At 33.6% G+C, this 72,089-nt stretch overlaps 1 long non-coding RNA gene and 1 pseudogene across 2 annotated transcripts; one reads left to right on the top strand and one right to left on the bottom strand.

Moving 5' to 3' along the window:
- The first annotated feature begins 24,107 nt into the window (after nt 1-24,107).
- Nucleotides 24,108-29,503, top strand: LOC120158624. 2 transcript variants are annotated; one of them, XR_005519253.1, is made up of 5 exons: nt 24,108-24,360; nt 24,501-25,057; nt 28,415-28,607; nt 28,728-28,816; nt 28,915-29,503. It is a non-coding gene; the product is annotated as an uncharacterized LOC120158624 (long non-coding RNA). The 2 variants fall into 2 exon arrangements; XR_005519252.1 differs by lacking the exons at nt 28,728-28,816; nt 28,915-29,503 and having other exon boundaries at nt 28,415-28,713.
- An 18,084-nt stretch (nt 29,504-47,587) lies between these two features.
- Nucleotides 47,588-49,804, bottom strand: LOC120158688 (annotated as a pseudogene).
- Nucleotides 49,805-72,089: the final 22,285 nt, after the last annotated feature.

Below are 72,089 nucleotides of genomic sequence, written 5' to 3'. Positions count from 1 at the left end.
CAAGCCTTGGAAAAGAAGACCAGAACAGTAGCAGACTTGCGACGACTTTTTGAATGGGATAATGTTCTTATTTGGTCAATATGTCTTCTGGAGTTACAACCGTCTGTCTCTTATCAATCTAATATCGGGAACTCAAGATACTTTCATTTTAGTGAAGACAACGCATGCAGAAATTCCTATTCGAGATTACTACGTGATTTTGTAAATATTAAGAATTTTCAATATTTATATTGATTATTTGTAAGATAATTTAATATAGGATGATGCATTATCTTTTAGGATTAGATTTATTATTTTATTAGGAATTAAGGATGAGTTAAAACATTATTTTTTATTATTTTATAAGGAATTAGAGTTAAGACATGTTTAGTTTATTATTATTTTATTCATTAGTTATTTAGGACCTTTAGAACTCAGCCCCTATATAAAAGAGGCTTCATTCAACTTTGTAAGACAAGATTTCTTTGATTAATAATACAACGAGAGTTCATTTTTGCAAGTGTTGCTTGCCTTATGCCTTCGAAGCTTCTTCTCCTAGAGTTCTTTTAAGTTCTTGTGAGGGAGATTAACTTCACACTCCAATTTGCCTTTTCATCGCGACTAGGAGGGTTGATTAGAGCCATATTATCGTGTTTTCCTTTTCATTGCGACTAGGAGGGCTCGATAGGATATTATCCATCGATTTTCCGCATATCCATCCACACCATCAATCATCTTTACCGTTCACCTTCATAAGGGAGATCTTTTGATTTCTTGGTTATCTTACTTTATTTTCAATTTCTTTATCTTTAGTTTATCTTATTCTAATCTTGTTTCTTACCTTATTTTCAACACTTAAAAAAATTCTAAAAGACCCTAGTTACTGCCACCGCCTTCCCCTATTCATCCCCCTTTGTCCTTCATCGAGTCTAAAGCTTTCTAGGTTTGATTCTTCAACAAGAGCAACATTCATTAACCAACCACCGCTTCCCTATCAGAAACCAATATTGTCCAAAATTGTGTTGTGAACACAGAATCACACTAATAACCGCCGATAGTGGCTGCAACTTAACAGGTAACGACTGATCGCGGCGTTAACGACATGTTATTCTTGTTATTTTTCGTTACACCAAATTAGTCCATCAAAACGGGTTCGAAAGAGAAAAAAAGATAGAAGGGGGATTCAAAACAACAAAAAACAGGGTGATTCGAAAAAAGAAAGAAATATATGACATTAGTGTTATTCCACCGTTATCGCAGAAAAAACTTAAGAAATATTTTTTTTTGTATTCATCGTTACCAAGACTCATTTTTTCCTTTCTTTTCGAATCTCTGTTTTTGATACATGCATGTTAAGATTCAAAAAGAAAAAGAAAATAGAAAAGTAAAAAAAGGAAGATTGAAACACTTTACTTGTTTTGTGGGTATTGCTGGAGTGGAAATCATTGGAATCGGAGAAATAAATCTTTGTCGGAATGGAAATAACTGGAATCAGAGAAGGAAAACTTTTGTTTAACTTGAGTCTCTCTTTTAGGCTTGAACAGTTCATGTTTTTTTAGGTTTTTAGCTATTGGAGAATAAAGCATGAAGAAACAGGGAGGAAGGAGAGAACGGTTGGGTGGGGTTGTTTGGGGGAGTTTAGGATTAAAATATTTTAGGGGTTTTTTTGGCTTAAAACATAATCCACTCACATTCCTATTTCCCATTTTTAATTTTTAAAAGGAATATATTACTATGTCATCCCTACTACTTTTTAGAATTTATAATTTAATCATTAGTTTAGAATATAAATTTTTATTTTTACTTAATTTAATCCTAATTTCAGTCATTTTAATAATAGTGTATTCACAATGTTATAATTAATTAATTATTTTATCCTATTACCGGTTTTTTAAAGTCTTCTATTTAGTTAGATTATATATATATATATATATATATATATATATATATATATATGTCATTTTCACTTCAAAAACATTAAACAATTATTAAAAATGATTTCTTATAAATATAAATATAATTATTATGTTTTAGGGTAAATTGTACGAAATTTAAAATAATTAACGATCGTGACACCCACAATGATTGCAATAACATCCGTTATGTCCGTAATTACGATAAACATGACGCAACTGAAAACGTGACCGTGAAAGCTATTTCAATCCGTGATCCTGACAACCATTGCAGAGATAGTTAAAATGAAAAAAAAAGGAAAATTTGGCAACTCTATTCCGATTTACCGAAAGATTCTAATTCTTGTCTTTTTCATTGATTTTATCATCGTTTTCTTCCACTTCTTGTCCCCCTAGATTATTAAAACGACATCATTTTATGGATTCTAGCATTTATTCGAAAAAATCTACTAGTACTAGTTGAATTTTGACTTTCAGACAACTTTCTATGCGGCTCTAACAGAAGAAATTTCAAAGAAATAAGTAGGGACACAGGGTAATGGAGAAACAAAGAAAGGGAATACGATAAAGTGGAGGTAGAGTATTGAAATGACGCGCTAAAATGTGTCGTCAAGGTCAGCGTTGGGGGAGGGGGGAGAGGAGTTGTCGATGGCTTGAGGTAACCTGAAGCAGCAACACTAGTTGATACGAGGGTTCTACGTACAAAAACATTTACCACCTGATACTGGTTGTCACGAACAGGGGAACTTCAGGAGTGCGGCGATTAAAAAACGGTTAAAAAATAGTGTGACCTGTTAAATAAGTGACAAGTTAAAATTTAGACAGGTTATGTTATATCATTTAACCGGAAATATTATCAAGTACAATAATATATTAGGTAGCGCTTCTATAATGTAATAGGTAGCGGTTATATTGACCTATTTTCTAACTAAACATGTATATTTAAACCGGTAACATTACAAATTTACCTATTATATTATAATTATCGATTTTGATGTTTTTGGGATTGATACAATTTTAAATATATCGACACTTTATGCGTGCACCTCGTTGTGCTTTCATTTTGGGAAAAAAGTATCGACACATATTTAAAGAGTGTCGATACATAATATAAACCTATTTGCTAATTAACCAGTATATTTTTACCGGTTTCATTGTAAATTTACCTGTTACATAATAATTATCGATTTCGATGTTTTTTGAATCGACACTTATGCGTGCACCAGTTTGAGTTCTTCAATTAACAGTTTCAATGACACAAAATCCTAACAAAAAAAATAAAACTAAAACTGACCTAACTTTATCCTATCGATATAATAAGAGTATATCATAAATTTGCGTTGAGAGATGTATGTTTCTGGGTTTTTGTTCTTTGAGAAACTGATAACATGGTGGGTTTCTCAATGTTATTCTTTTGTTACTGCAAAGTTTTTGTTTTTTTCTTACTGGGTTTTGCTTAAAATATCCAACTTTTTGTATTAAAAAATGAAAATTCTGAAATAAAAATGACCACACAAGCACACTTTTTTACTACCGGTTTTGTTATTTCGAGACCGATTTTGTCATATTTTTACCAGTTATATTGTTATGGATTAATAAATTTTTATAAAATATCGACACTTTATTGACGCTATAACTTATTTTCTTTTAAATTCCAAAAGTGTCGATACTTATATTAAAGTATCGACACTTTCAACATATCCGATAGTTATTTACCAGTTTTGTCATTTCGAGACCGATTTTGTCATATTTTTACCTGTTATATTGTTATGGATCGATACATTTTTATAAAGTATCGACACTTTATTAGCTCTATAACTTCTTCTCTTTTAAATTCCAAAAGTGTCGATACTTATAATAAAGTATCGACACTATCAACATATCTGGTAGCGCTTTACCTGTTTTGTCATTTATAGACCGGTTTTGTCATTTTTTACCTGTTATATTGTTATGGATCGATACATTTTTATAAAGTATTGACACTTTCAATATATCTGGTAGCGCTTTACCTGTTTTTTCATTTATTTTGTCATTTTTTTACATGATATATTGTTATGGATCTATACATTTTTATAAAGTATCGACACTTTCAATATATCTGGTAGCGCTTTACATGTTTTGTCATTTATAGACCGGTTTTGTCATTTTTTTACCTGTCATATTGTTATGGATCGATATATTTTTATAAAGTATCGACACTTTCAATATATCCGGTAGCGCTTTACATGTTTGGTCATTTATAGACGGATTTTGTTATTTTTTACCTGTTTTTTTGTTATGGATCAATATATTTTTATAAAATATCGACACTTTAATATATCTGGTAGCGCTTTACCTGTTTTGTCATTTTATAGACTGATTTTGTCATTTTTTACCTATTATATTATTAGGGATCAATATATTTTTATAAAGTATTGACACAAACCGACAAACTAAGTTTATCGGTTGCCAAATTTTTTAATATTTCTTCATGATTTTCACCTATTGCATTATTATTACTCGATATTTCTGATAACGCTAAACCGAATTTATCAAATATCTTTTAATACATCTGATAACATTATATATTAACCGTATATTAGTCAACCTTTCCAGAAACAATCCCCACGAACAGGTGATTGGAGAGTAAAATACACGCAAATTTAAAAGTTCTAGTTTTGGTATCACTTTCATATTTTAACCTTTAATGTTCTAAAAGGAATTCATTTCATTTCAAATCATTTTCCTTGTATCTTTATTTCTTATTCCTGTTGTTGGAGTCTTGTTTGTCGTTGTGCTTCTCTCCTTTCATTTTCTCTTCGAATTTTAATTTAATATAAATTTATATTATTTAACACTAAACGTCAAATCATGATTATAATAATTAATATTTGAATTCGCGACCTTTAAAAATAATAATGATTTTTTTTAATTATTAAAGTAAGTTATTTGTATTATTCATTCAACTTAACTTTTTTATATTTGGTAAGTGTTTTAAAAATCGGATCGGATCGGTCGGTTCAACTGGAAATTGTTGTCTTGTCCGGTCCATTCTATCCCGGTTCAATCGATTCTAGTGAACCGTAAGGAACCGGCTTTGAACCGCTTGAACTAGACCGGACCGTGAACCGGTTCAGCCTAAATTTTTTTGATTTTTATTAAATATTTTTGATATTTTTATTTAATTTTTTAAATAATTATGACGTCGTCCGATTCTTACGATCGGTTTGATCGATTCGACCGATTGAACCAATGAATCGGTAACACAGTCAATTCACTAACCGATCCGATTCAAAAAACCATGTATTTGGTGAATAAAAATGTACGAATATAAAACGAAATTGACCAATCTAATTGGTTAATCTTTCTAATGTAAGCCTAAATATAAAAATACAATATTCATACATTTTGATGTTTAGCATTGAGTTTTCGTACTTTCAGGTTATAAAACCTAACTTTCAAGGAATGCCATTCTTGGGCAACTATCCATCCATGGTGGGTCGAGGATGAGAAAATTTGAATGAGCTACTTTACTTTAAGCTTTCAAGTGTTGATTCTCAGACCAACAAGACATCAACTTTACTTATCGTCTTATCTTTCATCCGTTTATCATCCAAGGGAGAAAACAAGGGAAGATATAATCAGGGGGAGAGAGAAAGGGAGGCATGGGGGATATTTTCATATGGCTTGTTTCTTTCTTCATCCTCATTGCCCTTGTTGTTTTCCTCATTTATCAGGTAAATTCCTTCCTAAACCCAACAATCTTTGTTTTTTTTCTGGGTCTGCCTGTATTTTTACGCAATACGACTTTTTTTTTTGAATTTTATAGTATGAATTGCTGTTCTGCTTGGTCGGTGATGATTATTTAGTTGTTTATTTTCATGAAAATCACTTAATAAATGCAAATTTTTGTGCTTTCTGTTGAGCAAAGAAGAGAAGAACATTTTTTGGAATGCATAATGCATTTATCTGGGGCTGTTAAATTTGTTGTAAAAATTGTGTGGGACTAATTTGGTGTTGATATTTTTTTGTAAATAGTCATCCCACTGCAATTTGTTGTAAAAAGGAATCTATGTTCATCTATAGATCTTTTTGGGTATATGAGAACGGAGGACGAAATTTAACAGCTTGGTAATTTTGCTGCAGCTCACATGCTTGGCTGATTTAGAGTTTGATTACATCAATCCCTGCGACTCTTCATCGCGGATAAACAAAGTCGTCTTGCCGGAATTCTTCCTGCAAGGATTTTTATGTTTATTCTATCTATTAACAGGGCACTGGGTTATGTCACTTTTATGTACTACAATGTGAGACTGTAAGTTATTCTCTCATCCTCTCATTCTACTTGTTTATCATTAATGTAGACATTCAAATGATATTCACTAGTTTTAGTTCAAAGTTTATTTCAAATTGCACAACTTCGGCTCCCTATATCCAATAGGATTTAATTCCTTTGTAAATTCACAGTTTAGTTCCAATAGCTTGTTTGATAATGTGAATGATCAAAAGATTCTTTTCTTATTAACTTATGCAAAGACATGCATCATGAGATACCTAATAACTTAATATAGGTAGCAATGGACCTTTTGTCATATGCATTCAATTTGCCGGAATATGAACCTCCTTTGACAGGGCATTACAATTAAAATTAGCTTTATTTCCTCTCTAGCAGTATTGGCTCTTTTTTTGTTGTTGCAAGGTTATAGCTATTTGTTTGCTACAAATCAAGTTGCATTTTATTGCATCGATCATGGATAGATCGTCAAAACATATGAATCTACTTATCGGAGAAAAAAATATGTAAATTGTTGTTGATGTTTATAATGTGTTGTTGTAATTGTACATGCTTTCTTGTAATCAGTTACACATTGAAACAACACTTGGTTGATGTCACAGAGATATTTAACTTGATTAAAAGGGAGAAGAACCAACGCTATTATAAACTCGCGTACCTTGTTATTCTCCTATTTTTTCTGTTATTCTGGTAAGATTTATTAATACAAATACACAAAGTTGCTCCCTCTAATCATGTGCCTGCTAACCTGAGAGTTTTTATATGTATTTGTTAGGATTATCTTCTCCGCATTAGAATACGAAGATGATTAACAGGAGCCTAGCATCGTTCGCAATCTGAGGTATTTGTCGCTCTAAATTGTTGTCGTGCATCAACTGTTCACATTTTTTTTGTCTTTGATAAGCTTCTTCTGTTGTAATTTGCAATTGATATAACCATAATTTCCAGGTTTGTAGAATTGTGAGAATTTCATGTGTGATTTTAGATAAATATATATTTTTAGGCATCTGGTGTTTTTTTTGGCATTCATTAGCCTTTTCATTTCTTAATTTAGTGATTTTAGAGCATCAAATAATATTGTGGCTTGAAATCAATAGAATTTGTTGAGTAGTATCGATACCTATTCAACTGGTATCGATACCAAGAGGGGAGTATCGATACCATGAAGATGATATCGATACCATTGATCAAAGAATGCAAAAATGGTATCGGTACCGTAATATAGTATCGATACCATAGCATAGTAGTATCGATACCATGATGGGGGTATCGATACTTGTGAGCCAGAAATGTTAAAAATAGGTTGATATTGTTATAAAAGGTTAATAATATGTACTCTTGAATAACGTTTGAGTATAATTGTTAGGAAATATACTAACAATTGATATTGTACTTGTCGTTATTGGATGCTTGAGTAGATTGAAATCAAGCTCCCGAGTCAAGCAAAACTAAAGACAAAGGCAAAGTACCAGAGTGATCAACTTTGCATTTTGGATATAATAGCGAGACAATCCAGGTGAGTGGATTTAATTATGTACATATATGTTATGTTAGTTATAGTTGTATGATTTATTAATGTAAGTATGGTGATTACCAAATGACACTAAGCGTGCAAAAACTTAAGAAATCCATATTAAGTGTATGAATTTCGGTATTGGCACTTTGTGTGCGAAATTAAGAAATTCATACTAAGTGTATGAATTTTCGTATAGGCACTATGTGTGCAAACTAAGAACTCCATACTAAGTGTATTAATTTCCGTATAGGAAATATATGTGAAATTATCAAAAGTTCATAAAAAGAAGGTGAATTTTCGTATTAGTAATGGGTGAGTAATCCATGTAAATTATAGTAAGATTTTGGGATTATTGCATGGGCACTATAGGTATCAACCATAAAATGTATAATGATTGAAAGAGTTAATTGATATTATGAATAATTATTATAGTAGAAACTGGTCTAAAATAAAAGATTAAATGACCTAACTGTGCATTTAACAGAAAGGTGTCAATTATGTAAGTTAGAGGAAAGGCTAAGTGTCTTTGAGGCCTAACTATGCATTTGACAGAATGGTGTCAATTATGCCAGTTAGATGAAAGGCTAAGTGCCTTTGAGGCCTAACTGTGTATTTGACAGAAAGCTGTCAATTATGCCAGTTAAATGAAAGACTAAGTGCATTTGAGGCCTAACTGTGCATTTGACAGAAAGGTGTTAATTATGCCAGTTAGATGAAAGGCTAAGTGCCTTTAAGGCCTAACTATGCATTTGACAGATAGGTGTCAATTATGCCAGTTAGATGAAAGACTAAGTGCCTTTGAGGCCTAACTATGCATTTGACAGAAGGTATCAATTATGACAGTTAGATGAAAGGCTAAGTACCTTTGAGAGGCCCAACTGTGCATTTGACAGAAAGGTGTCAATTATGCCAGTTAAATGAAAGACTAAGTGCTTTTGAGACCTAATTGTGCATTTGACAGAAGGTGTCAATTATGCCAGTTAGATGAGCGGTTAAAAACTGTTGAGTAAAATATAAATGGCCTAGTGGTGCATTTGACAGAAAGGTGTCAATTATGCCAGTTAGATGAACGGTTAAAGACCGTTGAGTAAAATATACATGGCATTGCTGTGCATTTGGCAGAAGAGTGTCAATCATGCAAGTTAGATGAAAAATTAAATGCCTTTGGGTAAAAGATTAAAGAAATTATAATGCATTTGGTTATAAACGGTGCATAAGTGGTATGAAAGGATGTCATATAGATATAAAATGTACATCAATGCATAATTGGGATAGATGAATGTCATAAAGGAAAATTTTAAACAGTACATAATGGGTATGAAAGGATGGCCAAATGAAGATACAAAATGGTGTGTTAACAGTAGTTAAGATACTGCCCACAATGATTATAAAAGATACATGATCAATTGGTACTTTGGTGTAATACATGTATAGTACGTTCTAATTTAACATACACCCTGCAAATAAATAATAATTGGGGATATATATATATATATATATATATATATATATATAAGGATTGATAGGCTGGGCCTACTAAGAATAATTTAGATGACTTATTGAAAGAATTATGGTGTAGCTGAGAAGAGCTTATCTGGTCTTTATGGAGTTTGCAATTTAAATTGTAAATTAATATTCATAAGATATTTATGTATAAAGTTTGATATCTTTGCAGTATTATGTCTCACTAAGTAATTACTTAACGTGTGTTGATTTCACGCGTAGGTAAAGACAAAGATTAGTTGCATAAGGAGTGTAATCGTAGCAGTAGCGATCATCAATTAAGGTTGACCCGTCAGTAACGTTAGGACAATCTTATTCCTTTTGAAGACTTAGTTGGCATGTAATGGAACTAAATTAAATATGTTGTAATGTATTTAAATTAATAGTTTTAGTATTTTTCTTATATGAATATCATATTTTGAGGTTGTTAAAAATTGAACCAAAATTCTACGGTTTTTCAAATGACAAAATATTTTAAAAGTGATGTGACATTCGTATCTCATGTACGAAAAAGTATACGGGAGATGGTTGCTACATTTATTGGTATCAGAGCTACAGGTTTAGTTGATTCTTGGCCGAAACTAAGTTCAATCTAAATAAGAAAAAGAAATTACATGCCATTAAGATTGTCAAGGTTATTGATATGGCGTCATTAGAGTGTAATTGATGACACTCTTTACTGACTGTAATGTTATTACTATGTATATTCTAATGGATGTCAGAATCCTCAAACTCGTGTAGAGCGGGGGAACAAGAGATGAGAGAAGGGGTTGATAATGAAAGTTACGAAGCTAATAGTGAGCAATCGGTTCCATATGAAAATGCTAATGTACCTGTACATCAAGAGATATCGGTACCAGAGTATGGAGCTTTTATGCAAACTCTCAATGCTATGTTGACCCATTTTCAACCTCTTCCTCCTCCCTCTGCTCCTCCAGTACCGATAATGTTGATCCCAAAGGAGCTAAAAGGCTTGGGAGCGCCAGAGTTTCGAGGAGAAGAGGTTTAAGGTCATATGAAGGCCAACTTATGGTTAAATGATGTTATAATAATGCTCGAAAATCTTCACTGTTCGGATCTAGAAAAGTTAGGTGGAGCTGTATCTTTACTTAGAGGATCAGCTCGAGTGTGGTTGTCAAATACTACGATGTATGCACCACCGGAGCAAGTGACCTGACAATTCTTCCTGGAGACATTAGCAGCGGAACATAGTTTGTAGATAAGGAAAAGGGTTGGAACTCATTCAACTCCCCATTATGTTAAGAGAGGCAAGGGCTCAAGTTAGAGAGATACAGACAGAGGGTTCTACTGTAATTTCAACAAAAATAAAGTAGTCCTACTTGGTTGCTGCTAGGTCGGGTAGAGCATTTGGAGAAAGAATTGTATGTCAGACCTGTGGAAGAGTGCATCGGGGAGTATGCAAACTTCTTAGTGGAGCTTGCTTCCAATGTGGCGAGATTGGTCACTTTGCTCGTAATTGTCCAAAGAAATCTGGGGACAATTTAGTGCAATCTAAAAGATATATGGCAACCTCTAATAGAAACAGAGGAAGTGGAAGATCAAGGGGACGAGATGAATCATTGCAGTGACAAGAGACTCGGGTAGTCGCCAAAATCTATAATATTACGACCAATGAGGATCGGGATGACCCGAAAATTTTAACAGGTACTTTTCATCTTTTGATGAGCCTGTATTTGTATTAGTTGACCCTTGATCTATACACTCATACATTAGTACAAGGTTGGCTAGAGCTAGAGGAATTCTTGTAGAACCAATCTTGAGTAAAACGATAGCCGTAAACCTTAATGGGTCATGGTACAAGTGTGAGTGGAAAAGTAGTAAGCATTTAATAAAGATTTCAAGGACTATGTTCTTGGTGAATCTGATGGAATTACTAATTGATAAGTTAAGATCATTGCTTAAAGTGATATTGATAATGATTGTGAAGAAAAAGATGTCTGGTTAATGTGATGTCCGGTTAATGTGATAGATACTCAAATAAGAAAAGTAGGATTGTCTGATAATTTCACAAAACTGGGAAATTAGAGATGCCTTTTTAGATCAATATCTTGGGTTACCTCCAGATCGAGAGGTGGAATTCAAGGTTGTTGGTTATTAAAGTATTGAACATGTTTATATGATTTAATATCAAATGAATCAAGAGGAATTATCTATGTATGATTTAGAGTCGGCAGTAGTCGAGTTGCCTTAAAAGATTTGACGTCGTTATCGGTATTATGAGTGGTACTATAGTGATGCTAATCACCCGAGCCTTAATTACTTGTAGAATTGAAGAGAGTGAACATGAGACAGAAAAGATGTTTAGAACCTCTAAAGGTGTATGAGGTGATCATTGATTATATTACAAAGGAAAGACGAAAAATTTCTGAATAAGAATGTTATAAGTAGAAAATGAAGAAATTAAGGACTTTTAGAGGTTAGGTTCGACGGATGTTCGTAGTATTGTGGGAGACTTTATATATTTGACGCACTATTAGAGGAAAAGTTGAACATCAAGTATTTTCTAAGTTGTTTCAATTGATCTTGATCCATGAATGGAAAATGGGTTATGGGGATATAGAGATTCTATTAGAATAAATTTATGAAAAAGAATCAATACATATATGGATTAGAGAAAGCCAGAAATCGCGTAACAAAATGATTTCTCTGGTTGAAGTATTGTGGTAAACACATAAAGTCTTTAAATTCGAGGACAAATTTTCTTAAGGGGGAGAATTGTAATACCCCAAATATCAGGCCAAGGACTATATTAAAAAGATTTGAAATTTGAATATTTATTTGAATAAATGGTAAAATATGAGAAAATGATTTGGAATAGTGTTTTGTACCAAATTGTATCAATATTTGAGTTAAGAGGGCAAAGTGGTCTTTTAAAAGGGAAAAATATATTTAAAATATATATTAGGGATTGTAAATAGGAGGAAAAAGGAAAGTAAAACATTTCCTACTATTCTTCTTCTTCACGTTAGCATTGCTCTCCTTTCTAGCATAAGGTAAACTTCCCTTAGCTAGTTCTTTCTTTCAATTATGGGTTTCTTTAGTAACATTAGGTGTTATGTGAGCTTAAGGAAGGATTGAAGAAGATTAAAATTAAGTGATGGATGTTTTATAAGGGATTTAAAGAAATCGGTTTTAAAAAGATATGTTATGATAGGAGTGTTTATTGATGTTTACTAGTAGATTTGACTTGTCAATGAAGTAAATAAGAGACTAGAAGCATTGGATGAGTTTAAAAACATATTAGAAAAAGTGGTGTGTTTCTTTTAATTGAATGTTCTTGGAAGATTTTAGTTGATTTAAGAAACTAAATAAAGGAAAGTTAGTATGAATAGGTAAAAAAGAGTTTAACAGCATTGTATGGGGTAATTATAACGAAATTTAACCCCATTTAGGTGTTAATCGAGTTAAAAACTGGAAATTCTGGGCATGAGTATCGGTACTGATAGAACAATACCGATACTATAGGCTTGAAATCAATAGAATTTGTTGAGTAGTATCGATACCTATTCAAGTGATATCGATACCAAGAGGGGAGTAATGATACCATGAGGATGGTATCGATACCATTGATCACAAAATGCAAAAATGGTATCGGTACCGTAATAGAGTATCGATACCATAGCATAGTAGTATCGATACCATGATGGGAGTATCAATATTTGTGAGCCAGAAATGTTAAAAATAGACTGATATTGTTATAAAAGGTTAATAATATGTACTCTTGAATAACGTTTGAGTATAATTATTAGGAAATATACTAACAATTGATATTATATGTGTAGTTATTAGATGCTTGAGTAGATCGAAATCAAGCTCTCGAGTTAAGCAAAACTAATAACAAAGGCAAAGTACCGGAGTGATCAACTTTGCATTTTGGATATAATAGTGAGACAATCCAGGTGAGTGCATTTAATTATGTACATATATGTTATGGAAGTCATAGTTGTGTGATTTATTAATATGATGATTATCAAATGACACTAAGCATGCAAAAACTTAAGAAATCCATACTAAGTGTATGAATTTCGGTATGAGCACTTTGTGTGCAAAACTAAGAAATTCATACTAAGTGTATGAATTTCCGTATGGGCACTATGTGTACAAACTAAGAACTTCATACTAAGTGTATTAGTTTTCGTATAGGAAATATATGTGAAATTATCAAAAGTTCATAATAAGAAGGTGAATTTCCGTATTAGTAATGGGTGAGTAATCCACAAAAATTATAGTAAGATTTTGGGATTATTGAATGGGCACTATAGGTATCAAGCATTGAATGTATAATGATTGAAAGAGTTAATTGATATTATGAATAATTATTATAGTAGAAACTGGTCTAAAATAAAAGATTAAAAGGCTAAGTGCCTGTGTGGCCTAACTGTGCATTTGACAGAAAGCTGTCAATTATGCCAGTTAGATGAAAGGCTAAGTGTCTTTGAGGCCTAACTGTGCATTTGAAAGAAAGGTGTCAATTATGCCAGTTAGATGAAAGACTATGTGCCTTTGAGGCCTAACTATGCATTTGACAAAAAGGCACTTGGATGATTCTAAGATATTGATGTAAGGCAGTTGTGCCTCTTCAATTGAATGTGGATCTAGGAAGGAAGCAAAACAACTTGCACAAGTGAATGACTTAAAAAGAGATGGTTAAAGGTGGTAAACGTATGGGTGAATAGGTGGGCTGTTTAAATGAGAGATGGAAGCGGAAGATGATTGATATGGCTATGGGTTATGGCTGATGAAACAAAGGGATGTTTGTGAAGATAATATCTTAAAAAAGACTCAAAGAAGAACCAATGCTATGGAGAGCAAAGACTCAGACTTTATATTGCTTCTATAAGGGGTGGTATTAAGTACTTTGACCCATTAGTTATAAGAACTAGGAACCAGAAGTATCAAGGTAAAAAAGGGGGTTAACGCCACAAGTATAAAATACTTGATAAGTCAATAAAAGTCATCAGGACTTAAGAAAGGGAATAATCTCACTTATCTTAATAAAAAAGGTCTGATTACAAATGAAATATGCTTTCCTATTTATAGGAAATGGAGAGGCATGGTCGAATAGTTACAAGGGGATTCAGCGAACCTTGTGCCTTCCTATAGAGACATAATTTAATTAGAAAATACAGATGATGGTTAAGTTTAAAGGGAGGGTAATAACCCTTGGCCGAATAGCTCTTGTGTCCCTTCATGTTGGCGCCAAATTGGATGGGAGATGATGCTTGGTCGAATAGGGAGAGGGTTCTTCATCTTGGCGCCTAAATGATATCACACGCAAGGCACATGGGGGACTGGTCATATGGCACACACATGGGTGTTCTAGGGAACCTTGTGGTGCAACCTTGTGCATGGAATGATGGCTGGTCATGTGTTCCAACTTGGGCGTGCATGTGTCTCCTTCCAAGCTAGCTTGAGTGTGGAGCTAGCTAGCAAGCATGAGCTGTTTGTGAACAAGCTTCCTAGCCGAGTCCTTGTGAGCTCCATAACAACATGTTCAACTACATTCAGCTACCATTGATATCACTTCTGGCAACTCAGCTCCAAATAGTCCAACTAACTAAGTTTAGCTAGCCTTAAGCTCCTCCAGCTGAATCGAGCTTTTCTTAGTGTTTCATGAGCTGCCATGTACTTTGTGAGCTGTTTGTGAGCTGCATATATCGTCCAAATCATTCACCAAGCTACCTCAACGTGCATCACACTCCAATGTACCTATATGTGCAAGGAAACAAGGTAAGTCCATGATATTGAGCTATTATGAGCTAAATACCTTGCTACCATGTATGGTTATGGTGATGTGAGCTATGTTCGAAGGCCACGAGCTAATTATATCATCTCAAAATATGTGTAAGATAATGCATGAAGCTTAAGAGCTAATATGAATGCATATGAACTAATGAAATGATTTATAATGATGCTGCCTTGATGTATATATGATAATCATGCCTAATATGATTATAAGACTATCCTAATATGCTTAAATATCAATGTGCATGATGTGTTCATACTAAGCATTTATTAACTACATAACAAGAATTCTTATCATAAAATGTATTATAAAAGCATATTGTATATAACTAATATAAATTAAATTCAATATAAAGATGTTCAAGAGTACTCGCTTTGTAGGTGAAAACGTGCTTGCATCATCCCCCCTTCTTTAGGGCGATTTGTCCTAAAATTGAGTTCATTCTGTCCTTGCAAAGCTTTACGTCTTCTTGCTAAAAGAATGCATCCTTTGAACGTTTGTGTTCTTCCATGAGGTGCCCTTTCGTAAGATTTCCCTTTAGGCCTTTCTTTGGAATATGATTTACCAATAGGTACCTTTTGGGAGTGATCATCTTTAAAGAATATCCCTTTTGGAAGTGACCCTTCACGTGCTTGGTTCTGAAAAGTGAGAAGAGAATAAGTTTCAAATGAAGAGTTACTTACCTTTTGGCGATTAAGTCCCTTGGTGAAGAGTTGTGACTTTAAATTCCATTCATCACCACTTTTTGTAAGAGATCTTTCATTTTTCAGCAATGAATCATTATGTTGCTTCATGAAGAAGTTGGATTTCATGTTTTGTCCTTCTTCACTTTTCATTGGTGGTTTGTCCTTACGCCATGCTTGTACACTCTTTCGCATATGTAATTGATCTTGTTGTACCTCTTTTGGCGTCAAAGGCATCAAGGTTACCTTGCATCCACCATGCTTGAAAGTGTATTGATTGTGATAACAATCATGAATGACCCTTTTGTCATACTACCATGGTCTTCCAAGTAAGATGTGGCTAGCATGCATAGGGACAATGTCACAAAGCACCTCGTCCTTGTACCTACCAACTGAAAAAAGAATTATAACCTGTTTGGTAACGTTTAACTTACCTCCTTCATTGAGCCATTGGAGTTTATATGGAGTGGGATGCTTTGATGTTGCCAATCCAAGTTTTTCAACTATAAGAGTGATGACTACGTTTGTGCAACTTCCTCCATCGATGATCATTGTGCAAACCTTGTCATTGACATGGCATCTTGTATGGAAGATATTGTTTCTTTGAATATCTTCTTGGGATGTTTGTGATTGTAGGCACCTTTTCGAAACAAGCATCTCACCATGGTCTGCATTTTCTTCTGTTTCTTCGTCTTGTATTGTTTCAGGTTCCTCGTCAAAAATAGGCTCATCAGGGTCTGATACAATATCTCCATTGTCAAGTACCATCATGGCATTTCGGTTGGGACATTGACTAGCAACATGTCCTTTCCCAAAACATTTGAAGCATTTGATGTCTCTAGATCTCTCGAAAGTACCGGTTTGCTTTTCTTTACCCTTACTAGATTCGACCACTTGTTTAGTTTTGGAAACTTTTATATGATCCTTTGCTTGTGCTGGAATTGGTTTCCTAAAGTTAATAGGCTCTTGCTTCCATTTGGTGGCCGAACTTGGACTGCTCCTATTGTAGGATTTATTTTTGAGTTGTCTTTCAATTTCATGGTCACATGTACCATCTCTTCAATCTCTACATAATGCTGAAGTCAACAAGGTTAGCAATATCAGAATTTAGGCCAAATAAAAACCTTGACATGGTTGCTTCTCTGTCTTCATCAACATTGGCTCGGATCATGGCTATCTCCATTTCTTTAAAATAATCTTCAACGCTCTTGCTTTCTTGTTTCAGATTTTGTAATTTATGGTAAAGATATCAGTGATAGTGAGTAGGAACGAACCTTTTCCTCAAAATGACCTTCATTTCTTCGCACGTATTGATGGGGCGTTCACCATTTTGTCTTCTTGAACTCACCAATTGGTCCCACCAAACTAAGGCACAGTCCACGAATTCCATAGCAGCAAGCCTGACCTTCTTTTGCTCAGTATAATTTTGGCATTAAAAAATGTGTTCGATCTTGATTACCCAATCAAGATAGGCTTCAGGATCAGTTCGTCCTTGAAATGGAGGAATGGTCACTTTGATGTTGCTGAAGTTGTCATTTTGATTTCGATGAGCATCTCTTCGTGCTATTGATGTTACTTCAGCCTCCTTTTCTTCGAATTATCCTTCCATTTTAGGGCGATTTACTCTTCGATTGCCTAAGGATGCTTCAAATTGATCCATACGATCATGTAAATGCTCCAATTCTAATTTTAATAATCTGGCCATTTCATGCATGATTGCTTGAGTTTGCAAATTAGGGGCTTCTCTTTCAGGGGTTCGGCATGGACTTCGAGACATAGTTAGTGAAATAAGAAAAGAATAAAATGTGTAAAAGACCTTTCCAAAATATACCCCCACAAAGCCTCACGAGTCACTCCAAGGAAAACTTGAATGTCACTCAATCCGCTCGTGTTTGCACTCTAGGACTCTAATGGCTTTTACTTGTCATCTTTTGATATCACACACGCACCAGCCTTTTTCCTCTCGATTCTCTTGTCCCAAGTTCTAGAGAACTTTACTCAAGACCTTATCAAGTAAATTTTTACTTGTTTGGCGTCGGCTGCAAAAGGGTTAGTAGGAATGACAAAACGGTTAGTAGGAATGGAAAACAAATATAATGAAAGGGTGGCTTAGAAAATAGAAAGAAGAGAACAAAAGGGTTACTTACACAAGTCACTTCACAACCTTCTCTCACCACAATCAATTTTAAAAGGCTTATTTAATGGCTTGGTAATGAGAATTGTTGATGAGTGCTTCAACTTTCTTTCTTTTTCTTTGCTATTCTTATTTTTTTGAGTGCTAGAATTTTCTTCTTTTTGAGTGCTTTAATTTTTTTTTCCTGATTTTTCTTGATTTCTTTGACTTTGCACTTCACTTGCACTTCTTTTTGCATTTTTCTTTTTGTTGTTGTTGCACGTTGCTTTCTTGCACCAAAGCTCTAATTATCGCTTGATGTAAGGCAGTTGTGCCTCTTCAATTGATTGTGGATCTAGGAAGGAAGCAAAATAGCCTGCACAAGTGAATGGCTCAAAAGGAGATGGTTAAAGGTGGTAAACGTATGGGTGAATAGGTGGGCTGTTTAAATGAGAGATCGAAGCGGAAGATGATTGATATGGCTATGGGTTATGGCTGATGAAACAAAGGGATGTTTGTGAAGATAGTATCTTAAAAAAGACTCCAAGAAGAACCAATGCTATAGAGAGAAAAGACCCAGACTTTATATTGCTTCTTTAAGGGGTGGTATTAAGTACTTTGACCCACTAGTTATAAGAACTAGGAACCAGAAGTATCAAGGTGAAAAAAGGGGGTTGACGCCACAAGTATAAAATACTTGATAAGTCGATAAAAGTCACCAGGACTTAAGAAAGAGAATAATCTCACTTATCTTAATCAAAAAGGTCTGATTACAAATGAAATATGCTTTCCTATTTATAAGAAATGGAGAGGCATGGCCGAATGGTTACAAGGGGATTCAACCAACCTTGTGCCTTCCTATAGAGACATAATTTAATTACAAAATAGAGATGATGGTTCAGTTTAAAGGGAGGGTAATAACCCTTGGCCGAATAGCTCTTATGTCCCTTCATGTTGGCGCCAAATTGGATGTGAGATGATGCTTGGTCGAATAGGGAGATGGCTCTTCATCTTGGCGCCTAAATGATATCACACTCAAGGCACATGCGGGGCTGGTCATATGGCACACACATGGGTGTTCTAGGGAACCTTGTGGTGCAACCTTGTGCATGGAATGATGGTTGGTCATGTGCTCCAACTTGGGCGTGCATGTGTCTCATTCCAAGCTAGCTTGAGTGTGGAGCTAGCTAGCAAGCATGGGCTGTTTGTGAACCAACTTCCTAGCCGAGTCCTTGTGAGCTCCATAACAACATGTTTAGCTACATTCAGCTACCATTGATATCAGTTCTGGCAACTCAACTCCAAATAGTCCAACTAGCTGAGTTTAGCTAGCCTTAAGCTTCTCCAGCTGAATCGAGCTTTCCTTAGTGTTTCATGAGCTGCCATGTACTTTGTGAGCTGTTTGTGAGCTGCATATGTCGTCCAAATCATTCACCAAGCTACCTCAACGTGCATCACACTCCAATGTACCTATATGTGCAAGGAAACAAGGTAAGTCCATGATATTGAGCTGTTATGAGCTAAATACCTTGCTGCCATGTATGATTATGGTGATGTGAGCTATGTTCGAAGGTCATGGGCTAATTATATCACCTCAAAATATATGTAAGATAATGCATGAAGCTTAAAAGCTAATATGAATGAACTAATGAAATGATTTATAATGATGCTGCCTTGATGTATATATGATAATCATGCCTAATATGATTATAAGACTATCCTAACATGCTTAAATATCAATGTGCATGCTGCGTTCATACTAAGCATTTATTAACTACATAACAAGAATTCTTATCATAAAATGTATTATAAAAGCATATAGTATATAACTAATATAAAGTAAATTCAATATAAAGATGTTCAAGAGTTGATATTATGAATAATTATTATAGTACAAACTGGTCTAAAATAAAAGATTAAAAGGCTAAGTGCCTGTGAGGCCTAATTGTGCATTTGACAGAAAGATGTCAATTATGTCAGTTAGATGAAAGGCTAAGTGCCTTTGAGGCCTAACTGTGCATTTGACAGAATGGTGTCAATTATGCCAGTTAGATGAAAGGCTAAGTGCCTTTGAGACTTAACTGTGCATTTGAGGCCTAACTGTGCATTTGACAGAAATGTATCAATTATGCCAGTTAGATGAAATGCTAAGTGTCTTTGAGGCCTAACTGTGCATTTGATAGAAAGGTGTCAATTATGCCAGTTAGATGAACGATTAAAGATTGTTGAGTAAAAAATAAGTGGCCTAGCGGTGCATTTGAAAGAAAGGTGTCAATTATGCCAGTTAGATGAACGGTTAAAGACCGTTGAGTAAAAGATACATGGCCTAGTTGTGCATTTGGCAGATGAGTGTCAATCATGCAAGTTAGATGAAAAGTTAAATGCCTTTAGGTAAAAGATTAAAGGAATTATAATGCATTTGGTTATAAATGGTGCATAAGTGATAAGAAAGGATGCCATATAGATATAAAATGTACAACAATGCATAATTGGTATGAATGGATGTCATAAAGGAAAAAAGTAAATAGTACATAATAGGTATGAAAGGATGCCCAAATGAAAATACAAAATGGTGTATTAACAGTAGTTAAGATGCTACCCATAATAATTATAAAAGATACATGATCAATTGGCAATTTGGTGCAATACATGTATAATACGTTCTAATTTAACGTACGCCGTGCAAATAAAGAATAATTGGGAAAATATATAAGGATAGAGAGGCTAGGCATGCTAAGAATAATTTAGATGACTTATTGAAAGAATTATGGTGTAGCTGAGAAGGGCTTATCTGGTCTTTATGGAGTTTGCAATTTAAATCGTAAATCAATATTCATAAGATATTTATGTAGAAAGTGATATCTTTGCAGTATTATGTCTCACTAAGTAATTATTTAACTTGTGTTGATTTCACACGTAGGTAAAGGCAAAGATTAGTTGCATAAGGAGTGCAACTTTATCAGCAACGATCATCAATTAAGGTTAACCCGTCAATAACGTTAGGACAATCTTATTTCTTTTGAAAACTTAGTTGGCATATAATGGAACTAAATTAAATATGTTGTAATGTATTTAAATTAATAGTTTTAGTATTTTTTCTATATGAATATCATATTTTGAGGTTGTTAAAAATTGAAACAAAATTCTACGGGTTTTCAAATGACAATATTTTAAAAATGATATGACATTCGTATCTCGTGTACAGAAAGATATACGAGAGATGAGTGTTACAGGATATGCATCATCAAATTCTTGTGGTGAATTCAGATTCCATTAGCTAGGTCTTCAGTTACAAACATGAATTTACGGTCAGAAGAAAATATTTAGAGAGAGATTCAGAAGATTGAAGTTGGGAGTCTAGTGTGTTCCTACAAAACAGAGAAATGTGTACAGATCCTTGAAAACATAAGTAGTTTAAAACATATTTTAAAACCACAGTAATACTCTCCAACCAAACACTGATATGCAGTTCCCCAGAACTGTATCCATAAGGACTTACCCTAGGCCCATTGGGCGTACGATTCAACCTAAGGGATTATCTTGAGGCTTGAGAGCCTACCCAAGGGAGTACATTAAAGCCTAAGAGTCTACCTAAGGAAGTACCTTGGGGCGTTATAGCCTACCTAAGGAAATGCCTTGGGGCCTTAGAGCCTACCCAAGTTCACCTTAGGTCCGTAAGGAATTACTAGCTTGATCAGACCTGAACCTCCATACTCCAGAATCCTACGCAGACAGTATCCCAATAATAGGTTCATACAGTAAACAATAGATTTCATGATACATAAATCAGGAACGATTATATTTTCCAGTGAAAACAGGTAACCAGAGAGCACATATCATGTAGTCATAGTTCATAAACAGTAAATCAATATATTAGTAAATCATAATATCGACCAATTAGATTCAGTAAATAAAATCGTTTTCCTAGGCTGACAGATGACGCGTGATAGTTTTCCTGTCGTGCGGTGCGATGCCTCCAGACGTCAATTCGGCATGAAATTTTCTAGATTTGAAGCTCAAAGCTCAATGAGTCGCTTACCAGTGTCATTTTTCGGTGAAGAATGCCGGAGGATATTTTTCACGAACTGTCGAAACATCTCCTCACTCACCCCACTCAATGATGACAGTAAAGTCAACTTCATTGGTACCAATAGAAGTGAAACTTCAAGCTGGTTCACTTGGTGCAGACAGTGAGACTCACCAATGGGTGGACGACAATGAAACGACAAAAATAACGATAGACGCTTGGTTTCACGATGAGCGTTCGAATGATGAATCACGTTAAACAACGATGTCCGACGGTTAGGGGTTGGATTGGTTTTTGGTCGTTAGAGGTTGACAATCACTCTGGTCTAGGCGGTGACAGCCACGAAGGTCGAACGAAGAAGAATTAGGGAGGGCTGATGGGGAGTGGCTAGGGATTGGTGTTGGGAAATTTGAAGATTTTGTGTGCTCTCCCGAATTTAACCAATAACATATATATTTAATAAAAATATCAAAAACAGAACCCTAGCCTAAACGGTTAGGGCATGGGCAACCATCTTGGGGAGAAGGGTTTGAAACCCCAACCTTCAACTCCATTTTTTAACTGTCCAGAAAAATGGAAAAATTAATGATTAAGTTTGTAAACTTTCTAAAGCTTCTAAACCAAATTACAAATTTTGAAAACTTGCAATTTAGTCCCCAAATTAAGTAATTAATTTATAATTTATTTTGTTTTTATTTTAAAAAATAGGGTTGTGACATAGAAGGTTTATTAATGTTAGACTTATTGATTGAATTTTTAAGTGATGCTATGCATTGTGATTCTAAATAGATTTAGTCTCTATGTATTGTGATTTTAATTAGATTTACCCATATATTTAAGTTCCGATGTTCAAATTATTTGAGAAAATTTATAATTCTAATTAGCTTTGAATTCGAACTGTTCCTAAATTCAAATGTGTCATTCTACCCGAATAAACGTTCGGGCCGAGTTGGGGAATTACATAGGCCTGAGCTTCACCAACAGTGTGTTTTAGCTACATGGCATTCTTTCTTGAGCACAGGATTGTTTGAGATTCATTAACCCTTCATGGATCATGATATATGCATGGAGGGGTAAAATTATCTATTTTTGAGAAAAAATTGAAGGTTGAAACATAATTCATTTGCTATAATTTTTTAATAAAACATGGGTATTTTTTGATTAGCATATTGTCATAACCATTTTTTTTATAATTAATTAATTAATTTAATTTAATAATAATTATGACTTTGTTTTGATAAATTTATATTTTTGTTTAATTTAAAATTTAGAGTCGTCATTGACCTTTGAGTTAGATAAGTCAAATACATAAAAATGTCTTTTAAAACAATTTTAAGAAAATAATTTTTAAGACAAAAATTGATATGCATTTACCAAATATTTATTTTAAAGGGTACATAATTTGATTGCACATGGAGAACGATAAACACTCCCACAACACCTAAAATTAGTACATCTCAATCATACATTGTATAAGCAGTGAAATTTTACATAGTTGAATTCAAAATTTAAATTATAATCATTTTTTTCTATGAATTTTAAAATTAAGTGAATTTATTTATAAAATTAGTATACTCAATAAAAGTATTTAATTCACCCGATTTTATATAAAAAGGATGTCACTTTTACTACGTGAATGAATGAAAATTAAAATCCAATCATATTGGACACATTCATTAACTTGAGACGCAAAACAATATTGTCTTTAATTGTTTTAGAAAATAAGAAAACTAAGGAGTACGAATGCAACAATAATAAACAACATATACAAAATAGATGAAATACTCGCATATAAAAAATGGTAAATAATAAAAATGTAATCAAAATTTGTATATGAAAATTCAAAGTTTATTTACTTTAATACTTAGTAAAAAATAAATATTATACAATAAATATAAAACAAAGCTAGAAGGACCTATAGCATAAATATTTCCCAGCATATAAACACCGAGGACTAAAATGCTTATGCTCGAAACTATTAGCCAGGGTCACAGATTAATCCAAAACATGTTAATGCAAATAATGACTAGAATGGAAATTGTCATAATAACATTGCCAAAAGTAATAAATAACATAAATATGGTAATACACGAATAAAGACCAAAATAGAAGCATAACTAAATTAATGGTTAGAATCATAAACAAAATAGATTCCATTCAATGATCAGAAATGAGAGATTACAAGAAAGGGGACCTATAGTGAGAATATCCCCTAAATCCAAAACAAATGGTTCTCATGGCGCCCAAAACGATGCAGTTTCCATGATTCCATATCAACCAACATAAGGGTTTTCATAAACCTAAAACTTGTTTATTTAGCCCTTTGTCACCTCTCTCCTCTCTTTAATTCTCTTTTTTTATTTATGGATAGAGGAAACCCACCGTGAAAGGTGCTGCCATAACCACAAATGGTGGTCGAAACTCACACAAGGCTCTCAAAACAAGCATTCGGTCCCCCATAGTTAGAAATCAAACCATGTTTTCTCTAAAACTAAACATAAAACCCTAGATATAGGAAAATCATATAAGGTTTTACCTGTTCTCCGGTGACCCTTAGCTTCCCGACGAGATTCTGAACCTAAAAATGTAAGCTTTTCCCTCGATTTTTCTTTTCTTTCATTTTTTCGAATGCCTTTTTTTCCTCGTTTTTTTAATCTGTTATCTCCCGATTTTCTCGAATCTCTTTTTTTTCCGAATGACTCCCCCCCTTTTATTGTGATTTTCAGTTCTCATTTTTTATGGCCGCATGTGTGATTTCTCTCTACTATTGTGCTGCCGAAAAAGACAAGGGTGGACAACGACGACGTTGTGGCAGAAGTGAGGATTAGGGTGAAACCCTATTATCACATCTTATTTGGGTTGTTGGATCAAGCATAGATACAACAATTAAGATCATCTGGTGGCTGGGAGTATGACAAAACCCTAGGGCCTCGTTTGGTTCACGGATTTTTTCATTCATGGGAGGAATATTTTTTTCGGGTTAAGATACCCACGTTTGGATGTGTCACATTACCAAGTGAGGGTAAAAATTAAATACCAACAATGGTTTTTTTGTTCTGTTTTACTGGGAATCCAAATACCACATCTCCCTTAGGTATTTGTTTATTCCCGTCCTCTGTTTGCTAAAATACCCTTCTCCCCGTTAGCTTGGTTCTGGCTGAAACAAAATTTCTTCTTCTTCGATTTGACGAGAGTTGTTGCGAAGAGCTGTCCATTACTGCTCCAACGGACTTCTTCTTCTGTGGTGCTCTAGCTCTAGCTCTATATGTTAATCTGTTGCTAGGTTCGTCTCTCTCTCTCCCTATTTGTAGTTTTTGTTCCTCCCCAGTAGTACTGTTAAATCCACACATTTCTATTATTCAAAGGTTACTCCACCATCTTTGTCTTCTTAGTTTGTCTTGTCCAACACTCGATCTTGAACTGGACTTTGATGGGTCTTTGGTTTCGATTTTAGTTATTTCGTATGATTCGTCGAGTTGATGGTTGAATTTGAAAATTGGGTTTTCATGATCTTGGGAAATTATTGTTCGCTTTCTTTCATGGTCTAGGGAAACAAAGGGCCCCACATCATACACGTTTAGGTCACTGTATTGGGGATTTTCTACATGGAATGGAGAATTGTTAACCTATGGGTTTGATTTTAACGTTGGTGATGGTATTGGGTTTCACAAGGTTTGTTGATTTTTGAAACACTATCATGACACCAACTTCACACCTAAAAACTTTATCAGATTAGACATGATTGTGAATCTAGAAAGTTTACGCCATATTCGTATTTAGGTTAAACATTAGGGGATTCAAAGTTTTTAATCCATATTCTATATTATTTACAGGTTTAGCTAAAACATTAAGTGAAGAACTTGATCTACACCCCACTTAAAATCGTAAAATATCATTCGAATTTAAATTTATAGGGAAGAGTTTAACGGACAACATATCTGCATTTGATTTTTTTACTAATTTAGAAGAATTATAAGTGATACTCCCAATGATTTAATAGTGAATAATCGAATATATTGTATTCACTAGTGCTCGAACCTAAGACCTCTATAGATAACAATCTTCTTTTAACTATTGAGACCATATAACTCGTATAAATTTCTTAACATTGTTAATAGAATTGATATAAGTGGATGAAGTGGACGATAACTTAGAAAAGAAATTGAGACCTAAATTAGGGGCGACGAAAAATAATCCGTTATTATCTAGTTTTTGGGGTCTTAAAACTATATGTAGGGAAGATTTGGAGAAATACAAGGTATGAAAAAATGAATGCTTTTTGTTTTCTTTATGGCATGCTTTGACACGGTAAATACGTATGTATGAAAATTAGGGTGGGTAGAGACTAGAGATGATAGTAATTTAAAGTATGGCTATGGGCTATGGTTGAGACTGTTTTTAGAAATTTGAACTTTAATGATAAGAAAAATTTTGTAATATAGGTTGACAATGTTCAAAAAGAGTTTGCGTATATAAATGCTTTTTCATTCTTTAAGTATGTTCAATTGTTGATTTGATATTATAAAATATAATTTTAGGATGCTTTAATGCGCGTATGATGATGATTCAAAGAATGTCGAAACATTATATATATAAATATATAATGCTTTCATATCTGCTTTTATAATCTGCATTGCTTTTGATGTTACTACGTACTTTTAAGCTCTGTCCGAGAATGCTGTTTGTGTGAGATTTTAAACTTGAAGCTTGCTCTTCTTTTCGGGACCTGACATGTGTTTAGACTTCTAAATTGCTTCCAGTATTTGCTCCTATATTTTCTATAATTTTATAAGTTCATGTTAAACTCTTGATTTCTGTTTTTAATTACTTCAGAGCTGTTATTGTGATGACCCACAATTATTCTTGTTCAATATTATTATGTTCTAATATTAAAATGTTTGGTCATAATAACAGTTATGGCTTGTTTACCAATGCAAAAGAAGACGCATATTGCCACAATTCTTATTTTACAACTACAAACCATGGAGATTGTGTGTCATATGCTTATGGTTATTTTAGTTATTCTTAGAAAATATAAAAATAGACCTAAAATAAGTTATGCACACGAAAGACTTCATAGACATAATACTAGATCACTTAATTTACATAAAATTGTATTTGAAAGTGATAGACAGAGTGTTGATAATTGTCGAATGGATATGAGAACATTTCTCAAATTGTGTCACCTATTACAAAGTTAAGGTGAGTTAAAAGAGAGTCGATCAATGTCTATAGAAGAAATGGTTATTACTTTCCTTCATATTATATCCCGTCATATTAAGAATATAGTTCTAAAATGTCAAACAGTAAGATCTGGTGAAACAATTAGTAGAGTTCTTCATACAGTATTAGCTTCAGTCTTGAAACTGCATCCGATTCTTTTTAGAAAACCAGAACCGATACAAGATAATTCAATAGACGATAGATGAAAATGGTTTAAGGTATTGTATCATAATTCTGAAATTTCTTTTAAGTTAATTAGTAATGCTTAATACATAAATGGATACTAATAATGTAATTTAAATTTATTTGATGAATATAGAGATGTTTGGGTGCTCTAGATGGAACGCATATTAAGGTCAATGTAGCTTCAATCGATAAACCTAGGTACAAAACAAGAAAAAATGAAATTGCAACAAATATACTTGGTGTTTGCACACCAAACATACAACTCATTTATGTTTTACCTGAGTGGGAAAGTTCTGCAGCTGATGGTAGAATACTCAAAGATGCCATTAGTAGAAGAAATTGTTTAAATGTTCCACAAGGTAAATTATTAGGTCATTAATATATATATATATATATATATATATATATATATATATATATATATAGAATGTAAACTTCTTACAAGTTTTTCATATTAATTCACTTTTTAAATTAAAATAATATAGGGTGTTACTGCTTATGTGATGCTAGATATACGAATGGAGAGAGATTTCTTGCACCATATAGAGGTCAAAGATACCACTTGAATGATTAGAGAGAAGGACACCAACCTACCACCCCTCAAGAATATTTCAGCATGAAACATTCTCAAGCTAGGAATTGCATTAAGAGATGTTTTGGCATATTAAAAGCGAGATGGGCAATTTTAAGGGAAAAATCATTTTATCAAGTGAAAACATAATGTAGACTCATTTTCGCTTGTTGTCTTCTCCATAATTTCATAAGATTTGAGATGCCAATTGATCATATTGAATCTGACTATACTGAAAATAGTAGGCATGTTGAAGAGATTAATGAGGTAGTAATGATCAGACATTGTGAGCCAAGCAGTGCTTGGAGTGAGTGGAGAGACAAAGCACAAGATATGTTTACTAGTTGGTTGAGGTCACATACTTTAGGATAGATGTTATTTTATGTTATGTATGGACTATCACCATGTATTTTATCTAATGTTAGTGGTCATTACTTTCATGTATTTGTCATCTTTATATTTTATGGCATAAACTTTATTAAATTTTATGTATTTCTCTTTTATAAAATTTGAATTTTATTTGTTATGGATATTCATTACATATTATGTCATTCAATTCATTTGATTTCTGTTATGTTACTATTTAAATTTCATTTATGATTATTATTGACAATGATGACATGCTTTATGTTATGTTATACATTTTTATATACTTCTTAGATTGTTTCGAAGAGCAATATGTCAACATCAAATATGGAATCTCAAAGGAGGGAATAACGGACAACTGGAAAGGTTAAGTCTATAGTTACTAAAAGGACGTGGACTAAACATAAGGATGCTGCACTTGTTGAATGCTTACACATTTTGGCAGAAGACCCACATTGGAAAGTTGATAATGGAACATTTATATCAGGTTATCTATCTCATCTTGAAAAGATGTTAGAAATCAAGCTTCCAACATCACAAATTAGTGCCCATCCACATATTGAATATAGAGTAAAGATACTCAAAAGACAATACAATGCTTTATCAGAAATATTGAATATTGGAAGTGGATTCGGTTGGAATGAAGAAGAAAAATGTTTAACTGCACCAAAGGATGCGTTTGATGATTAGGTTAGAGTAAGTTTTTTAATTGAATTTATCTTTTTTCTGTACTCTTTGTTATCTATATAGGTAATTGTAATATTTATTAAATATGCGATTTTATTATATTGTAGAGTCATCCAACTGCTGCTGGATTGAGAAACAAGTAATTCCATTCTTTGACGACTTTGTTCAAATATTTGGAAAAGAAAGAGCAATAAGAACAACAGCTGATGGAGTGGAACATCTTGATGTTGAAGACAATACATTTATAGATGCATTTGTTGAAGAAGGGGGAGTAAGAGATTCTGAATAAAGAGAGGATGTTGGTCTTCAACTTGCCAAATATCTGATGCTACTGCCTCTACCCCTGTAATGAAAAAAGTAGCTAGCAAGAAAAGGTCTCGAAGTGATGATGGGTTAACAAAGCTTCTACAAGAGATAAGTAAGTTTGGTGCTGCATACCGAGAAACTGCCAAAGAAATTAAGGATATTACTGCTTTATTGAAAAAGGAGGCAGAAGGAAATGATCGAAGAATGTCAATTTTCATAGAAATCATGAAAATTGAAGGCCTCTCCAATGATGAAATGCTTACTGTAGGAGAGTATATTAGCAAAGATGTGCACAAGGTAGATTTCTTCTTTTCTTTGCCAAACGAATTCAAAAAAGATTATGTGATTAAGCAATTAGTTGAATGCCATCACTTCAGACCATCCTTTTAATAGTGGTTCTTCTAGAATTATGTCTATCTCTTTTTGATTTCGACTTTAGAATATGATCCCAACTTTTTTGTCTAGTTTCACTAGGTATATGTGAAGCTTTTAACTTGGAGAATGTTTTGTGTATATAATATAGCCAACATATATGATTAAGTTTAGAATGTCATGGTTATTATCTTTTGTAAGTCTGAATATTGTTGTTGCTTTGATGGTTAATGTATTTTTGTTCTGTAAGCTAAACAAAGAACGTAAGCTTATCTTTTATCCTTCAGTTTGCACTTTTGCTTTTCATTTTGACTTTAGAACATTGTTGTTGCTTCCCAGTGTTTCTCATAAATGTTGCATCGTAATGGGTATCTAGAATACCACATGTTTTGTATTCATATAGCTCTGTCTGCAAAATAAAATGAATCTGCTGTGTTGTAATAAAAAGGGCCTTGCAAAGTCAATAGGTTTATGCTCGATATTGGATGCTGAGTTATGGGGTCTTTACGAAAGTTTGAAGCTTCCATGGGAAATTTAGCTCCATACTTGTAAGATATTTATGCTAAACATTAGAATAACTAAGTGGACAGGAGAAAACTATCCCTTAATTATGTTTCGAACACCTATTTACTCCTCAATTTTTGTTCTTTATACCGGGTTGATCCTTATTCCATGTAAGACTGGCTTAAATTGTTTTACTATATTGGGATGGCAGGACATTACCAGGAATGGAATAAACAAGGAACGACAGAAGATGCTAACCGTGGCGGGGTAGTCACAATTAAAAATAATTAATAAACGATGTAAACTTCAACATAATTAAAACCCATTTCGAGAAATAAGAAATAGAAGCATTGTATGTGCTTTTAAAAAAGGGATTAATTGTTACCTCGACCATGTTAAAAATAAAATTGGGAATGGTTGCTAATGCTCTGCTCCAAACATGGACAAAATATTCAATAGTTAGATTTTTGAATCGAACTTCAATCTTCGGGAATTCCAATTCCACTCTGCAACACCACAAACTAGAGAAAATTTTAAACAACAATGAAGACCACTCTAGGGGAGAATAATAATAACAACATCAACCAATAACTTCAAAATAAATTGCTGAAATTATTGAATGAATAAATATAAATGTCGACATTAGCTTTCATCCGAGTGACGTTTATTATATATATGTTATATATAATAATATTATATTATAAATATTATTATTACAAAGCAAATCATAGGCCCAGTTAACACCAAACCCGAGCCCGATTCAAATTCAAGCCCAGACCTATCCAGGCCCAAATCCAGTAGGCCCATGAGCGAACCCAACTCTACTAAGGTTTCTCTCTATCTTCTCCAATCGCCAGCATATCCCAGCCGTTCGATCTCAACGCAGGTCAAGGATCCAGATCAAGCCAACAAAAACCCTAGAAACCCTAGGGTTATCATCTCACCGCCTCCACAGTTCAAGTCCGACACTGCCACGTGTCGAAACGATTTTTAAACGGCGTGGAAAAGCGCGTTATTTTTAATTATTTTCTTTACGATTGATTTTAATTAAAAATAATACGATTTTAGAAAACCTCTCGTTTCGAAAAATTGGAAATTCCTTTACGATGAAAAATAAGGTTCGGAGTCGCCACCAATCTTTGATTAGGGTGTGATTGGACACCCAAAACGTTGTCATTTAAATAAAAAAATATTTTAATTAAAACGACGAATTTGCGGTCTGCGTTATCAAAATCTGAGTTCGGGAGTCGGTTACGCGTGGGGAAGGATTAGCACCCCCACAGCGCCCTAAATCGGTACCTAGTCGATTAATTAATGTCTTTGCAGCGAATTTTACAAGTTCAACTTTAATTTAATTTTGATCCTTAAAACAACAAAGTGCAAATTTTATGGTATGCAAAAGCAACGAAATAAGTTAAGTTAAAATTACCAAGTCGTTAGAAAGATAATGATATCGATTATTTATAAATACCGAGACCAAATCTTTAGTTCAGTTCTAACGACCTTTTCTCGATAAATTTAAATAGTCGAGTGACAATGATGGGATACACTTGTAATTTAAAATCGTCAAGAACAACTTTCTGTAAGTTAAGAAAAGCCATTCTGACAGTTTTAAATTAAAAGGGTATTACCCTTAATCCGATTATGTGATTAGTTCAAGTTATGCACGTAAGACTATCATGCAAATTATGCTGATTGAATGTCATGCAAAGAGTAATAAATATTATGATTAAAATATCATGCAATGTGAAATACAAAAGAAAAAAATATACATATATTTTAATTTCAAAAAAAAAATAATAATAAACCACACATATTAACATATAATGTACAAACATGACTTAAATATAATAATAAAAACATGACATGCAAAACTATAAAATTAAAATATATATAGATATATACATATTTAAAAAGTGACTAAATATGAATAAAATCAAAACTAAACATACTAATCAAAAGTTAAACAAGGGTTAAACTATAAAGAAACTAAACAATAGGCTCATTTCATAAAACTTTCATTTCCATGTACTGCAAGCATAATATAACCAAAGTACTTCATAGGACCAAAATGAAAGTTTTCAAAATTACATATCCAAAGTATAAACAACATCAAAATAGCCCTAAACTGATTCTGGACCAAGATACAACATGCGGCAAATTAGGAGGTAAACTTAAGATACCAAAGAAGCTCGATTCAGGGACAAAAATGTAACAGGTTGAAACTGAAATGGCCTACACGCAGTTACCCCCCCAAAGCAAAACACAGAATACTTCCCCGGAGGTCAATACGACGCCGTTTTGGAACTAAACGGGACGACGCCGTTTTGGCGTACGAGACATCAGGGTATACCCCTAACCCTAGTCTCATTTCTTCTCAACCTAAACAGATGAAAACCCCCCCCAGCCGTTCTCTCTATCTCTCTCGCCTCTCAACCCCAGCTTGACCAGACGACTCCCCTGGCTACCACGGCCACCGCCGCCTTAAACAAATCTCTTAGATTTCCTCTCAAACGAAACCAAACGAAGCCCTAGCCTCCACAACCACCATGGTCTCTCGCTTCTCTCTGCTTTCCTTGGTCGAAACCCTCAGCAAACCCAACCGTGGCAGCCGCCGTGGCTGCCACCACTAAACTATCCTGACGAGAACCGCTCAGGTAAACCCTTTTCTCACTCTTCTAACCTCTTTAACCCTAAACCCGATCCTCACCGAGACCTCACAAAACCCCAACGAAGACCCCGATGAGAGCCTCCTCTCCTTTCTAGCCTTAAACCTTCACTCTTACGAAACCCACAACCCAAATATCACAACCACAAAGCCCATTGCCAACCACCGTGGCCAACAGACTCCGTTAAGGAGTTAAAACTGTACCCCAAACCCCGAACATGACCAAACTTACCCAGAACTAGCCCCCATAGACCCCGATGAAACCAAACACTGAAACAAAAGCATAATCGATAGCTTACCCTTGGTGACCCAACGGGGTTCGACTTTCAAATGGTGGTGATGGTTACTCTTTCACTCAAGGAGGTGAGGGTTTCGTTTTTCCTTTTGTTGTTTTTGCTCTGCGATTGCTGATCGTTTTTTTGGTTCGAGTCTTTTTGGTTGTTTTCTCCTTCTTCTTTTTTGTGTGTTTTTTTCTTTCTGTTTTCTCTCCTCTCGCTGATGATCCTTGATGGTTTCTTTTTTTCTTTTTTCAACCTTGGTCACTCTCTATATCTGTTTTTCGTTGTTGGTTTTCTCTCCTCGATTTCTCCGTGCCTCTCGTTCTGCTTCTTGTTTCGTGTGTTTGCAGGGCACTGGTGAGAGCAGATCACGGGCGGCAGCTGTGGGGAGCCGAGCTATTGTCCGGTTGGCGTGCGTGGTCTGGCAGCAGAGTTGGCTTCACGTGAGACTGCAGCTGGCTCGGGATGCTTGGGACGTTGTGAGCCGTTGGATCCTGATGCCAGATCCAACGGTGGTAGCTTGACGGCGCTGGAACCCTGACCAGAAACCCTAGTGGTCTTTGATCTGGACCGTTGGATGAGAAGCAGATCCAACGGTCCAGGACAAGCGGCGGCTGGATCCATAAGTTGGAAACCCTAATGGTTTTAGGGTTCTTCAAACAGGCTTGAACATCCAAGCCTGATTATTTTGATTTTTGGGCCACTTCGGTCCAGCTGGTTGTAATTTGGTATAGGCCCTGTAATAAAACATTTAATTAGTATACTCATATGTATTTTAATTGCTTAACATTCATTATAATTGCTTATTTGCTCATATATATATAAATATAACCAAACATTCATAGGTCGGTGACACATGGGGTTACTCCTCTTTAACCAGTCCGAAGAGTGAATCGACGAGGGCTATAAATAGCCTCGTTCCTGCAAGCAACAATAACAACAGGCAATGAAAGAGGAACCAACAAAAACAAACAAAAACGAGAGCAAGAAAAGGAAGTAGAGGAGAAATTACCCAAGCGCCGAAGTCTAAACGCCGTCGGAGAACACATTTTACCGAAGGTAAAATCTTAGATCTAGGCCGATTGAAAGATCTTTAGAGAAAAAGGAGGGTAGATCCGGATTGTGGGTATTTTGATCTACGATTTATGCTGACTTGCGATATTCTGACCACTATGGGTGGTGGCCGGCGACGGTAGAATACGACAGCGTAAGGCTGTCGGTCGGTGACCGGTCTTCCTCAGGCGAGTAAATTTAGAGAGAACCGAGAGGTTCTCTCATCTAGAGAGAGAAGAAAAGGAGAGAAATGGGAGAATGAAGGCCTTAGAGCTAGTTTTAGGGCTTAATACCCTCCCTCGGGGAGGGTATCTTTCTAATTTTAGCATGGGTAAACTACAAGTGTGATCCCTTCAGCTTTATAAACCTTTCAATTTGGTCTCGAAAATAGGTTTTTACGCTTTTTAATTTGGTCTTTTAATTTAGTTTAATTTTATTATAGTCTTATTTATTACTTATATATAATTTAGGTTAAAATTATACATTAATCCCTATAATTCTAAATAATTTACATTTCGACCTATATTAGTAAGTTAGGGTAAATTATATAATTATAGTATTATTTCAAATTAAAATAATTTTTTATATTTTATTAATTATTATTATATGATTAATTATTATTAGTACTTTAGGATTATTGATTTATAATTTAATCCATATAGTTATAACATAAAATTACAATAGGACTAGTGATTTTTATTTAGCATTTATATTAAATATTATTAAGTTTAAAGAGCAAATTTATAAGTTATTGCAAATACATTAATTAATAAATATAGCATTTATATTAAATATTATTAAGTTTAAAGAGCAAATTTATAAGTTATTGCAAATACATTAATTAATAAATATCGGTACCAATTTTGGGCGCTTGGGGGTGTTAATCCTTCCCCATACGTAACCGACTCCTGAACTCATTTTTCTGGTAAGCAGACCCGAGTTGTATTATTTTAATATTATTCTTAGGAATTTTATTAGAATAATATGACATTTTGGTGATCAATCTCACCAAATTAAAAGATTGGTGGTCACTCTGCAATTTGGTGTTTTATGTGATTCAAGGAGGATAATCACCTACTTTTTCGAGACTAGTTACACCGTTTGGGGTGTACTATTTGCACTCTCCGTTGCTGGGAAGAGAAACGTCTCGACAGCTTGGCGACTCCGTTGGGGAATTGTTTTAAAAAAATGAGAGTCTAGCCACCAAATTATTAATTATTTGTCTTTACAGTAAGTAATAAATTTGTTTTAATTTTGTTTTATTTATTTTTATTATTTTACTAAGTTTTGTTTTTCTATGTATAAACAGATTTAATTTTGGGTCATTAGAATAAAATAATAGGTTATATATTATTCTATCTTTTTTATGCTTTTCCTCACCCACTGTGCACTACACTCATAACATGAGCTAAAACCCAGCTCTTATCCTGTTTAAGTGAATGAGAAACTACTCTCTCGTGTGGTTTTCACCTCCGTATGGGATAGGGGACCATTCTTTGAGCTCACACCTTATGTTCCTCGTGTGGTTTTCACCTCCGTATGGATATAAGGAAGTGTGTTCCTTCGAATTGAACTTAATCCGAAAGTCTGTAATGGACTAGGATTGAGGGCTTGACAGTCCAAGGGGACACCAACAAAGGATAATTCGTTGACCCTTTTTACTCTAGAGCCAAAACCCAGCATATAATAAAACCTAGAACTAGAATCTAGGTGAGGCCTCTCCCGATTGAGTCTTGTAAGATTAAGTACACAAGAAAAAAGCATGTTGAGTCTTTTATTTTATTTAATATTATCTTATTTTCTAAATAAATACATTTGAACTAGAAATCATGCGGTTAGGCTTGTTATTCTAAATAAAGCATGGAACTAGAAAACATGAGGCTAATATATGATTCTTTCTTACTAACCAGTTTTTCCTCGAATATATATATATATATATATATTAATTGTTTTGTTTGCATTTGCATAATCATAGCATACTCAAGGGTGTTGATTCAAGAGTGATCATCAAAATCAAAGGTTTTCATTTTGGACAAAGGATTTTATGATCAAGTAAACCGTGGCACAGCCAAAGAATGGTATCTTAAGGAAGCTTTTAAAATAATAGAGGGATATGCACATAAAAATCCTGTTAGATTGGTGCCAAAAGCTTTTTATGGTAAGAGAATCAATAGGAGCAGTCACAAGAAAGAGAGATTTTATGAAGCTCAAGCCCGTTTTTGGAAAGACGAAAACAAGAAATTGAGCACAGAGGTCGAAACCATGCTTGATGATTTCTGAAAAGTCAGTCGAACCTTTAAGGATGTTGGACTTGGAAATATCCCTGAAGAATGGATGACAAAAATCATTAAACTGAAGACTGATGCTGGTCCTGGAAAAAGATATATGAGGATCAAGCAAAGAAATTTTCCTATGACTTTCAAATTGCTGAAGAAATATACAATACAACCATCATCAATTTAGAAAAATGTCAAGCTAAAAACCAGATATTGAAGAAGGATATAACCAACATGGAAACTTCATATCTGATCCATCAATCTGAGATTAATGTTGTATTAAAATCCACTAGAGATTAGAACCACACATTGCTGAAAATGGTGGATGATTATGGAAATCTGGTACAAGAACTTTTTGAACATAAAGGTTCTCTGATAAAGGAAAATGAAAAATATTGTCTACAACTTCGGCAAATGGCAGGTAAGATTCAAGAAAAAAAAGATGACATGAAGAAAGCTGCTGCTCAAGCAAGCAAGGTAGCCCTCAAGCTAGTAAACTTAGCTGGTTTTACAAGGGAGCTAAAGTAGAATGACGAATCAACTTCTCAGCATGAATGAAAATTAACTTGGCTTTTTAAGGAGATAGAGAAATTAGGATGGAAAGTTATCCCTTATATATAATGATCCTTTGATGTAAAAAAGAAAAAACTCTTTTTGTGTTCAATGGAAGCTGTTTTAAGATGATCACTCTTGAATTACACCTTTTCATACATGCATTTACATATACATTTACATTCACATTCATGTTCTGCATAGCATGATAACATGTATTAATCATTAAAGCATGGGAATAATCAGTAAAAGATTTTGGAATCAGGAATTCTGAAAGCATATCCAAGAATCAGGAGCAGGTCTCTAAAAGATTGAAAGCAATGAATGGAATATTTCGAATTGGAAGGATTGAGAAAATCCAAAAGCAGCTTGTAGAGACTCAACGAGAAATGCTTAAAGAAACAAAAATATTCCAAGCTGAGTCCAGGGAACAGATGACCAAGATAAAGAGTATGATGGTTACTCTACTATATGGGGAGAAAATGTTAGAAGACCCTATTGAGTATGAAAAGATGAAGGCCTTGGAAAAAAGTCTAAATTTGGATGATACAGTTGCTGTTATGATAATTGATGACCAAGAACCTGTTAAGTAATTTAGAAATCTAACCCGACTTCATAAATCAAGAAATATGTCAAAGGAAATAGAAACTGAAGTTGGTACAAAGAAGAGAAACATGGAACAAGTCCTATTGAAAATGATAAAAAAGGAAAGAAGGAAAAGAGGATGACATATCTCATTCCAATTCCAATTCCAATTTCATATTCAGAGTTGTTACCCTTTCTCTTTGAAAGTGGTCTTGTGACACCCATCCCTCATAGTACTTATTTGAATCCAAATTGGAAAAATGTCAAGAATCTATGGAAATATCATTATGGAGATTTTGGTCACTCTACAGAAAATTGCATAATGCTGAAAATAAAAGTCCAAGACCTTATGGCAGAAGGGTTGTTATGTTTCGAAAATAGGAAACCTAAGCTACTTAGAAATTCAAAGTTGGTTGAAAAAGAGAAATTTTCAAGTCATCATCTCTCTCAAGACGAATCGTCAAAAGTCAAACATTTAAACCAAAAATCTTCAAGAAAGAAACAGTAAAGAAACAGTGATATCAAGAGAATCTCTACCATGCTTTCCTTCAAACTCATGCAGCAAGTTATATGCCAAATTACATGAAGCCCAGCTTATTGCTCTGTGTCTGGCTAAACCTTTGGTACCTCCTTACCCAAGATGGTATAATAAAAAGGTTTTTTGCGAGTATCATGCTAGAATCCGAGGACATTCCATCGAAAATTATGGCAACTTCAAATGACGAGTTCAAGATCTTTTGACTCATGGAATTATAGAAGTGGATGCCAACAGTCAATCCATTTTGATCAAACATATGTGAGTCAATTCCATAAATGAAGTTGATAGTGTCACAAAAATAGAGGACAAGGCAAAGCTAAGGAGGATGAAGTATGTATGGCATATTTAACTCTTGATACTTCTCTTAAGCTAAAAGATGATGAAAAAAAGGAGAAATGAACAAGCAAAAGGAAAGGTAATTCGAGACTGGCCTATAGGTTTAAGAAGAAATGAGGTTGTACAACGTTGGAGACACCCATATTAGATCTTCTAAAATCAAGAGAAACAGAGGGTAACTTAAAGAAAAAAGAGAATGTTACTCCAAGTACAGCTGCAAGAAACATCCAGAATCAGGATACATTAATTGCCACTAAAGAGATTTGTTCTGAAATTCAAACTGAGCCCAACTGTCAGTCAAGAAAGATGATGATGGGATTTGATCAAGAAATAACTCAGGGAAAAGCTGAGATTTGTATATCTAAAAGCTTATCCAAAGAAGCTACCCAAGAAATGATCAAGAAATGGGGTACAAATATAGACAAAGATCCTGGTCTGATTATACATCCAACATCTAAGCAAAAATGAGGCAGTGGAAGTTATTATCTACCACTATTGTACCTTTCATTTTGTAGCATCTTGTTTGAATATGTTTTTGTTCCTTTCTCCGCCTTTTGTAATAAAATGTGTTGCTTTTAAGGTTATGAGCATTGAATCAATTTTGTAATCCTGAAGTTCTTTGAGTATAGCTCCTTACAATTAGAGTTATACATCTTTGAAAAAGTATCAAGATTGAATACCAGAAAAAAGGGACCCTGACCTTACCTCAGAAGAAATACACATCCCAAACACTACCCTTTATACAAAAATGAGAGAGCCTTCTCCAATGTAAGGAATCAGATAAAAGGCTTGGTATTTACATATAAAAAGTGTACAATGTGGGGCATCTTTTGTAACATTGCGAAGTTGACTAGATTAATTTTCTATTAATGAGGTTCGACGATGAAAACTTTGATAAATCTAGTCTAAGTCACTTCATGCATTTGCACACATAAATTTCGTTATTAGATTGATGTTTTCACACTGCTTTGAATAGAATCAAAGATTTCAGAGAATTGAAATGTAGGTACTTTAGAAGGTCTAGTAACTGTTATACTAGATTGTGTACAAAAATACCAAGTCAAGAAAGTGAGGCATGTGACAATGTTCACAAAGAACGAGAGAGGAGTGACATCTTCACTAAGATGTAACCATAGAAAATAGGGAAGCCAACCTGAAACTAACATCTCAATCTTGATACTAGTCAAAGAACTATAACTCTGAAATAGTAAAAGTGGTTGATTCTTTTGATGTCCTTTGAACTCATGCTTATGATTTGATTCTATTGTAAACCTGTAAGGGCAATATTTTACAAAATTCTTTCATTGAAAAAGAAAGGAGGAATAACATTTTCTAACAGGATAATTTCAAATGAGAAAGGATCTTGAATCAAGTTGATGCCTATTCTACCCTTATTGAAAAAGAATGAGTAAGGCCGGAATGAGAAAAGAAATTCGCATTCTTGAAAGCAAGTGGTATGAGAAATCAAAAGTATGGGAAATTGGACTTATAACATTCCTTTATGACAACCTGTCAAGAAAAGATGATCGCCTCATCTACAAGAAAGGATGAAAATCTTCAAGATGAACAAATTTGGCATGCATAGAGCCACGAGTACCCACGATGGGATATTATCAAAGTTGGACCTTGTGAGGAGCATGAGATTCAAATCAAATGGACTTTAAGAGTGAACCTTACGACTCAGCAAAGGTTGGGGCATGCTGAAGGCCTATTTCAGTCAGAAATAAAATGTGGGGAATACTGAAGGCCCATTTCAGGCAAAAATGATCCAACCGGGTATTCTAAATGATCACATCAGTAACATTTGTATTAGCAAAATGCTAAGGCATGCTGGACCCTTATCATTCTTTGAAAAATCATTCCCTGGAATAGAAAGGTATGAAGAATAAAAATGAAGAAACGATGACAATCAAGTTGACCATACATCACTATTTTTTCCAACATACGATTACATTACCCCCACAGGAGTTAAAAGAAATGATGAATGTGTTGTCAAATATTCCTTGATATGTTGCTAACAAGTTAATGCATCCCATTTGTATTCTTATTGAAATATCATTGTGATGGCATGCAAAAAGCTCTAAATGTCATTCAAAGAGTTCCCTGATTGAGAAATTTAGACAATAAATACAGGAAATGATGAATATGTTGTCAAATGTTTTACGAACCAATAATTATGGTACTTAACCAATGTTGCGATCTTGTGGTTGACATAGGATAAAGTTTTCCTTCACACTCCAAGAATCATAAACGATAAATGATGAAGATTTCTTTCCACGAAAAGACGTTGGAACTTTAACAACAAGAAACTAGTGGAACCAAGTAAGATTAAACGACAAGTTGTTGTTATACATCTTAGCATGATATGATCTGAATAATATTGTTCGAGATCTGATTAGATGTGGAGACATGAAAGAAATTAGGATAAGTCCTTCTTGTGATGTGTTTTAAGAGTCAAATCAGAACAGACGTGGCTGATATCTTGGTTAATCTCTGTTGAGTTTAACATATTCATATCTACATTCTGCAAGGATGATAGATTCTCTTTTCAAAGATGAAAGCTTTATCAGATTTTTACACAAGTCCAGGTAAGGACAACTGGTGTTATCAAGAAAAGTGGGGCAACAAGGTCATAATTCTGAGTATGGCAAGAGTTCCAAAAATGAAACAGTTCTTTTGAAGGTAAAAGAAGACACGAAGATATAAGTTAACCAGATGATTATTCAAAAGAAATCAAAAGGAATGATCAAGTGGAAAAAGAGCAAACTTTGGAGTCAATTAAGGACTAAAATGATATTTTGCATTCATACATTCATTTTTTGCATAAAGATCATGCATTTCATTGCATTTGCATACATATATTTTTTAAGAAAGATGCAGGGACAAAATACCTTACAAGTATAAGGTATGATCCAAATTCACAAATACAAGAGTTATGAGGAATTAGTAATTTTGGGGTATGCCCAAATCAACAAGTTGTTTAGAAAAATGTGAAAGCAATTTTCAACATTTCTCATTCAATCTTTTCCAAAAATGAAATTATTGAAAAGTAAGAAGTTTCTTACCCAATAAATTATTTCTCATGAATTTGTAAAAGCCTTCGGGTCATTTGTAAAGCCTTCGGGTCATTTGTAAAGCCTTTGGGTCATTTGTAAAGCCTTTGGGTCATTTGTAAAATCCTTTGGGTCATCTATTAGTTTTTCAAGCAAGATGGTTATTTTCAAGTCAAATCAAACTCCACGGAAGAGTAGTGGAAGCAAATCCAACTTTGAATCTGATCTTCACGGAAGAGTAGTGAAATTAGATTCTTATCAAGTCAATCATTCTCAGCCTTCACAAAAAAAAAAAGAGTAGTGAAGCAAGAACAATACCAAAATTTGAACTCCACGAAAGAGTAGTGGAACAGATTTTTCAGCAAAGTATGAGAACTTCACGAAAGAGTAGTGGATTAATCCAAGTTTTAGTCTGAACTTCACGGAAGAGTAGTGAAACAGATTCTATTCAAGTCATTCCAGATCAATCTTTACGGAAGAGTAGTGGAGTAAATTCAGTTTTCACAAGAGAGTAGTGAAGCAAGAGCAAGAGCAAAATTTGCTCTCCACGGAAGAGTAGTGGAACAAATTTTTCAGCAAAGTATGAAAACTTAACGGAAGAGTAGTGAAGCAATCCAATCTCGAGTTTGATCTTCACGGAAGAGTAGTGAAATAGATTCTGTTCAAGTTATACAAATTCAGCCTTCACGGAAGAGTAGTGAAGCAAATCGTTTGCAAGTCATCCTCAGCCTCCACAGAAGAGTAGTGAAGCAGGAGCATGATCAGATGGAAATTCTCTCTCCATGAAAGAATGCTGGAACGAATATCCCAGTAAAGTAAGAAGTTCATTCGACGAAAACTTTTTATCTTTTCTTTATTCTTGTTTACACAAAAATAAGCAAAGAGAGGCAGCTGTCGACATTAGTTTTCATTGGAGTGACGTTTATTATATATACGTTATATATAATAATATTATATTATAAATATTATTATTACAAAGCAAATCACAGGCCTAGTTACAACCAAACCCGAGCTCGATTCAGATTTAGGCCCAGACCCATCCAGGCCCAGATCCAGCAGGCCCACGAGCGAACCCAACTCTGTTAGGGTTTCTCTCCATCTTCTCCAGCCGCCAGTAAATCCCAGTCGTTCGATCTCAACGCATATCAAGGGTCCAGATTGAGCCAATAGAAACCCTAGGGTTATTATTTCACCGTCTCCAAAGCTCAAATCCGGCGCTGTCATGACTCCACCGCCACTCCAGATCTCACCAAAGCACTCTATAAGGCTCTAGAAGAAGATTATTAGCCGCACACGTCGTAACCCTAGGTTGAGTCACCGCCATAGGCGGTGACTCGCGGGGGTACTCCTCTTTAACCAGTCCGAAGAGTGGATCGACGAGGGTTATAAATAGCCTCGTTCCTGCAAGCAACAACGACAACAGGCAACGAAAGAGGAAGCAAAAAAAACAAACAAACATAAACGAGAGCAAGAAAAGGAAGTAGAGGAATTACCCAAGCGTCGAAGTCCAAACGCCATCATAGAACGCATTTTACCGAATGTAAAATCTTAGATCTTGGCCGATTGAAAGATCTTTAGAGAAAAAGGAGGGTATATTCAAATTGTGGGTATTTTGATCTACGATTTAGGTTGACTTGTGAAATTTCGACCACCGTGGGTGGTGGCCGGCGGCAGTAGAATATGGCGGCGTAAGGCTGCCGGTACGGTGACCGGTCTTCCTCCGGTGAGGAAATTTAGAGGGAACTGAGAGGTTCTCTCATTTAGAGAGAGAGAATAAATGAGAGAAATGGGAGAATGAAGGCCTTAGGGCCAATTTTAGGGCTTAAATACTCTCTCTCGTGTGACGTTTTGGGGGAGGGTATCTTTGTAATTTTAGTATGGGTCAACTATATGTGTGATCCCTCCAGCTTTATAAACCTTTCATTTTGGTCCCGAAAACAAGTTTTTACGTTTTTTAATTTGGTCTTTTAATTTTATTTAATTTTATTATAGTCTTATTTATTACTTATATATAATTTAGGGTAAAATACACATTAATCCATATTATTCTAAATAATTTACATTTCGACCTATATTAGTAAGTTAGGGTAAATTATATAATTATAGTATTATTTCGAATTAAAATAATTAATTTTTTATATTTTATTAATTATTATTATATGATTAATTTTTATTAGTACTTTAGAATTATTGATTTATAATTTAATCCATAATATTACAACAGGACTAGTAATTTTTATTTAGCATTTATATTAAATATTATTAAGTTTAAAGAACAAATTTATAAGTTATTAAAAAGACATTAAATAATAAATACCGATACTAATTTTGGGCGTTTTTGGGTACTAATCCTTCCCCATGCGTAATCGACTCCCGAACTCATTTTTCTGGTAAGTAGACCCGAGTTGTATTATTTTAATATTATTCTTAGGAATTTTATTAGAATAATATGACATTTTGGTGACCAATCTCACCAAATTAAAAGATTGGTGGCGACTCTACAATTTGATGTTTTATCTGATTCAAGGAGGATAAACACTTATTTTTCGAGACTAGTTACACTGTTTGGGGTGTACTATTTGCACTCTCCGTCGTCGGGCAGAGAAACGTCTCGAAAATAAATTTTAGCTTTTGTTCTGATTTAAAAAATGTTTAAATTATAAAATTTAGCTTTTGTTCTCTTTAGGAGTAAAATGATTCATCTATTAAAATTTTCATATGCTTATTTAGTTAAATCTTGATGTAAATTTTAATATATTTTGATAAATATGTAAAAATAATTTATTACAATTAAAATATATATATTTACTCTTTTATTCTACCCATTTATCTTTTAAATTTTATAAAAAAAAATATATATATATATATATATATAAATTTTATTAAAAAGTATATAAATATAAAATAATAAAATAATATATTTTGATGATTTTTTATATAAATATTTTCATTTAAATATTTAGAATTCCACTTGTTAACACGTATAACACAAGGACAATTTGGTAAAATATACGTTCTAGTAATCTCATATTCCTTCAACTAAACACTGTAATCATACATTCATGCCAAACAAACCAAACACAGTAATGTAACATTCCCAGTAATGTATTAGGTAATGTTACATTCCAGTAATCTTATTCCTGGAGGTAATGCTACATTCCATGAACCAAACGCACCCTAGATGTGTTGGGTTGTCAAGTTGGGACTGTTGTTGGGTTGTATCTGATCTGAAAATAAATAAATAAATAATATTACTTATTTAATATTTAATTTATATAAAATAAAATAAATAATAAAAAACAACTCAGACAAAAGCAGGTGTCTATACATATTTTATTACAACAAGATAATCTATTCATTATCTTCTTAACGTTAATTGAAATGTCTCGATAAAATATCATGAACTTAAGATACACCTATTTCAACTAAGAAAATACAACCATACATAATCAATAGCCTTCCTCGACTTAAATAATCATTGACATGCTTTGTATTATATTATCGTATTTTTGGAGTTGGTTAACAAGAAATGGCAAGAATCTACTTTACCAGAAAGGCTTTTCATTTCGTTCGTTGTAAGCAACAAGTTGAAAGCCAACACTAGCACCATCTAAGAAAAAGCCATACACAAATTAAAGCATTGAATTATTGAGAATCTTGTTACAAATGCAAAAGATCAAGCTACATCAAACCAATCTCTCTGCACGGCATTTTCCTTTGCTTAAAATAAAATTAGGGTTTAGTGTTTTTTTCTTTTTGTTGGAATTTTCCGTGTCTTTTTCCTTGGCAGGAGAATGAACACATTGGGCGTTCAAAAAATGTAGACTTCAGTCCCCAAGTGCAAGTGCAAGACATAAATTTACGTACATCAGGTATATTGGGAAAAAAACCATATATATGAAAAGCAGAGCCATTGATACAAAGCATGCGACCCCAACAGTGTTTAGTGTCAGCGTCAACCCACCTTCACCGGCGCACTTGCCGCCATGTGAACCTTCTTCTCTATTTATAACCCCAATGCTCAGGCGGTTAACTGTTTTAAACACACCCAAATTTCTATGTGCAATATATGTAAGGCCAAAAATTTGTCTTGCTTGTTTCCCATTTATTTCTTCAAGGTCAAATTTTCCTATTTGGGGAAAAGGAGAGGGGCGATTCACACATCTTGTTTTCAAAATGTTCAACCACCAAACTCTCTGAGAGGGCGATTCATTGTTGACACCAACCTATAAGGCTTATTAATATGTGAGGCCTACAGACTTTTCTAAACAAACAATGAGACTCGATAACAATTTTTACATTTAATGTGATCTTTAAGTTAAAAAAATTCAATATCATATTTCCGTCAACAATTTCTATTGTTAACTATTGTAATATTGACTTGACAATTATAGTGATGATGTGGTAGTCCAGACGTACAAATCCAACTCTAGTATATTGGCACTGTTTTACTACCATGTGTTGAGTGAAGCCAGACCTACAATTTTCCAGTAACTTTTAGACATCAGGGGATAGGCCGAGTGTCGGGAGAGGCAGATAAAAACACAGTAAAGACAAGCAGCCGACTATCTTTTGTGTTTTTGACTACTTTGATGCCAATTTGATTCAATTAATTAATATATTAAAACACATAGTGAAGAAGAGCCTACCTAGTGCAAGTTACCATAACTTTAGGACCAATGTTGAAACAGTTGAAATTCAATTATCAGATAAATTATATTATAAATCATATATTGGGACCTCTAATAATCTACTAAGTCATTGGCTGTTCTGCCTGTCAAGGGGAAGAAGAAAGACAACTTACCCTAATGGCAATACAGACAAAGCAAAAGTTTCATCAGAATGAGGACAACAATAACGATAAACAAAGGTCTTCTAACATTGCTTTTCTAGCCATTTAGTTTTTATATTATAGAGGTGCTTTATCAAATACATAAAACCTTGATAAATATCAGTTTGAAATGCTTGACATTCATTTATGATGAAGAGCTTATGGAATAACTCTTACCACCACAACTCCTGGTATATGCAAAGTTATTAATTGTTGAAGACTTTATAATACCATCTAAAAAGTTAGGGCAACTAGAATTTTCTAAACACCTAACCTTCTCTATCCTTTCTAACGACTGGCCACTATCAAGTGATATAAGTTCAATATTAATGTTCAATTTGGAATTTTTGGCCACTTGTTTTGATTAAGTAGTTGGATGGATTTAGGGATAAAGAAAAGTAGTTGCTTGGCTGATTAGGTTAAATACTTAATACCCCCATGCTAAAAGCTACTCATTTTAGGTAGGTATTTTTCTATTTAGTCTAAGGTAATTATAAGATAACATTTCTTTAAAATTACACATTTATTTAAATCCAAGACTTCAAGAAAATAATATTCTCTTTTATTATTAAGGTCGTTTAATAGATTCAGACAAAAGAGATATTGACTTTACTTCAATGGTTACCTTTACATAAAGCAATATACTAATTTCATAAGAAAGATAAATAAATAAGACATAAGTGCAAAATCAATCTTCAATATTTATCAAAATAATCACTTTAGTTATTTTTTTTTTTTGGAGTATTTTGATCTTGCGTTTCATTTTAGACTAAAAAAATCCTTTTACGGATAAAACGATCAACACTCTATAATAAAATATTTTTACTCTAAGATGAAACGTTTCGATAAAAAAATAAGAATCAATGATTTTTGAAGAGTTATCAATCCTCCTCCCCTCTTTTGAAAATATAACACTGCTCCTTTTGATTTGATTCCAAGTTAATTATATTATATACATATAGATAGATGTGCCGGTAAGAGAAGATCAAATGAAGCATCTTTGATGTATTACGCATTGGGGCAAATGATTCTTTTTAAATCTTAATCCACAAAACAATATCGAACTAAAATAGTAGACATAGATAAAAGAAAGTTAGTCAAACATTATAATTAATACTTAAAAGTGGTTAAGTACAACTGTTGTGTGTGATAATAATAATAATACATCAGATTTTTTCTTCTTCTACATAATCTTGTTTTTCTCTCTTCTGGCATCAACAAATCTATGGCATAAATTCACACCAATCTTGTCTATATGATTCTATCTATCCAACCACCCCAAACTAACTATAACAACAACATTCATCAAATTCCAGCTTTTTTTGCATACGTACACTAAGGCCAAATCCCAAACCTTAAGCAAAGAATATGCCATTTGCCAACCAATGAAACAAATCTCTCCTGCAGTTTCCACTTCAAGAATGGGATTTAATCACCCAAGTTGTACAGATTCCTTCTCACTAGGCTCCCAAGTGATAACAAAACTGCCCCACCAACCCCTACAGCTTGTTGCTCTTCACTTTCGGCCTTTCGATAGTGAATCAATGGCAACTCCTTTAAGTTTGCTAAACCGATCTTTTGTCTTACTGATTCGATGATTTTGGGGTCTGCTGTGTTCCCAGTTGCATCCGTTACGTAATAAACATTCAGAACCACGTCACTCGTGGTTGATATTTCGGTTCTCGTCACGTTAAGACCGTTTTCTCTAAACGTTCGAGTCACGTCTGCTAATAGACCCTGTTTATCTAACGTGTGTAACTCCAGTCTTACTCCCTGAAATCAAGAAGCTATACTGCATCAGTGTCTGGAATAAAGGATAAGCATTTAAAGTGAATGTTTTCGGATAGAAATATACCCCGGATGCTCTCTTTCAACTGCAGCTTGTAAACATTGTATTAACCGATGCATTTTAGGTTCCGAACTAATCGGGGTTCCATCTATGTGCCTAATGTAAAATTTCTGTAAGAAGGATAAATAAGTTAAAGTTAACAAACTGAAATCATGTAACCAAAATCTTAAAAGCAAGATTCATTAATAATGAACATTTAAATAGGGTTTCAAATCACGATCCGAAAAGGTGATAGCGCCCACAAAATAGCGGTTTCGCCACCGTCCGAGTAACCCGCTACACCCGCAATAGCGCCCAATAGTGTCCGCTACAACCACAATCACGGTAAACCCGAAATAACTAAAAACGCGACTGCGATTTGAAACCCTGCATTTAAGTACCACATACGCTTTGTCTCCGGATGTCTTAATAGTGGCATGGAGCACAACATATTGCATATCTGTCAAAGTGCAAACAACATCAAACAAAAGCTTGGTTTGATCCTTGCATTGAACGTTCACAACTGAATAACCCCTCTCCACCCAATTCTGCACGGTGACCACAGGCAAATCCGACTTATGCTGCAAAATAGGCTTTCTTTCATTGTCTCGATCCGCAAACATCATTTGATGTAACCTTCTCTCGGTGTGCATTACAGCCATAGAAACCGAGGTTCTTGCTCTACGGATATCAGTGTCTCCCTTCAAGACATTCCTTAAACGTGCATCTATTTTGTCGATTTGTTGCGAGTCCTCGATTGGGGACCCTGAATTGCAGTCTTTCAGGAAGATCAAAGACGCAATACGACCATTTTGAGTCCATACCTTAGCATCCACCACAGCGCATTGCAGGTCAGCTAAAACTGCAAATACTTAAGATAGAAAACCGATTCTATTGGTTCGGTCAATTCCAAGGCTGTTAAACTATTAAATCCATGACTTGCATCAAGATGAGTGTTCTCAAGGGACTGTAATCCAAAGAAAAACAAAACAATGATCAGTTTTACTGCAAATTAATTGACATTGTAAAGAAGGCATTGAAATGAAGAGGAAAAAAAAACTACTTGTTCAATGTAGCTAATAACTCTCGCATCAGTTAATTTGTTTCCGTTTAAATCAGTCACATGAAAAACTGCCAAAAAAAACAGGAGTAATATAAATCACTAGAAATAGGTTCTAAAGAGATTCCCTTATCTCTAACCAGTTTTACACTAATATAAGAATAAGTAGAACCGAGGTTAATCAACACAAAAACAGGTTCATCAAAGAGATAAAAGGTACATGCTAAAATCTCAGGAGCATCTTTGTCATCATCAGTCTTGATATGATAAACTCGAACAGTAGTCTTGCCTTCACGATTGGATGCATCCTCAAATGTACTCGGTTTGCCTCCTTTGCCACCTCTACCTTTCTGAGGTCCCGCTACCGACTGATATGGGTAGCACTACCGACTGATATGGGTAGCGCTACCGACTGATATGGGTAGCGCTATGGACAATCCCTTTTATAATGCCCAGCTTATCCACATTTAAAGCATTTTCCTTCATTAAACCAACACTGACCTGGATGTTTCCTTCCGCAAATCTTACATTTTTCAATAGGACGGAATCCTGAACCTTGGGTACCTGTCGAAACTGTCTGAGTCTGCTTGGACTTCCCTCTAGCAAATCTTTTTCTGCCTGTGGATGCTGAGGAAGAATAACTTTTCTGTTGCTGGCCCTTGTTGCATTTGGAAAATGGTGCAGAGTAGGAGTTTCCAAACCTTTTGTTTGTCTGAGCCTTCTTCGCCTCCAGATTTTCAAGGTCAACTTTCTTCATAGTTTAGCCTTGTTTACCGCTTCTTGAAAAGCAGTAAAATATGAGAAACCAAAATTCTTTTATACTAAGGATCCAATCCATAAATAAACCTATCAATTCTCGATTTCTCCCTAGGAAGAAACTCCGAAGCGGAACGACTCAGCTTGTGAACTCACATTCATACTCTTAAACTGTTCTGCCAGACTGCTTCAAATTTAGGAACTGTTGCATCATTTTATTGACGAACATGTCCCCAATATACTTTTCCTTGAATTCTCTCATAAAGAATTCCCAAGTGATCTGTTCAGGGGAAACTCGTGCGGCGACTGTATTCCACCACACACTGGCTTGCTCCATCAGTAGAGACACAACCCCTTCCAACTTTCATTGATCGTCACAAGGAATCCTGCTCAACATATTCTTTACATCATTCAACCAAAAATCGGCAGCCATTGGATCAACATCTGTCGTGCCTCGAAATTCAGGTGCTCTCATTTTCCTCAATTCTTTCGGAACTGACATTGGGTTTTAGAGATTGATTATATTATCCAATGCCTGAAGGAAAAGTCCTCGATCTTGCACTGGCATATCGTGCTGATTCAAATTAGACGACTCTACATTCAGCTGAGCATTAGGTGGATTCTGGTTCACCTCATTACTCCCATTTTGTGAAGGAGTATTATGCTCACCCGCCCTACTAGATTCCTGATGATCTGACATCTGAACACAGTCAAAGTCATCTAACATTAGTAAGGAGTAACTTTACTCACTAATAAGAATCATAGTATATATACAACTATCAGTAAACTTTTAACATCCTAGTGGCATGTATACATTCTTGACTTAATATAGACTCATTCCATGTCCAGAAACGACTAAACCTGTAACACCCCCAACCCGTACCCGACCCGGATACGAATCCGAGGTGTCACATTGACTTTTCAAAACCGATACTTGTACAAACTAGTGAATAATTTTAAAACTTTTATTAAAACAACTGACTAAATTACATAAAAGATATTCATATGATTTTAGAAAAACTAATTAGAGCATATCAAATTCAAATCTTTATTTACATGCCAACTACCATCCGTATTATAAAATACATATTATACAATGCTTTTCTGATCTGATCTTTGGAAAGAAGGAACTGACCTGTCTTGCTTAACTTTTATCATTCTTCCTCTTCTTGGTACCTACGTGTGAAACAATCACACGCTAAGTTGTTGACTTAGTGAGGCATATAAAACATATAATAGAAATCATAGTACAATTCATATATCAAAATACATACATGTACATATACCATCATTATCGAAATCTCTATTTATCATATGATCTTGTATTTATCATTTCTGTATATCATATAACACATTTATCATTTCACAACTAAACATACATAATATCATATAATTCATGGAACATATTCCATATCACCAAAAGCATATGCATCATATGTATTAAATTTGTTATTGTCATTTTATTAGCCCATATACACCTGTGAGAACTTAAGTTAAGTGAGTACATTGAGGTTGTGCACTAATGCTGTCACCACAGCTTGTATAAATTCCCTCATGGGGCACCAAACATTTGTTCAGTATTCGTCCCGAAGGACCACTATGTCCCGAAGGACCACTGATACGTCCCGAAGGACCACTGGATACGTCCCGAAGGACCACTGGATACGTCCCGAAGGAACATTGGATATGTCCCGAAGGACCACTGGATACGTCCCGAAGGACTAATATACCCTCGACTCTTGGTATGCCAACTATACCACTAGCTCTCATATCATATAACATGGGCATTATCATTTATACTTTTCATATCACTTGTTCTTTCTCTTCTGTCACATACCATATGTATGTGTAACCATATATTTCATATCATATCACATGTATCACAAGTGCATATATTCACGTAGATAATTTCATATGACTTATATCATTCCTCATTTGTTCATGTAAACTCGCATGTCATATCTTGTTCACATATGTTCATATATACATCACATAGCACATAGTATAACATATAAACTTATACAGGTATCCATATACATACTTTCATATACTTCGAATAACAATGCCATATAACTTCTCACAGTTTTACCTAATCACTTATTTCACATTAATTATATTCTAGTTTCATATATTACTTAATTCAATTTCACATAGCTTGTTACCTATATAAATAGTTTCTCATAACTTATCATCACATAATTCCCATAACATTTTCCTATAGCTTCATAAATCTTTACCATATGACTCATATATTATATGTTCATTTCAGCTCATAAATCCTCTCCGTATAACTTATTGTACATATTCATATAATCACTTCTGTCAATGTCTCCTAATTTATATTATTCTTATTTCCTATAAATCAATGTTATTTAACTTATCTCACTTTTCATCTAATCTCATAAGTTGGTTATACAAATTCCTATATATATATATATATATATATCTAACTCATGTAATTTATATCCTTTCTCTTGTTATCACATAAATCATTGATATTTTACATAGTTCGTGATCCTATAGTCACTTATAATAGCATGTGTCTATCTTATCTCATATCATATAGTTCGTTAACTTATGTCTTAAATCACATATTTATATTACATAACGTATATAATTACATCCACTACTTAAACCAGTTCACATAACTCATCACACTAACATTTATTCACTCAATTCATATAACAGATGCAATACGTATACCAAATGTACCCATTTTCATATACTCATGCAAACATAAGAATCACAATTCAAATAACATTTTAGAAGTCCCTTCCTACTATAGTACTCCATCACTGGCTCATTGCAAGCCAATGTTTATTTGATACATAAGTACAATTTAAATTGCACTCACCTTAGCCTTGCTTTGATTCGATTCTAATTCTTTGATCGTTCCGGAACAAGCTAACGTTTAGTATCTACATAATCATACATGGATTTATATCAGTATTATAACTAATATACTCTAATGATTCACTCCTTAGACTAAAAGAAAAGCAAATTTTGTCTTTCAATGAAGGTATGCATCGATGCACTCTATAGTGTATCGATGTATTCTTTAACGGTGCATCGATGCACTACTTGTGCATCGGTGCATAAAATACATTTGATGTTTCAATATTAAGGTGATGAATCGATGCACGCCTTATGCATCGATGCATTAATTGCATTCAATGTTTCTATTATTAAGAAGTGCATCGATGCACTACTTGTGCATCGGTACACCTTTAACAATTTCTGGAATTTAACCTTGATGCATCGATACACATTGAATATGCATCGATGCACCCTGCCCAGAATCCTCTTTTTGAACCCGAAAATTCATCCATTTTTGCTTAAATCCTTCATGTTTCATCCCCTTTTTCATTCTTAACTCCAGTACACATACTTAAACCAATCTATACTCATTTATTTCATCTTAAACCTCAAAATCCTATCATTCATATAAAATTCAAGAATTACCTTGATTTTGCAACATGTGTTAATTCCACTTCTAACACTTCATATGCCTTAACTAGATTGATGACAAGTCAAATTTAACTTTCAATTCTTATTATAAACTCTATTTCAAGATTTCACTCAAGAACTCCAAATCTTTAATCTTCTCTAACTCCTTTATCTTTTGATTTTAAGATAACTTAAGCTTTCCTTAAACTTAGTTATCCTTTAATGATCGAAACCCATACTTAAAATCAACAAATAATCAACTAATAAGAAAACTTACCTTTGCTATGGAGACACGGGAGGAAAGGAAGAAGAAGAAGAAGAAGAAGAAGAAAAGAGAGTTTCTGGAGAAATCTCTCAAGCTTATCCCATATAAATCATTATCTTATCCTTTTCAATTCAAATGACCACTTTGCCCTCTAATTCATCTAATAATTACTAACAACTTTTAGGATTTATTTCCAAATAAATCATTTAACTAATCTATTGTTCTTCTTTAGTTACCAAATTTTGAAACTTTACAATTTGATCACTAACCCGGTATTGAGGATGTTACAAAACCTGTAGCTCTAATACCAATAAATATAACATCTACAATGCGTATACTTAATCCAATACAGATTATAAATGTCACATGAATTTTTTAAAACATTTACCAACTCAAAAGTAATTTAAAACTTATATTTCCTCAATTTGTAAATAATAATATAAAAATATTAAATCACATAAAGCTATTATATAATATTTAAAACATATATTAATATAAAATACATCTATTTGTAATAATAATATTGATTTATGCTATCTATAGTGAAATAGAGTAAGACAATTTAGTTAGTCATTACAAACCAGTTCCAAAATAGTTCAACAGAGCAACTAGGACATTGATAAGTACATTCCACCAACTAAGTCAAAATTACATAAGAGGATGTCTTACTGATATTGTAATATATTCCTTGATGCTTGATGTTGCTTAGTATTCCTTACTCCTACTCCTAGTTTTTACTTACGCGTGAAAACCATCACACGCTAAGTATATACTTAGTGAGATAATTAAATTAATAAACAATGCAATACAACTCATGCATGAAATTTAATGTCATTTTCCAATGCAATAATATTACCTTACCTGCATGACAAATATTTTACCATAATTACATGATAATAATATCATTAATATTATTTATATCAACAACCAAAGCCCAAATGTAAACCTATGAAGACCCTGGGTATTCGAGTGAAGTATATATGTACACCGTATTGTTAAATATGCATTGAGCTTACGCTCTAGTGCTAATACGGATATGACACATAAGGTTGTGCCCACCACCTGCACTTAGTGCCCTTACACACTATAGTGCTAATATAAACATGCAACTGCTATACTCTATGGCATGCCAATTATACCTTGTCCTTCAACAAATGACTTGGGCATATAGTATAATTTATTCATCCATGGCATCGTATGACCATATAATTAATATTAGGGTAGTTCATACACAAAATAACATCTATGGCAACATATCATATTTATCCGTGATCAATGCATTATAATTTCACATTTTGACATATCAATGTCATGTCGAAGTTATGAAAAATGACATAATATCATGATGATATAAACAAGGTAGACTTGTTGTAAGTCTTCCTGATGATGTATAAAATATCTATGTACAATGTCATGCATGTATTTCACTCACCTTGACACTTTATATATCAAAAGATGTGCCTCCCTTTGCTCCACACTAAATCCTTTTATATTTGATTTGTTTCGATCACAAAATCAATCATGATATGTACAAAATCACAAATTGATATCAATACATATGTTAGTATTGTACTAATATAAATACATTTCCAAACAAAATCCAAAATTATACTTGAAACTTATTCTCTACCAAAATACTTCAACACTTAATAATTCTTTTAATATTGACACCAACTTTTTTAATTTATACAAAATGGTCCTTCATAATTTTATCACTTAAAATTTCAATACCAAAATTCTAGTATTGAAATAATTATCACCCAAGTACATACACAAAAGCATAATTACATTTAAGCACACCAACTATTCGGATATTATATTTAAATCACCAAACTTTTCAAACTTCCAAAATAGTCATATTTCACATCTTAATGCTCATTTAAATTCCGAAACAGTAATTTCCAGCATAGTACATCAACTATTAAACAATTGCACAACCATTCACAATTTTCCAAAATTTTGGTTTGGTCCCTTAACTTTTCAGAAATTATAGAATGGTCCCTAAATTTTTCTAAGGCTTGTAGAATACTTCCTACATCATTTCCAGCCCTTACATAATATTTCCATAATTTTTCTCACCCAAACATGCCATGGTTGAATGCTTTAAACCTCTAAAACTAGGATTTTCATGATTTTACTCGATTTTGATTCAATTCAGGCATGAAATCCACTTCCACCAACCTTACAACATCTCTATAATCATAACCCTAATCAAATTTCATCAAAACATAAAGTTCTACATCTCCATCATTTGACCGAAAATCATAGGAGCATTTCTAGGAAGATTGAACATGTTTTAATCATCAAACAAGCTTGAAAATGAATTTACAACCTCAAAAACATCAAGATTTATCATCAATTTCATGAACCCTAGTGTGAACAAAAACACTAGGATTTGGGGATCTTCAAAATCAAACAAGTTTAGCAAGCATAAATGGTACCAAAAGATAGCGTTTCTTGCGTAGAACAATTTTCTATTTTACAACATAACTTGAAATCCAAAGGAAATTGATCAAAAATGGAAAATAAATTTTTTTCCTTACCTTAGGAGAGTTCACGGCAATGGAGAAGATGATGAACAAATTGGCATCAAATTTTAGATTAATTTCATGCTAATTTACCTTTAAGTTAATCTTTAATGGATATTAAATTCATTTAATTGGGAAAAGACCACTTTACCCTTACTGAAACTTCATATTTACCATCAAACCAAGACACCTCAACTTTATCATCTTCCTAAAGTCAAAGATGGACAAACAAAATCACACTTTATCAATTTGCCCTTGCATTTTCCCAAAAAATACAATCTAGCCATTTTAATTCAACGGTCCAAATTAAACATGGAATTAAATCCTCAAATCCAAATTTTTATATTATTTTCCAACATTTAAAATGTGAAAAATAATATTTTTAGGTCTAATTTATCATCCTTCAGATTTTCTTGAAATTTCTATTCGATCCGATTTGCCGAATTTTTTCTCAAACTTTATCGCTTTATAACTTTTAATACAAAATCCGTACAAAAATTATGATTCTCACATAAACATTATTCTTGAGGTAAACTATTTATTTACGGAGCCAAATTGCAACTTTTTAAAATTACTTTTTTGGTCTCTAAACTTTTCCAAAATTTATATTTTAGTAACTTAACTTTCAAAATTTGCATTTTATTCACTATCTAAAATTTGGGGTATTACATACCCAAAATCTTAAGTTTACAACTCTCTCCAAAGAAAATTACAAATGAGCAAACTTTTAATAATCCTTAAAATAGAAATTGTTTGCAAATTTAAGCTCTCACATACACTCAAGAACACGAATGACAATGAAATCAATAATGTTCAAAGAAAGAAAGATTAGATCGAGTACATATTTGACACTTTTTGCTATTTGATTGTTGGAATAACTTTCTTGTTGTTCCTTGGCTATTTGAAGATTATTTTTTTATGTTCTCATTGATTTTTAGTTGTTTGAGATTGTTGGAGAGAGTTTATAGTTGTTTGAAGCATTAAATACTTGCAATGAATGTCCATCTACACATTTGTTTTGAAACCATTAGAGGTTTTGAAACCCTTATCTAAAAATATAATTATTGCTTTAGAGGGTTTAGAAACCAGGTAAAGGGTGTTTTGAAAATCGATTAGGGAATTTCTAAATCAAACATGAATTTTTGAACGTTTGAGTATATTGCCTTAGAAGTTTGAAAAGGTTTCGAGACCATGCTCCAAATATTTTAAAAAAATACCTTTATTTATGTTTCTAAAATATTTTAAGAGTTTATAAATTTTAAAAAAATATTTAGAAACTTATTTTTTTAACATTTTTAAGTCTAGAAAATTTAATTTTGGAAACTTTGAATTTTTTCTGAATCAAAATTAATAAATATCATTTTTATAAATTTATCATTTTAATTCATTGTTATATCAAAACTATTTAATCATATTTATCAGCACTCATCTAAATTTATTATTGTTATCAGCACCGATTATTTGAACAATTTAGGACTAAAAGCGCAATCTAATAATTTTAATACCATAAGGATATTTTAATAATTTATCCTACTCACAAATATATCAATTATTTTAAAGCTTGTGAAAGAACACTTAATTAATTATTAGTATCTTAACACATTTTCCTACATACCATTGGACTTTTTTGTCACTTACTATAATCAACGATACTTTGATCACTTCACTAATTCGAGGGTATATCGATCTTCCAATAAGGCAGGGTCGGTTCTGACTATTTTTAGGTTCAGGGTGAAAATTTTAAAAAATATGCCCCTAATATAAAAAAATTAAAAAATATTTAATATAAATATCTTATTAGATTTTTTAAAATTAAAAAAATATTAATTCATTACAATATAAAAGATGTCAAAAAATATATTTAAGAATACAAATACTTATAAAAAATATTACATTCGAATATTTTAATGTAAAACCATTGATGATAGTGTCAACATCAATGATTTCCAATATATTTTTCTCAATACATAACATAGCATTTGAAAATGAAAGAACGATCTTTTCTAGAATTTGAAAATATATAAAATTAAAAGAAAGAATTTGAAAACATGATCTACCTAGAATTTTAAGAACAATCTTCAATATTATTCAAGCACCATAATTGATAACAAAAATTTGTGACTTTGCGTGTGATATAAATATGATAAATTAAAAAATGAGAATAATAATTTTCAGATGAATCGTGAAACATGAAAGAGAAAAAAAATATTCTAATTATACTTAAAGTTTTTCCTCTCATTAAGTTTTGAAAAAAATAATGTTAATAAATTTTTTCATTGATATGAAAAATCGGGAAAGAGATTTGGTGAATTGATAGTGAGAATTTTGAAAGACCAAAATTAAAGAGTTCAATTGATTTTTTTTTGAATTTTGAGAAAGAAATATTAAATTAGAATTTTGTGAAAGAATAATTTATTAACGTTAATACATAATTCAATAAAGATAATTGACACCTTAATAAGTTCATGGGCTCCATTATTTTATTGAGTAAATTATGTATTAGTACATAAATTTCCATTTTTGATCTGTTTTAGTACCTAAACTTTTAATTTTTTTTCAAAATCATATGTAAAGTTTAGTTTTTGTTTCATTTTAATACCCACCGTTAAAAATTTAGTTTTTTTTTATTTCATTTTAGTATCCATTCAAAATTTAACATTAAGTTTTTTTTAAATATTACGTACTAAAACAAACCAAAACTGATAGTTATGTACTAAACACTTTAAGTTTTTAACGACATGTACTAAAATGAAATGAAAACTTAATGTTAGATATGATTTTGAAAAAATTAAAAATTTAGGTACTAAAACGGATCAAAACTAATAGTATAGGTATTAAATGCATAAATTACTCTATTTTATTTTACAATCTTTTAATTTGTTATCATAAAAAATATTATATTGAAAAAAATTATTTTGTGGGCCCTGGGCGGGTGCCCCTCTTGCCCTGGCCTAGGGCCGGCCCTGCACTAAAGCTTAACATATACATATTAATATCTTATTGCATTCTCTTAAGTTTTATGTTTTATGTTTTGTAAGATTTTTAGATTATTATTAATCATTATTCACAATAAGGGATAATTTAATAAATTTATATATTTCTTCTCGAATAATTAAGCAAGCGTTTACACATGATATGAAAGGTTTCATCATTATAAATATCATAAAACATCTCAGAGTTCGTGGTGTACGCACCTTAATTTTATAAATTAAGTTTACAGGCTCTAGATTCGGACTTATAATCTTTATATCACGAACATTAATGATACAAAACACAAATACATCCTCAAATAATTTTTCTCAATAATAAAATAGCAAACTGATAAATTAATTAATATTTTTTTTGTCTTATATTCAAATATGTTTTCTTAGATTTTTTTTAAAGATATTATAAAAGTTTGAAAGACAAAAGTATCTTGAAAATATATATTTTTAAAATTTTGGAATATAAACGTTTTAATATTTTTTTTTAATTAAATTAGTATTAAGTTATCTCGTGACATCAACTAAATCAAAAAGTTGAAATAAGAAGAAATACAAATACAAATAAATATTAATATGAACTAAAATTATATTTTTTAATTTATGATAAATTACACGTTTAGTACTTAAATTATTAATTTTTGTCTATTTTAGTACCTAAACTTTTAGTTTTTTCAAAACTATAATTAAAATTTAGATTTTGTTTCATTTTGGTACCCTTATTTAAAATTTAATCTTAAGTTTTGAAAAAAATAAAAGTTTAGGTACTAAAACAGACCAAAACTGACAGTTTAAGTATTAAACACTTTAAGTTTTTGTGGTAGTAAAATGAAAAAAAACTAAATATTAAATATAATTTTGAAAAAAATTAAAAGTTTAAGTACTGAAACAGATTAAAACTGATAGTTTTTGTACTAAATTTACAATTTATCCTTTAAAACGGATTAAAACAAGTAAGGGGCTGTTTGTTTACTTCAGAATGATTAAGCGCTAAATGATTCAAATGCTAAATGATTCAGAGGCTCTATATGAATTAGCTCTGAATGTGACTTGCTGTTTGACAATGGCTCTGAATCATTTAGAATGTACTTATGTGTTGAATCATTTAGAATGTACTTCTGTGCTTAATCATTCAGCACTGTTTTGCTGAATCAGTTAGCACTGAATCATTCAGAGGTGAGAAACAAACAGTCTGAATGTTGAACGGTTCATCATTCAGCGTTGAATGGTTCCATTCAGAGCAAAACAAACAACCCCTAAATATGGGTGACAGCTCAGCACGTCGGTATCCGAGTTGGGTCACATCATAACTAACTTTTTCTTAAGAAATAATAATAATATTTGATTTCTTTTAGGAAATCTGTTTTGTTTTTGGGTGGTTGGGAAGCGGCTTTTGGCCTTTTTGACCGTTATTGAACGAATTTTGGCGTCAAATTCGAAATTTGCTTCACACTTTAAGGCGGGAGTCAAGAGGGACGCGGGATTAGAATGGGATACAGCGGCGTCGCACATGAGACACTCGAACCATGTTTCCACCTCACGTGATTAGATATGTTTCACAGATATATATATACTTATTATATGGCTTTAATGCCACATTTCCTCATAATTATATCACTTGTATTGAATTGTCATTTAAAGTATTTTTCGGGATGTTTTGTTCTTTTAATTATAAATCGTTATCTCATTTGTTTCATATCGTTAATTCTATTAAAATAAAAACTTGGTGACCAATCAAAACATGTCACATCATCCCCTTAATTTTAATATTTATTATCTGAATAAATAAAATTTAATTAAACAATAAAAATAAATAAAATGACTAAAATACCCATTTTCCTCCACCTCCATGTAACATTACTTATCCTTTCCCCACCCCCAACACTCATCTTTTCCCTTTATCCACTAAACCCTAATATCTCCTCATCTTTCTTTACCCAATCCACCACTCCTTCCAACTCCATTGATGTTGTATACCTCTGCTCCTTCATATTCATCTCATTCTCCTTTCAAAAAGATCATATAAATTCAACATCGAAGATAATGATAATGTATCAAAAGCATTAATCCCGTTATAAACCATGTCATGTTTCAATTTTTTTACCCTCTTAATCGTTATCTGTGTAATCTTTTGTAGATTGAAATGGGTTCTAAGCCAGTGCAGGGATGCTGCAATTTCGCTTATCCATGTCAAGACAATCAAACTCCTCGACTTTCACCATTGATTTGCTATCAAAGAACACAAATTCCTTTCATTTGAACTGGAAGATGACAACGAGGACAAGCCCAAGAGAGGAAAGATCAAAAATAGCGAAGAAAGTGGGGTGATGACCCTATCATGCCCTGTTAACTAATAAAGGTTGAGTGTAAATGAAGTTAGCAGTGGTAGCTGAGTTGTTGAGAGTTGTGTGAGGTTGTTAAGCGTTGCATGTGTGTGTGTGAACGTTAAACTTTCTGTTATGAGTTTGTTATGATTCTGCTAGATAGTTAATGAGATATATAAAAAGGCTATAGCCTTCACTGAAATAAAGTGAGAAAGCAATGAACTCTTTTGCTGAAACTTCCACTTGTGAATTAGCAAAGAGGTAATCAATTATGGTATCATTCGCCAAACGGTCCTGAGGTGTATGCTTTGCTTCGCTGCTTCAGCTGCTGGAGAAGATGAATTCTTTGGTTGCTAAGGCCTTCACACACAAAAAGGTGAATTTAGTCCTCAATGAGTCTAATTTCTTACTCTAGAATAGCATGTCTTGTTGACTATTCGTAGTCACCGGCTTGAGCGGTTGTTGACTGGTTCTTTGCAGCCTCTGCCTGAGTTTATGGTTGGTGCGAATGGTGAATATGTGCCAAACTAGTTGTATGATGATTTCGTGGCACAAGACAGTGCACTTGCTTCGTGGATGCTGTGAACGATCAGTTCTCATCTGCTTTCTCAATTTGTTGGGGGTAGAGATAGCGGTGTCTGTTTGGAATAAGGTTTTGCAATTCTTTGCTAATCGTTCTACAACGACAATAATCAACCTTCATTATAAGCTTCAGTCCCTTAAGAAATGAGATGACAGCATGATGACTTATCTTACTCGGATCAAGGAAGTTTGTGATGCACTGACATCATGTGACAGTATGATCTCCACAACAGAGCAAGTTGCAAGTATCTTAAAAGGTCTCTCCAGGGACTATCAACCTTATGTTTCCTTTATAACCACAATGAAAGATTCATTATCACTTGATAAGGTGTGCTACTTGTTGATTGATGCTGAGACTCAGATTGCTGGCTTTGATGCTCGAGATGATCAATTTCCAATGAGTGCTCATATAACCAATATGAGTACCAGTTTTAAATCCAGTAACACGAGTACCTTTAATCGATCCGATTATCGAAATGAGTCTGGTTATGCTACTCGAGGATGAGGTCATGGCAGGCCAAGGGTTCAATTCCAGTTATGTGGCAAGAATGGACACCTAGTGGTTGATTGATTGCATCATTTTGATCAGAACTTCTCTGGTAGGGTTTCTGGTCGTGCTTCATCTCGAGATAACTATGGCAGTGTTCATTACTCCACTTTTGAAGCTGTAGATGGTGCAGTATGTACTTGTTGTGCTAAAGGACATGCTGAAGCTCATGCTCTTACAACTCCTAGTGGTTCATGGGTGGTTAATTATGGAGCATCACACCATGTAACACATGATGCTTCAACCATTGGTCATAAGGGTGATTTTACTGGTCCAGGTAAATTAGTTGTTGGCAATAGTGTGTCTCTTTCTATTCATGCTACTGGTAATTTTTTCTTAAGATCCAATTCTCGAACATTATTATTAAATGACTTGTTGCATGTGTCTAAGATAACAAAAAACTTTGTAACACCCTAATTTCAGGGCTAAATTTTAGAATTATAAAGTGGTGGATTTAATTGGTATTTTGGGAAGAAAATTGAGGATTAAATTGAAAATTTTCAAAGTTGGCAGACCGTTTTATAAAGTACAGGAAATTCAGTGGCTAAACTCATAGTTTAACCATTTTTATTTTAGAGACAATTATAAGTCTCTCACCCGTATGTTTCTGTAGAAATGTTTCATAATTCCTCTCCCCGGTTAATGATTTTAAACTCTAATCTACTCACCGTTCGACCTCCGTTCAACGAACCGAAACCACCATCATGTTCGTTGTCGATCGATGAACAAAACCCTTAAACCTCTCGTCGTGAATCGTCGTCGTTCTTCGTTAATTTCAGTTGAAAGTATCGTCGGTTTTAACTCGATTTCAATGGTTTTTCATCGATTCAAATGGTTTTTCATCGATTCACGACGATCCGACCATCCGTTTCCGACACCTCACACACCATCGTGTTCCTTGCATCGTTCTGAGTCCACCGGTGATCTCCATGTCTCCGTCATCGCCGGCGCGTGGAGGGGTGAGAAAGTCAAAGATTTTGATGTTCAGAATCGAGCTCTGCGCCATTCAAAATTGTGAACCGAGCTTGGTAAGCGTCTCAAAATGCCTTAAAATAATTTTTAGGAATTTTTTCAAGAATTTTTGGACCCTCCACGGCGTCGCACGCGCCGCCGCTGCGCGTGGGGAAGTCCTAATTTGTAATTAATTTCTGTTAGGGTGATATTTGTGTAAAACTCGGGTACTAGTTTTGTAAATATTTTTAGAATGGTGTCTAATTGGTAATTAATTTATGTTAGGGTGAAATTTGTGTAAAATCATTGATCGTTGACTGTTGGCCGCCGCTGACCGTTGATTTTTTTCCGGGTATACCTATCCTAACATTTTTTGACGTTCTGAGTTTGATTCCGCAGTCCGTTTTTCAAAATTCAGACCCGAAAGCCTTGAAATTTCCAGTCAAACCCGTTGACTTTGATCGAAAAGTCAACTTTTGAAAAGTCATATTTTATGTTTTTCGACGTTCTGAATCCGAATCCGAAGACCGTTTCGTCAAATTCGAACCCGGTAAGTTGGTTTTCACTGATTTTTTACTGATTTGATCTGTTTTTTGAAAATTAAGTTCCTTTTTTGATGAAATTTATATTGTTATGTATTTGAGGAATTATTGGAAGTTGAATTAAGGATCGAGGACGTTCGAATGGAATTTTAATGGTCGATCAATATGGCATAGAAATCGAGGTAGTATATTTATACCTTATCATGCTTTATGGAACATGTTGGTGTTTATAAATGCATGAATGAATATGTTTGGTCTCATTTGGGTATTTAATTAATTCATACACTCGATATGGATGCGATAAAAATTCAGTAAATGAATATGGCTTAGATGACTTTTATAAGAAATTGATGGATTATTAGAATTAAAATTACAAGTTCTTTGTTTAGTGATAAAGGAATCAGCTTGGATCTGTAACATATAGTTTATGGGAAATTATGAAAATACTCTGGTAGGGTAAAATTATGGAAATACCCTTATGTTGTAAGATGATAAGAATTGTCCCTGGAAGTTGGTTAATAACTTTGAAAAGACATATTGATTCAGTAAAATTTTAGATGTGCAAAAGAAATGCTAGTTTTGCTTAGGAAATATGGATAACTGGTTTTTAACCCCAAGAGGGTTTATGCAAGATACTAGAAGTCTGTTAAGGAATCATTTCGAGATCAGAGAATGTTCAGGAAAATAATTAACCATAGGATCTCTAAGTTATAGTTATTTTCGTTAAGAGTTAATACCGAAATTATTTGGTTTAAGAAATTTTGAAAATGCCCTTGAAAGGTAACAATAGTCCAAGTTAACTCTGAACGGGAAAATACTTTGAGGATTCGTATTTTAACTCGATAAATTATGGATTTAAATGTTAAGATTTTATCTTTGTACAGAAAATTCCTGATAATCTGATTTTAACTTCTGAGAAGGCAAAGGACCTAAAAATCTCCGAGTTAAGAATAACTTATCGATAGTGCTCTTTTGATAGAATTGTACAAAATGACTGAAATAAATGATAAGTTTAAATTCGATAATAAGATTGGACGGAAGGAAATGATTGTAATACACTGGATCTGTAAAATGACCAGAATACCCCTGGAATGAAAATGACCCAAGATCATCACCAAGCTCAGGAATGATTGGATATTCTCGAGCTTTGAAATGAATGGAATAAAAATGAGCACTAAAATGACCAAAATACCCTTATGGCCTAGAATAAGTAAATGTCTTGGGTTAATTAAGAAATCCAAATAAATATGGATGTTGTACTGCTTTTAAAAGTTATGGAACGCAGTTTAAGTGATCAACCAACACTAGTGATATATCATTACCTGAATGATATAAGCACCACTTGAATGTTTGTTCGTATCATTAAGTATGGATCGATGATAATTTTGGAAGTAACCAGCTTAGCTCAACTCTGGATCACATTCGGTACTAAAAAATGGATATTCGTTAGAGAAATCAACCACGAAGACCAAATTGAATTGAACAGAAGTACAATATGTATCTAAAATTCAGGAACGTCTGAATTACTCTAAAAAATCCCGAAGTAACTGGAATGGATTGACTGCTAAATGAATTAAGTAACCTTAAAGACTGAGGATTAAGTAAATGATTGAGACAAGATTGGAAATTTGGATGAACTTACATGATGTATCATCCCTATGGATTATGAACCATAAATCAAGTACGTCAGCATTTCTTGATATAGTTAAAACATGGAAATGAAATAAAGACGATTAGAATATTTGTTCGTCTCCTTAAGATCTGTTCAGTGATGACTCAGAAATTGATATATGGACAAGAATATTTGGTATTAAAGAGTAAATACCCTGGAAGGTAAATGAATTGACCAATTAGCAAGCATCAGTTCTGTGAGTTGTTCATCTCGAGTTGTTTGATAATCCGATCAATCGACATAGATTGTAAAGGCCCCGAATCTTCATTCTCCCTTATTAGCTAAAATCACTCTAGTCATATATGAAAACATGAGTAACTCAGATGTAAAGGATTATGAATAACTGCCGATTTCGTCAATTATTGAATTTTTTCCAGTAGTGATTCTAACTTCCGACATTCTATCAGTATACTGAAGATCCTTGTTTCTCTGCCTGATAAGATTATCCAATACCTCTGAATAAATCTAGAAACTCTAGTGTGTTCCCTATTCACATAAATATTTTATCTGATTTCCGATTTGGATTTTGATATGATACTTGACCTAGATTTTGATATGATACTTGACCTGGATTATGATCTGCTACTTGACCTGAATTATGTTTTGATTTTTGATATATATATGTTTACGAACGGAACATGTTTTATTTGGGGGGTAATGTTGGAGGAAGTATACCTGGAGGCTCATCGACTTTGTGCTCAGGGCCTTACTTACCGGCTCCTCGGCTTTGTGCTCAGGGCCTTACTGGACTTGACGGTGGGTGTATGCTTCTGGGGAACCTACACATTTTGGACTTGACGGATGGGGTAGTGTTCATGCTTTTAAAACATGTTACATAAACCGATTTTACTGAAATATTTTATCTATATCTTTTCACTGGTTTTACGGGAACACACTAGTTAACCTATTCTGATCTCCTGAATCTAGATATCCGAAATATTTCCATCTGAACTGAATACTATCTGTTATTACCTGAGATATCAATTGAACCTCAACTCAGCCTAAAATTATATAAATATCTGAACCAATAAGAAATTATATGTTTATCTGTATCTGCACGTTTTTCAACATCATCTGGTAGTTCTGTATTACTAAGCTTTTCGAAGATCACTTTATTACTCACCATTGCAGGTTAAAAGAATTATACTAGTGCATCTATCGACATCAGTAAAGAAGTTTTTCCAGCGTTGTTTACAGAGTATGGTACATGTGATTATGGGGCATGTAATTGTATTTTGTTTTATATACGAGTCTGAAAATTTGTTTTATTTATGCATACTGATAAATCATTTTATATGTTACATGTTTTAATAAAAGTTTTAAATTTTTTGCTATTTTTACAGTGTGCTGCTCTGGTGACCCTAATGTGACACTCCAGATCGGATCAGGTTACCCGCATCGGTCTGAGGGGGTTACAAACTTACTCTCAGTGTCAAAGCTTGCTAGGGACAATGATGTTTATTTTGAGTTTCAAGCTTCAAGTTGTTGTGTTCGAGATGATAGGTCTGGTGAAATCTTGTTACAAGGTGAATAACGAGGTGGTCTTTACTTTTTCAATTGGATGCTGGTGTTAGGAGTAGTGCTTAGGCGGAAGTTTATTATGTACTTAATTCCAATAAATTGTATGAACTTTGGCATAGACGCCCAGGGCATCCTACACATGGGACCCTAGAGCAAGTTTGCAAGTCACTTCATGTAGTTGTTGATAAGAATTTGAATGAACAATGTGTTGGTTGTTATATGGGAAAAAGTCATAAGCTCCCTTTTAATGCCTCAAAATCAATTTACACTGCTCCATTCCAATTGATTTATATTGATTTGTGGGGACCTTCACATGTTGCTTGAAACAGTTACAAGTATTACGTTAGTTTTGTTGATGCATGCACACGACATGGTGGTCAAAAATCCCATAGTTATGCTTTCAGTGTTACTTGCTCAATCTTCTATTCTTATTAGGTTTTGGTCTTATGCTGTAGTAATGGCAGTGCATCTTATTAACAAATTGCCAAAAAAAGTTTTGCAAGGGCTGTCTCTATTTGAATCATTGTTTCATAAGAAGCCTGACTATAACTTGCTCAAAGTCTTTGGTTGTAGGTGTTTTCTACATCTAAGACCTTATAATTGCCATAAACTTGAATTTCGATCACAACCATGTACGTTTCTTGGTATTAGTCCTCTACATAAAGGTTTTTTGTGCCTTGGAATGAATGGATGAGTCTATGTGTCCAGACATGTGAAGTTTGATGAGTGGCAGTTTCCATTTGCGTATGAGCATAGTAACAGTCACTATGGTTCTTCTGGTCAGGCCAATCGATCTCTTGATGTTGTGATGGATGTACATCGCTTGCATATTGAAGTTGTTGAGGTTTCAGAAAGTCAGCATGCCTCAGTGCATGAACAAGAGAGTCCTGTAGCTGATTCTGCTGGCTTTCCTAATGGTCTTGAGGACTCAAATAAGCCTCTGTGCCCTAGTGAAACTCATGGTCACTCGTTATCTCAAGAAGAGACTATTGCACCTGATGATCGTATGCAAGGTTCATCTATTAATCATCATTCGATGTTGACTTGCGGCAAATGTGGCATTTACTAGCCTAAGGTATATACTAGTGCTCTTGATGATAGTATTCCTATCAATTTCCATGATGCCTTGATGCCAACCAAGTGGGGAGCTACAGTTCATGCTGACTATTCTGCCTTGATTCAGAATCAAACTTAGAGTTTGGTTGAGTTGCCACGAGATAAAAGTATTATGGGATGTAAATAGTTGTTCAAGCTTAAAAGGAATCCAGATGGTTCAGTACATCGATATAAAGCTCGTTTGGTTGCTAAGGGTTTTTCACAGATTCCTGACCATGATTTTGTTGATACATTTAGCCCGGTTGTAAAATTTGCAACTGTTTATGTTGTTCTTGTAGTTGTAGTTGCTAAGGGCTGGTCACTAAGACATGTATATGTTAATAACGCCTTCTTAAATGGTGACCTGACTGAAGATGTTTATATGCAATAACCTCCAGGATTTGAACAACATGGTTCTAATGGATCACCTTTAGTGTGCAAATTGCAAAAGGCCTTGTATGGATTGCGACAGGCTCCACGAAATTGGAATGAAAAGCTCAAGAACTGTCTACTTGAGTAAGGCTTTGTAATGTCATGCGCTGATGCTTCCTTGTTTGTGCGAGTTGTGAATGGTTCATGCACTTATTATATCATAGTATATGTCGATGGCATAGTACTTACAAGAAGCTTGAATGAAGATGTTGATGTTGTTCAAATGCTGCACAAGAGGTTTTCTCTAAAAGATCTTGGGGCACTTTCATTTTTCCTAGGCATTGAGGTCAAGAGCAAAGGTGATGCGTTAGTGCTTAATCAGAGGAAATACATTCTGGATTTACTAGAAAAGACAATAATGCTTCAAGCAACTCCTACTTGCACTCCTATGGTAGCTGCAATGAAGGGCTTAGCAAAAGAAAGTGCATTGTTAACTAATGCACGTGAATTTCGAAGCATTGTTGGCGCTTTACTATATGTCTTCCATATAAGACCTGATATTGTTTTTTCAGTCAATAAAGTGGCTCAATTCATGTAAGCACCATGTGAAGAACATTTGGAAGCTGTTAAGCATATCTTACGCTACCTGGGTGGTACACTGGATTATGGCTTAGTCATCTTAGCTAAAGATACTAAGTTATATGTACAAGCATTTTCAGATGCTGATTGGACATGTGACACTGGAGATAGACAGTCGATGATTGGCTCGATGACTGGCTATGAAGTGTTTCTTGGCAACATTTTAGTTACCTGGGACTCAAAGAAGCAGAAAACGGTGTCTCGTTCAACAATGGAAGCTGAATATCGTAGTATTACAGAAGCTGCTGCTGAGGTAACATGGATTGATGCATTATTGAGTGATCTAGGGTTGCATTCATTGGATGATCCTATTATTTGGTGTGATAATACAAGTACAGTAGCCATGTCTGTTAATCCAGTATATCATGAAAACTCAAAGCATGTCGATATTGACATTCACTTTGTTAGTGAAAATGTTGTAGCAGGCAAACTAAGGGTGAGTTATGTACATGCTGGTTTTCAGCTCGCTGATGGTTTTACTAAGCCCTTGGCTAAGCATCGTTTTAAGTATTTTGAGACAAAGTTCGTGTTCAACCATGCTAAGTCAAAAAAGAAGAAGAAGAAGAAGAAAGACGGGACAATGTTAACTAATAAAAGTTGAGTGTAAATGAAGTTAGCAGTGGTAGCTAAGTTGTTGAGAGTTGTGTGAGGTTGTTAAGCGTTGCATGTGTGTGTATGAACATTAAACTTTCTGTTATGAGTTTGTTATGATTTTGTAGATAGTTAATGAGCTGTATAAAAAGGCTATAGCCTTCACTGAAATAAAGTGAGAAAGCAATGAACTCTTTTGCTGAAACTTCCACTTGTAAATTAGCAAGGATGTAATCCATTATGCCGAAAATGAGCATCTTGTATTGATGGATTAGCTACTTTGCTCGGTGATGATCCACAAAAAAATAGTGGGGATGATACTATTTGTTTGACTTTCCTCCCCTCCACAACCATCTCGTTATATTCTAAAACTAATAGTTACATGGAATTTATAAGAAACACTGTAGTAAGGGTTTATATGTGCTCACCAAGTGGATGACAATAAATATATTTCTCGCATTGAGATGCCGCCATTTTTTTATGGGAAGAAATCTTAGTTTCTTAACACTGACCTAACAAGGCGTTAAAGGAGTTGTTTAAGAGACAGAAACGTCGTGATTTTAGGTTGACCATAATCTGTCTATGATTTGTAACCATAATGACTTCGGAATGAAGCTTCCCATCTCTTCACGGCTGATTCCAATAACATTTTTTTGGATAAAGGAGAAAGAGATTCGTTGCAGTTGAGAAAGAGAGAGGAAGTGCTACGGTGGAGGTGGGTGAAAAGGGGTATTTTAGTCATTTTATTTATTTTTATTGTTTAATTAAATTTATTTATTCATATAATAAATATTAAAATTAAAGGGGCGACGTGGTGTGTTTTGATTGGTCACCAATTTTTTTTTATTTTAACAGAATTAACGATTTGGGGTAAATGAGATAACGATTTATAGTTGAGGAGACTAAACATCTTGAAAAATACTTTATAGGGCAACTCATTACAAATGGTATAATTCATGGGGAAATGGGTCATTTAAACCTTATTATATCCATCACTACATGTTTTCATAAGGATGTTTAATGAATCGAACAATTCAAATTCAATTCGATCAAAGTTTGATAAAAGTTTAACTTGGATTGATTTTACTCGAAGTCGAGTTCGACTCGGTACCATAACAAGTTCAATCGAGCAAAATTCAACTCAACTCAAAAAGTTTACGAGCAACTCTTTAATATATATATATATATATATATATATATTATATATATATTAGTATTTATCATAAAAAATATTAATTTAAAAATTATTAATTTACTACTAAATACACTACAACAAAAGAGCTCAATAGTGGTGTTTTTAAGCGCCGCTAAAAACTTTCCCGGCATATTAAAAAACGCCGCAAGAAGCGCCGCTAAAACTAATGCCACAAAAGGTAGCGACATTTGTGAACAAAAACGCCGCAAAAGGTCCAGCTCTATAGTGGCGTTTTTAAGAAACACACCACAAAATGTGAAGCTCTATAGCGGTGTTTTTAAGAAAAACACCACAAAAGGTCATGATCTATAGCGGCATTTTTAAGAAAAACACCGCTAATTATCTTGTCTTAAGTGGCATTTGTTTGCTAAAATGCTGCTACATGTTATGATATTTAGCGGCGTTTATGGTAAAACGTCGCAAATGTGTGGCATTAGTGGCGTTTCCTTCACAAAACGCAACCTGACTTCCAGTGACTTTTATTTACAAACGTCACTATGATTAACTGATTTCACATCTATCATTTTCTACTCTATATTACGCAAATTTAATAATTTTATAGCATTATCTAATAACAATAAGAGAAAATAACCTCAGTGACCGAAAATGCCTTATAATATACGATTTTAATAAACTTTTTTTGGATTTGTGAAAATGACCAACATATTCGCAACGCGACCTCAAATTCATAACGCAAACTCCAATTTCGCAACCCAGTTTCCAAATTCACAACGCGAATATGTGAATCGCATTGCGATTTTCTAAATTCGCAACAAAGAAGTCAAATTCGCAACGCGTTTGCCAAATTCACAACGCGAATTCTAATTTCGCAACACATGAAATTCACAACACATAATTAAAATTCGCGTTGCGAATTTCAATTTAACAACACAAAATTGAAATTCGCGTTGTTTTCACTTTAGCAACACATTTCTTTGAATGTTGCGAATTTCCACTTTCGCAACAACACACCTTTCGCGCTGCCTTTTTTTTAACACCGGAACACATTTCTTCTCCTTTTCTCATTATTAACA

Source organism: Hibiscus syriacus, unplaced genomic scaffold (genome assembly GCF_006381635.1).
Source record: "Hibiscus syriacus cultivar Baekdansim isolate YM2019G1 unplaced genomic scaffold, ASM638163v2 tig00111330_pilon, whole genome shotgun sequence".
NCBI classification, from domain to species: Eukaryota; Viridiplantae; Streptophyta; class Magnoliopsida; order Malvales; family Malvaceae; genus Hibiscus; species Hibiscus syriacus.
The sequence above is the reverse complement of the archived record's forward strand: the minus strand, read 5'-3'. Positions and strand labels throughout refer to the sequence as shown.